At 44.0% G+C, this 71,085-nt stretch overlaps 2 protein-coding genes across 2 annotated transcripts; both read left to right on the forward strand.

The window, feature by feature from the left end:
- Positions 1-350: 350 nt before the first annotated feature.
- Positions 351-29,229, forward strand: Zc3h11a (zinc finger CCCH-type containing 11A). The gene is made up of 15 exons (XM_059281013.1): positions 351-457; positions 2,825-2,944; positions 8,932-9,055; positions 10,583-10,786; positions 10,901-11,017; positions 11,241-11,321; positions 12,425-12,535; positions 13,606-13,665; positions 15,622-15,720; positions 20,794-21,297; positions 21,996-22,078; positions 24,077-24,404; positions 25,832-25,998; positions 26,932-26,999; positions 27,371-29,229. The coding sequence occupies exons 1-15, from the start codon at positions 404-406 to the stop codon at positions 27,627-27,629; spliced, it is 2,379 nt and encodes a 792-aa protein (XP_059136996.1). The 5' UTR covers positions 351-403; the 3' UTR covers positions 27,630-29,229.
- A 7,976-nt stretch (positions 29,230-37,205) lies between these two features.
- On the forward strand, positions 37,206-45,557 carry Snrpe (small nuclear ribonucleoprotein polypeptide E). The gene is made up of 5 exons (XM_059280396.1): positions 37,206-37,321; positions 37,745-37,771; positions 38,767-38,829; positions 42,602-42,680; positions 45,348-45,557. Exons 1-5 carry the CDS (start codon positions 37,268-37,270, stop codon positions 45,401-45,403), a joined length of 279 nt encoding a protein of 92 aa, XP_059136379.1. The 5' UTR covers positions 37,206-37,267; the 3' UTR covers positions 45,404-45,557.
- Positions 45,558-71,085: the final 25,528 nt, after the last annotated feature.

Below are 71,085 nucleotides of genomic sequence, written 5' to 3' on the forward strand. Positions count from 1 at the left end.
ATTTTACACTGAATCAGTGAAACAAGCACCAGAGAAAATACAAAAGAAAAGGGCATGGCTGTCCTTAACAAAAATTTTACATTGGGAGTGTACAGTACTCATAACTAGCTTGTTTATAAGGCTCTGTATGGTAAGCGCCTGCTAACACAATTAAAATCTAGTTTTAACAGTGTGGTAGCATTAGGAATTGGAGGAGGAGGAAGAGGAAGAGGCTGGAAGAATTTACCTGAAGTACTTTATTCACTGTCTCCCCTTTCCAGGATTACGTTTTAAAGAAGATTTCTGTGCTTGAGTTGTCATTGGAAGAGTGAGTCCATTTCAAGAGCATTTGGAGCTGGTTTTCACCTTGAGGAAGCAGTGGCTTATTCCAAAAAGCCACTTCTGGCCTGAGAATTTACCCGGCATGCCTAATCAGGGAGAAGACTGCTATTTTTATTTCTACTCTACATGCACCAAAGTAAGACTGGCATCTCTAAATCAGTTCTTTTTGCTGTTCCTTATATCACATTAGCTAAGATTTTCCCTATGTTTTAAACTGATGTTGTGGTTTGCTCAGCTGTTTTATTATCTGCTGCCAGTTTTTTAGTAAATTACAATGTGTTAAGGAAGACTACATCACTCATCTCCTCCTCTTCATTTATATATAATTATAACATGCACGAAAAGCAAAACTGCCCATGTTGTATAGTCATCATTTTGCCTATAATTAATTTATTCTGCCTTTGGAATTTGGGAGACGTTGGCTTCTGTGGCTTGGCAGCTTTGATTTTGTGTATTTTGCATTAGATGAATGACTGGATTGTATAATACCTGTGGGAGCTGTTAGGGGTTAAATTTGACCTCGTCCACATTTTCTGCTAGTAAGAAGGTAATGCTATCTTTCTGAAGGTATTCTTTTAGAGTTTTGCTTTCTCTGTCAGAATGTCCTGTTTTTCTGCTTGAGTTTTTGATAGCTCTATTTAGGTCTGCCTGTCATTTTCTGCTATTTATAGTGGTCTGTTCTAAAATCATTGTGATGCTGTGTTTAAAAAGATAAGTCTAGCTAGGCATGGTAGTAGAAGCAGGAGGGTTGACGTTCATCCTGGGCTTGTGTAGTGACACCTTATCTTAAAAAGAAAGCCCAGCAATGGGGGGCATGAAGTTTTTCTACTAGGTATGTAGCTCAGCGACAGAACACTTGCAAACATGAGGGATGCTGGATCCAGCCCCTGGCAGTGCAAAAGAAAAGCAAGGTTTTAAAAAAGCAAAGCTTTGATAGTCCACTTTTATATGCACTTTGTACAATAGTGATTTGCTTCCAATAACAAAAGTAACTATATTATTGTATGTTATAGGTTAAGTATACTTACATCACTTACAGCCTACCAACTTCTTTTTTTTTTTTTTTTTTTTTTGTTTGTTTGTTTTTTCGAGACAGGGTTTCTTCATGTAGCTTTGCGCCTTTCCTGGAACTCACTTGGTAGCCCAGGCTGGCCTCGAACTCACAGAGATCCGCCTGGCTCTGCCTCCCGAGTGCTGGGATTAAAGGCGTGCGCCACCACCGCCTGGCATAGCCTACCAACTTCTAATGGTGGAAGTATTAAAACAGCTCCATGTAGTTAAAAGGGAGGTGTGTTTGGAGGTTTACTTACAACAAATAAAGGGATAGGTTTTAAGGTCCAGGAGAGGTGAAGTGCAGTCCAGCGGTGTCCATCCAACATCCAGGATCACCAGGAACCAAGAGAGCCGGCACATCTGGATCTCAGGTCTTAAGGGCTCCCATCTTGGCCCCGCCTCAGGGGCAGGCCATAGGTAGGCGTGATAGTTACCAGAAGCCTCACTGGGGTAGTACTTCTAGGTCAAAAGCTAGAAATGATTGAAGTTAGTATATATGAAGCCAAAGCCATTTTGAGGATGAGAATGTTTTTCAGAGGATCTGTTCCTGACACCTTGTCATTTTCAGACCAGTTGTCAACAGTGACACTTAGTCAGATCAGAAGAAATGGGTTAAGAAATAGGTTGAGGAAGAAAAAAAAAAAAAAAAAAAAGCCAGGTGGTGGTGGTGGTGCATGCCTTTAATCCCAGCACTTGGGAGGCAGAGCCAGGCGGATCTTTGTGAGTTCGAGGCCAGCCTGGTCTACAGAGCGAGATCCAGGAAAGGCACAAAGCTACACAGAGAAACCCTGTCTCGAAACCCCCCCCCCCAAAAGGGGGAGGGGTTGGGGATTTAGCTCAGTGGTAGGGCGCTTTTAGCGCAAGGCCCTGGGTTCGGTCCTCAGCTCCAGGAAAAAAGAAATAGGTTGAGGAGAGCTGGGCGCACATCTTTAATCCCCCAGTCAGGCAGAGACAGGTCGACCTCTGAGTTTAAGGCCAGCCTGATCTACATAGTGAGTTCTAGGCCTACCAAGGCTGTATAATGAGACCCTGTCTCAAAAAATAACAAAGAAATAGGTTAAGGCTGGGGAGTTAGCCCAGTCAGTAAAGTGTTTGTCATGTAAAAACGAGAACCTGAATTCCATGCCCAGATCCACTTTTTAAAAGCCAGGCAAAATGGCATGCACTCGCTCAGGGGATGTAGAGGCTGCAGGATCCCTGGGCCTCACTGGCTAATCAGCCTAATGGACTTGGGGAGTTCGAGGCCAGTGAGAGACCCTGTCAAACAGATAGCAAAAGCAATAGGTTATTATATTACAGATTTGCTTTCAGATGGTGGTGGTTGTTACATCTTGTTTTCTGTCCTACTGGTCTGGTCTTTGCTTACTGATTTGTTTAGGTTCTTGGGCATTCTTGTTATAGACATGTGCCACAGTCCTTTCCTGTTTTGTTTTTTGTTTTTTTTTAACAGGGTGACAGCTGCCCTTTCCGTCACTGTGAAGCTGCACTAGGAAATGAAACTGTTTGCACACTATGGCAAGAAGGTCGTTGTTTTCGACAGGTGTGCAGATATCGCCACATGGAAATTGATGTAAGTTTCCAATTTTTGTTGCAATAAGTATCCGGGATCAATACAAAATGTGGAGACAGGGCTAGTCAGTAAAAGCACTTAACTGCTGAGCCTGGCGGGGATCGGGGGTGCATGCATGCTGTTTGTACATATATGGAGGTCAGAGAACAACCTGACCTGTAGGATCCCGTCTGAGTTCCTTCCAGTGTGTGTTCTGGAGCTTGTGCTGGGCTGCTCGGGTTGTGGCAAATGCCTTAACCTGCTTAGCCATCTTGCTGACCCTGTGTTTTTAAGTTTCAAGACAGTTAACAGGAGCTGGAGAGATGGCTCATAGGTTAAGAGTACTTGCTGCTCTTGCAGAAGACCCTAATTTGGTTCATAGCACCCACTTGGTAGCTTGTAATCGTCCTAACTCCAGTTTCAGGGGCTCTGATGCCCTCTTCTGACTTCCACAGGCATTAGTCACAAGTGTAGTACACATCCATACGTGTAGTATACATCCATACGTGTAGTACACATCCATACGTGTAGGCAAAATCTGACACAGAAAATAAAACAGATCTTTTTAAAAAGTTACAAACTCAGGGAAAAAATGTCAGTTTGGTATAATTTTTTTTTTTCCTGAGCCATTTAAGGATAAATTACTGCCATTCTCTACATCCCAGTACTTTGAGTCTTTCCTACAAACAAGGAAGGCATTCTCCTGTACAACGGTAATATAGTTCCAGGACAACTGGTAACTTAATTTTGTCCTCAGGAAAGTTTGCCAGCTAACTGATGATATTTTCTATTGAAGGAGCAAGGCCACATTCACACATTTCTTATGGTGTTGTGATACTCCAGTCTCATTCATTTGAGGAGTGTTCAGCCTTTCTTGGTCTTTCATGATGGTTTTAGGGCAACTGTTCCGTAAAATGCCTCTTAAGTTGGTTTATTTGTATATTTTCATTACTAAATTATGCTTGTCTATGTCTCTTTTGTAATTAATTGTATGTGTCTGCATCATATGGGTGCATTGCCATCAGAAGTCAGAAGAGGGTCCACTGAATCCCCTGGAACTGGAGTTACAGATTGTTGTGAACCACCATGTGGGTGCTGGGAACTAAACCTAGGTTCTCTGCAAGAACAGTAAATGCTCTTAACCACGGGGCCATCTCTTCAGCTCCCCTAAGATTGTATATATTTTAGAGAACATCACAAAAGCAATATTCTTTTTATTGTGTATTGTAAGGTAGTATACAATTTAATTTCCCATTACTGTGTTTAACTTTTTATCACAGTACCTACCACATTGCTTCACTATAAATTTTTAATAATTAAAAAAAAAAGTATGTGTGTGTGCCTATATGTGTATACAAGTTTACAAGTCTCCTCTTCTACCATGTGGGCCCCAGAGATAAAACTTGTCATCAGGCTTGGTAGCAGATGCCTTTCCCCACTGAACCAGTTTACCATCCCAGTTTTTTGTTTGTTTGTTTGATTTTGTTTTTTGTTTTTTGAGACAGTTTCTCTGTGTAGCTTTGCGCCTTTCCTGGATCTTGCTCTGTAGACCAGGCTGGCCTCGAACTCACAAAGATCTGCCTGGCTCTGCCTCCCAAGTGCTGGGATTAAAGGCGTGCGCCACCACCGCCTGGCCCATCCCTGGGCGCCACCACCGCCTGGCCCATCCCTGTTTTCGAAGTACTTTGTGAAGTGATACTTTGAAACTGTAGATAGCCCATTTCTCATCAAACTGGATCTTCCCCTGAATCTGTTTGTGTTAGTGTGAATTAATGATTTTCTGTTTTACTTAATGTGTTATATCTGTTACTATTCCAATTTAGCCTATAAGAGACCTTCAAGCTGACTTATTGTTTATTTTGTGTGGGGGGGGATAGTCCTTACCACCCATCATTCTTTGAACACTTTTTGCTTTTTTCTAGGCTTTGTAATCTTTGTAGTTTTCCTATTCCAGCTCTAGAATCTCCTCTTTTAAAAATGACGTATTGGTTCTTTCCAGTGAAGAAGGGTAGATAGATGTTAAGCTTTGGTCTGTTCCTAGGATATTATTGCTTTTCAAGTCCTTAGTGGAGAGAGAAGTAGGTGATATATAAGTATGCATTGCTTTGAGTCTACATATTGAAAGATACAAAGTCACATAGGTGTTTCCAGCTCATCAATACCAGGATGTAGTCTAGGTTTCCTTTGTTTTTGTTTTTTTTTTTTTAATTAATTTATTTATTTATTATGTATACAGAAGAGGGCGCCAGATCTCATTACAGATGGTTGTGAGCCACCATGTGGTTGCTGGGAATTGAACTCAGGACCTCTGGAAGTGCAGTCAGTGCTCTTAACCTCTGAGCCATCTCTCCAGCCCCTAGGTTTCCTTTGTTACTGTTTTCTCAAAAGCAAGAAACTTGGTTTCCATAGTCTTTAATACTAGGACTTCTTTGGTCAGGTCCCTCTTAGGTCTGACGTCACAAGAAGCTGCTGCTTCATAGCGTTACCTGTCTCACTTTGTTTTGACTCTAGTACTCTGTGGCAGTCCTTTCCCAGCTCCATTTTAAAGACCCCTTCCTCTTCATGCTTGGACTGTCTTCCTGCTGAGGCAGTCTCACTCTTCATGCCCTTGGGCTCTGGTGCTGTGCTGGGCCCCTCCCTTACGTGAGCTGCTTCCTCACTCCACTTACCTGCCGCTGGCTGCCAGCTTCTCTCATAAGGACTGCCTATCCTGGTCAGTCTGCCTTTGGCACCCTGCCACACAGCTTCCGTGAATCCACTCTCTTCACCCTCGTTGGAATCCCTTCTCCAGAAGCCTTTCTTCACTCCACCTCTCAACACCATAGACCATCCCCTGGTACAGTGTCTTCCTAACCCTTCATGGGCTCCAGTAGAATCTTGGTTTGGGCCACTTTTCTTTTCCTGTTTCAAATGAGTGCCTGATTCCTTCAAAGTTGACCTTCAGTTCAGTTGTTAAGTAGGGGATGAAGAGAGAAAGAAGGAAGAGAGTGAATATGTAATTTATGTGCCAGGGTTCATAAAGCTACTCCAGTCTGGTTCCCAGTTTCTCATTTCTTAACTGCTTTCTGAGTTGCCTACCAGACAAATAGCAAGTTATTCATTAAATTAATTAAGAAATACTACTCAACTTTTGAAAACTCAGGTTCTACCTTGGCATAACTCCTAGGAAGTAGCTAAGAACAGGTCTCCAGAATATCCCATCTAGGAACTATCACAAGAGTAAGGATATACTTCCCATCACAAGAGAAGAGGATTGTGGAGTCTGTGGAATTGTTGTGGGGTTTCTTTAGACTGGCTTCCTCCTGTTGGGGTTGTCCAGAAAGTATTCTTTCCCCTGAAGTGAAATGTAGCAACTCACTGCAGCATTCTCCCATGGAAAGTCCACTTAGAAACTAATCATCCACCATCTGTTTGATGTACCCAAATGTCACATTCAGATGTTCAACATGAGCCATATCCTTGGTACAAATAGTCTAGCTCCAGTGGATCTTTCTTTCCCCACTCCGTCACTTAACTTAGGAGGTATTCTAAGAGGCATGCACTCAGCTGCCAACCAAGCAGTATGGGCTTGCTAATATTTTTTTGTATATGCTTACTTATGCCTGAAGAGAACTAAATATTTGCACATTGTACTCAATGTGCCAAACCAAGTACACAGCAGTTTGTAACATGCTGGAAACGTCGCAGCTTTCCTGTCTTCATACTGTGGAGGGGTGGGCAGCAGTTAACAAGAATTTAAGAATTTAAAATGGACACTTAATTATTTGATAAGGAAGGATCAGGATATATTAAGTGAAAATGTAGAGGGAGCGGAATAGCATGCTTAAAATAGGAGAGATTGTTCAGTAGTTAAGAGCACTTGTCTTGCAGAGGACCCAAGTACGGGCGCTAGCATCCATAACAGCAGCTCACAACCATCCCAGCTCCAGGTTAAGGGGATCCCATGCCGCCTTCTGGATTCCTCTTCTTAACTTGAAGGCACAAGGCAGATATGTGATGCATATATGTACATGCAGGCAAAACACTCACACAAAAATACATAAATCTAAAAAAAGTTGAAATAAAAAGAAGGGAAAGAATTGTACTTGTATTTGCTTGTATGTGCATTTAAACTATATCTTTGTAAGTATAATGGAGAACCCTGCATTGTGGGTGTGTGGAGATGCAGTGAGCTACAAGGACTCTTTTTCCCATCATACCCCTTACAGTCTCATTTATGGAGTCAATATTGACTAATTTGTGTGCTTGATAAAATGTACTGGTAATTCCCAAATCAGTGCTTGCATATTTTATGCTCGCTCAAAGATGTTCAGAGATAAATACATAAATCCCCTGATGTGTGTCTCCAGATGAGGTGAATTAGGGTGACAAACTGCCTTTCTGATTGAGTTTCATAATATATATAAATATAATCAGGTGTCCTTGATTGCAGGCTACTTGCTACTGTGATTTTTTCACTTTGGTGTTCTGTATTGATTATTTTGCTTTTAAAAAGTATCCCCAGTGCTTTAGGGCTAGGGATATAGCTCGTTGGTGGTATACTTGCATAGCATGTACACCAAAAGGAAGAAGAGAAGAGACACCCTAACCGAGAAATAGGCCAACACATAGTGCTAAAGTCCTAAATCATGTTTCTAATTAGAGGAGAGCTGTGATGTTCTTTACTAGAAAATATGACAGTGTGACTATTTGTGAGCCTTATTCGGGCAAGAGTTTTATAGTGCTGTTGGTTGTTGGTTTCATATTAATAATCAGTATATATTAAATAGAATCTCTTTTTTGTTTTATTTTTTTTTTTCTTTGCTTGCTTGATTTTTGAGACAGGTTCTCTGTAGTCTTGGCTGTCCTAGAACTTACTATGTAGACCAGGCTGTCCTCAAACTCAGAGAGATCCCCCTGCCTTTGCCTCCCAAGTGCTGAGATTAAAACTGTGTGCCACCATATCCAGCAAAACAGTCTTTAAATAGAAACACATGAAACAAGATTATGAATTGGCTGGCTGATGAAAATATTTTAGATGTAGAGCATCATGGGACCTGGCTATTTCCCTTGGAAACATTGGTGTAGTATTCACTAATTCAGTGCCTACGAAGATGATTCACTGGCTAAATTAGCATGTGCTGTACAATCAAGGATACCTGAGTTTGAATGCCCAGTGCCCACGTACAAAGCTGGCCATGGCTGTACTTAAGATACAAGCCCAGTGTTGGGAGCAGAGACGGCATCCTAGGAGCTTGCTGGCTGGCCAGCCTACCTGGAATGAGCTTCAGTTTCAGTGTGAGACCCTACTCCTGGTGTAGTAAGGTCAAAGAGGGCAGTAGAGGAAGACAGCTGATGTCCTGCTCGGGCCTCCACACTAATACCTGCATATGCACACATATGCAGTTCACATTTGGTAGCTAAGAAAGTGAGGCTGACCAGGTGTTTAGTTGTCTGTGGTCATAAGTAACTTAATAGGAAGGAAAATTATTATAATATCTTATTCTATATTCTTGGGTTATTTTGTTTGTTTTTTTGTTGTTGTTTGTTTGTTTGTTTGAGACAGGGTTTCTCTGTGTAGCCTTGGCTATCCTGGAACTCACTCTGTAGACCAGGCTGGCCTCGAACTCACATAGATCCGCCTGCCTCTGGCTACCAAAGCTGGGATTAAAGGCATGTGCCGCCGCTGCCGCCTCCGCCACCACCACCACCACCACCATCACCCGGCCTTACTCTATATTCTTAACTACTGTATTATCCTGCTTCTCTACATTAAGTGTGGCCATTCAGGGCTTTCAGGATGAAGACCAGGAGGAAAGTAGCCTCTTCCACCTCTCCACAGGGCCTAAGTATCACTTTTGATAGCCTCTCTCTTGCTAAACATGACCTTCTGTGTTGGGGTTTTGAACTTTATTTTGAAAACCAATCACAGAATTAATGTAGGGCTTACTTCATTTTTTAACTTGTATTTTTTATTTTGTTTTTTTAACAAGCTTAACGTTTTTTAACAATGTGTTTTTCTCTTACAGAAAAAACGAAGTGAAATTCCTTGTTATTGGGAAAATCAGCCAGTGGGATGTCAAAAACTAAACTGTGCTTTCCATCACAACAGAGGTCGTTACGTTGATGGACTGTTCCTACCTCCAAGCAGAAGTAAGATTGGTTTTGATTCTAAAAGGGAACAGTTGCTATTCAGTGAGCACCTGCTATTCACACTTTTAATCCAGTGAGAACAGTACTATTTCTACTGTATAATGAAGAAATAAAACCTTAGAGAGGTTAGGTGATAAGTATCCAGAGAGAACCAAATGTTTCTGTCATGTCAGATTATATTACTGTATAATATAATACTTGTTTCATTCTTATTTTCTTACCAAACCTATAGATGTTTTCAAAAGAATTTAATTCTCCAGACCAGGGGTTGGAAATTGGGTCCTCTGCCTGCTCTGTAAGATGAAGGTTTACTGCATATGGCTTTGGCCATCCATTTACATATTGTGGCCTGTTTTGTATTAATACTGCAGAGTTAAGTAGTTGAGATAAGAGACCATATGGCCCACAAACCCAAAAGTACAGCCATCTAGCTCTATGATGGAGACAGAGTTATACACTGTAACCTAAACTGGCTTAGAACTTGTGATTCTCCTGCCTTAGTCTCCTGAGTGTTGGGATTATAGGCATTCACCATAATACCTCACATACTAACTAGTCCAGCTTTTTATAGCCTAGCTAAAATAAAAAAAAAAATTGATGTAGGCTATCTTAAATTAAAAAAAAAAAAAAAAAAAAAAATCCTCGCTGTTCCAGGGCTGGGGACCAAACTAAGGATTTCAAACATGCTAGACAAGCCCTCTACTGCTGAATTATATCTATTCTCAGTCCTAAAATGAATCCTGACTCCACAAAAATCTGTGATTTCTTTTCAAAATCTCTTTTAAAATAATTTTTATTTATAAATACTTTGTGTATGTCTTGAGTGTGTGTGTATACACATGCTGTGAAATGTGTTTGGAGGTCAGAGGACCTCTTGGAGAGATGAGATTTTCTCTGTCCACCATGTGAGTCCTCAGGTCAAATTCAAGTTATCAGGCTTGGCAGCAGGCATCTTTACCTATGGAGTCATCTCACTGGCCCCCTCCAAAGCCCCTTTTAAAGTAATTTCCTAGTGGGCTAATTTCCTTTGGCCACCAAAGAGCCACTCAGTGGTAGGTGGCTGTGATTTTTAGCACTCAGAAAGCTAAGGCAGGAAGAACTAGAGTGTGAGGACCAGCCTAAGTTACATAGCAAGACATCATCACAAAAAGAAAAAGATCCAGAAGTTCGTAACACATACTTTAATCCCAGCTGGGGAAGCAGAGGCAGATGATCTATGTTTTTTTGTGCCAAACAGAAAATTCTAGAATCTCAACTTAAAATGAAATGTCTAGAATTTGGAACTAACTCTTGGGTTTACCGCTTTCAGTTCCTACCATCTGTTTATCTACAATAAAGAGTTACTGGCTCAAAATACTTTTTCCTTCATGGAGAATTATAGAATGGAAATGGGAAAATTAAGTTTTAAAAAAGCATACATTCTTAAGGAAAATGCACCAAAAGGACAGGGATTTTTGTTGAGTTGGGATTATAATTCTCTGCTATAAATTTATGTCTTTTTTCTTTTCTTTTTTTTTTAATGTTTAGCTGTGTTACCCACTGTGCCTGAGTTGCAAGAAGAAGAAGTAAAGGCTAGCCAGCTCACAGTTCAACAGAACAAATTGTCGGTCCAGTCTAATCCCTCCCCTCAACTGCGGAGTGTAATGAAAGTAGAAAGTTCAGAAAATGTCCCTAGCCCCACGCATCCACCCGTTGTAATCAATGCTGCCGATGATGATGAAGACGATGATGGTACGGCTAGCCCCTCCCCCCCCTTCTCTTTTTTTTTTTTTTCCAGGCAAATAATGTAATGTCTTACTTGGTCTTGGTCTTAACTGGAAATTTGTCTTAAATGTGGATATCCAGATCAGTTTTCTGAGGAGGGCGATGAAAGCAAGACGCCTGCCCTGCAGCCAACTCCCGAGGTTCACAATGGACTCCGAGTGGCTTCTGCCCGGAAACCCGGAGTCGCTTTAAAGCAAGGTACGCAGAGGCTGGCCTGCCTCTCAGCCGTGAAGCGTCACTGGCTGTTTTAACTACTTCGAAACTCAGTGCAGTCACTTAGCTTTTCCTAGCGGATACGCTGTCCGCATACTGACACATACTTCCTTCTAAGTCATTTACTTCAAGTACTGGAATGCCTGCAGAGAAAATGCAAAGAAAAAGGCTGTAGTTTCTCATGTGGTTTCCCTCTTGGGTTTCCCAGGTGAATGTTTGAATTTTGGAATAAAAACTCTTGAGGAAATTAAATCAAAGAAAATGAAGGAAAAATCCAAGAAGCAAGGTGGTAAGTCATCACAAGTTTTGGCATGAATACTTGCATGTTGCCTGACGAGAATAATCAATACTTCTGACAGCAACAGCCAAATCTAGCAAAGACAGATTCTCATTCCCATGGCTTGTGCAAAGTGAAACACAAACCTACTGGAGCTGTGTTTCAGTCCTCACTGTTCAGAGCTAGAACCATGTGATAATAAAAAGAAACCTGTACATCTTGAGAGTGATTGATTGTTTTTTGAGATAAGATCTTGCTATGTATCTCTGGCCATCCTGGAATTCACTATGTAAACCAGGCCAGCCTTAAACGCACAGAGATCGTCTGCCTCTGCTTCTCGAGTTCTGGGATTAAAGGCACGCACCACCATGCAGGGCTATATCTTGAGATATGTAACTATAAGTAAAGAGCAACAGTTAAGAGGCATATTCCGGGGCCTGTGGAGATGGCTGTCAGTAAAGTGTCTGCTCCACAAACCTGAGGACCTGCCTCTAGCCCTAGCACCATGTAAATAAACCAGACATGGATGTGTGCTGGGAATCCCGGTTCTGGGGAGACAGAGACAGGAGGATCCCTGGGGCTTGCTGACTAGCCAGCCTAGTTTAATCAGCTAACTCCAGGTCCTTATAAGATGCTGTCTCTGAGGAAAGATACCAAAGTTGATCTCTTAGCTCCATGTGTACACACAGCCTACTACAAGAAAATAAGTATCATTAGATACACGGGGGTTCTTAAGAGCTGCTAAGATTTTCTTCTGGAGCTTGCCTCAACCTAGGTGATGTAGATTTCCTACTCTAAAATGTAGTCATAGCTAAGGATATACTAAATAGAGTAAATAGTTGGTTCAGAGGAGTCTGTCCATCAAGCTTACTCTGTAGGAACCTTGTTTTGCAGATGGGAATGATGGGGTGCCAGTGCTGAAGGTTAAAACATGCTTCTGCCTTAGCTTTAGAGTCTTGTTAGCCTTTCTGGTAAACAGGAGGTTGAGTGTCTGCTTGAGACAGCATTCAGACAGCAGAGCAGTCTGCGTTGGACCTAACGTTCATCGGACAGAGATTCTTGACTTGGACTAGCTTTATTTTCCATAGGTTATTTATTTGACTTTTCTCATTCAGAAAGCTCCTCAGGAGTTTCGAGCGCTTTACATCAGCCTCAGTCCAACCCAGGCCCTGAAAAGGAGAATGTTCGGACTGTGGTGAGGACAGTAACTCTCTCAAGCAAACAAGGTGCAGTATAGTAGGTCTCCAGAGTACTGGGGTCTACTTTTATGTAGTTGGGAACACAAAGCCCTTGGGTAGTATGTTCATGCCCTTTGGAGTTTTTGGAGAACCTGAAGTATTTTGATCATCTATAAGGATGAAAATTTGTACATTTGATCCTTTGTTTAAAAAGTTAGAATCCTTTCTTGCTCAGGCAACCTCACATTTATGTGTGTCTAATTTAACATGTTCTCTTTGCTTCAGCAAGTTTATTGGCTGCTCATTTTGAGTAAAGAATGTTGTTATATATTTAGAGTGATAGGAAAAATATCAGCCTTTTTACTGAATTGTTTAAAAACAAGGAATTGTCTTAGTTTGGGTTACTGTTGCTATGATGAAACACCATGATCAAAAGCAAGTTGGAGAGGGAAGGAATTTATTTGACTTACACTTCCATATTGCTGTTCATCATCAAAGGAAGTCAGGGCAGGAACTCAAACAGGACAGGAACCTGGAGGCAGGAGCTGCTGCAGAGGCCATGGAGGGGTGCTGCTTACTGGCTAGTTCTCATGGCTTGCTCAGCCTGCTTATAGAACCCAGGACCACCTGCCCAGGGATGGCGCCACCTACAGTGGGCATTCCCCCATTAATCACTAATTAATAAAATGCATGACAGGCTTGCCTGCAGCCTGATCTTATAGAGGCATTTTGTTAATTGACGTCCCCTCCTCTCAGATGACTTTAGCTTGTCAAATTGACATAAAACTATGTAGCACAGGAATATAACACATTAAATTGTACGTTTAAATGTTACATTTGAACCACAAACATTTCAGAGAAGGCTTACTTGCTCATATAATAATGTTAAATAGCTTTTCAAGGTGCATAAAGTTAGTTTGGCCAGAATCAGAGCCTCTCTCCATATGTTTGGCTATTGTTAATAATGCCATGCTGTTGCATGTTCCTTAGACTGTTGATTATTTTCTTGTTAAATGTGACAGAAGACTGAGATGTAATTTTCAAAATACCTCCTTAGCAGGCTCATGAATGTAAAGGAATCAGCTAACAGTGAACACATTTTATTTTTGCCATTTCAGAAGAGCCCTGGGTTAGACTGAGTCTTCCTGAGAGACTGGGAAAACGAAAATTTTCAGTAGGTGAGTTAGAATTTGTGTGTCTTCTGTCTGTGTGTTTGTGCATTAACATGTTCCCTTGTTGAGTCTTTTCAGACAAGCACCATCAGTGTTGGCCTGCTGGGCTGCCTGTACTCTTGACTGACAACATTATAAAATTTCCTGTGTGTGCTACAGCAGTTTGAAGTGTTCTAACTTAGTAGATTATGACCATGACTAATCTTTTCTTTTTGGTTGAGAGCTAAGCCATCTCCAGTCCATGACTGACTTTTTAGAAGGTCCTAGATTTAGTAATTACAGGCTTGAGCCAGACATGGTGACACGTGCCTTTAATCTTGGCACTCGGGAGCCAGAGGCAGGAGGGTCTTTGTGAGTTCAAGGCCAGTCTGGTCTTCATAGCTATTTCCAGGCCAGCCAAGACTACAAGACCCTTGTCTCCACTTGGATAAGCTAGAGAATATTAGAATATTACAGTTGGTCGATTCTCCTCCTCCTCCTCCTTCTTCTTTTTCTTCCTCCTCCTCTTCCCTCGCCTTCTCTTCCTCTTCCCTCTCCTCCTCCCCTTCCTCCTCATCCCTTCTCTTTTTTCCTTTTTTTTAATTTTTTTTATTTTTTTTATTTATTTTTATTTTTTTTTTATTTTTTATTTTTTTTTGGTTTTTCGAGACAGGGTTTCTCTGTGTAGCTTTGCGCCTGTCCTGGAACTCACTTGGTAGTCCAGGCTGGCCTCGAACTCACAGAGATCCGCCTGGCTCTGCCTCCCGAGTGCTGGGATTAAAGGCGTGCGCCACCACCGCCCGGCTAATTTTTTTTTATTTTTTAAAGGCATGATCTGATCATCTAACTACCACTCTAAGTCTTCATACCCCAGGAATAATAGGCATTGTAAGGGGCAGGAGAGATACAGCTCAGGGGTTAAGAGCACTGGCTGTTCTTCCAGAGGACCCAAGTTCAATTCCCAGCATGCACATGGCAGTTCACAACTGTTTGCAACTCCAGTTCCAGGGGATCTGGCACACTAACACAAACATATATGCAAGCAAAACACCTATGCACATAACAAAAATAAATCTTAAAAAATAGGCATCGTAAATTCTTTTACTATCTTCCTAACTGAATTTACTATGAATTCAAAGTTTAGTGGTCTCTTAGTTATGGTTACAATTGTTGTGACAAAATACCGTGACCAAAAAGCAGGCTGGGGAGGAAAGGGTTCATTTAGCTCATACACCATAACACTCACTATTCATCATCAACGGAAGTCAGGACAGGAACTGCAGCAAGGCTGATGCAGGTGGGAGCTGATGCAGAGGCCATGGAGGGGTGCTGCTTACTGCCTTGTTCCCCATGGCTCGTTCAGCCTGCTTTCTTATAGCACCCAGGACCACCAGCCTAGGGATGGCATCACCCACAGTGGGCCGAGCCCTCCCCTAATTAAGAAAATGCCTTACAGTTCGATTTTTTGGTTTTTCAAGACAGGGTTTCTCTGTGTAGCCCTGGCTCTCTTGGAACACTCTGTAGCCCAGGCTGGCCTCGAACTCACAGAGATCCGCCTGCCTCTGCCTCCCGAGTGCTGAGATTAAAGGTGTGCGCCACCACCGCCCTGCTCTACAGCCAGATCTCATGGAGGCATTTTCTCAAGTGAGTTCCCTCCTTTCAGGTGCCTGTAGCTTGTTAAGCTGTTATGAAACTGTCCAGCACCAGCGGTGAAGACACTCTCTCTTTGAGCCTTAGCTTCAGCCAGGGCTTAGGATCCTCTGTATGGAATTTTAGTTATCTGAAAAGTATCTCTTCATGTGTTTACATTTTTTGGTCTCCTAATTTTTTCTTTCTAGGGCATTTTGGCTTTTAACATTAAGTTAAAAAGGTGGTGAACAATTGCCGTTTAAACGCAGAAAACTTAATTGTCTGTTGTTAGCTCTTTCTTTTGTTTCACTTGGTTGAAGATTAAAATCTTAAAGTAAATCTCCCTATTTGTAGGTGGTGACAGTGATCCCCCATTAAAGCGAAGCCTTGCACAGAGGCTGGGGAAAAAGGTGGAAGCTCCAGAAACTAACTTTGATAAAGCACCAAAGAAAGGTAAGTGCTCGCTTTCTACCACGGTTTGTCTGTCTGTAACAGTGACAAGTCAGGCTGGCTGGGCACTGCTCACTCCTCACAAACACTTGAGTGCTTCCTCAACTTGATGCTAAGTAGTCAACATTGAACAGTGTTATCCACTTGTCAGCACTGGAGATTAAGGCTCCTGAAAGATACAGGAATAGCCACAATACTGTGATCAATACTGTGACAGGGAAAACAATGCATGCTCCTGTGAGAGCACATGGGAAGCATGCCCAGCATTATGCTCTGTTAGGGAAAACATCACAGAGGAAATGGTGTTGAAGTTCAAACCTAAAGGCAGGAATTGGCTGGGTGAAGTTGGAGGACCAGTGTGCATGCTAGTTTTAGTCAACTTGACATAATCTAGAGCTGTTTTGGATGGACTCAGTTGAGAAAATATCCCCACCAAATTGGCCTGTGAGCAAGCAGGTGGTACTTTTTCTTAATTGATGACTTAGGTGGGAGGGCCCAGCCCATTGTGAGTGGTACTGGCCCTGAGTGGTGGTACCACATATTACGAGAGAGCAGGTTTGAGCAGGCCATGGGGAGCAAGCCAGTAAGTAGCATTCCTCCGTGGCCTCTTCATCAGCTCTTGCCTCTAGGCTCCTGCCCTCACTTCTTCAGCAGTGGAGTGACCTGAGAGTTGTGAGCTGAAATAAACCCTTTCCTCTCCAAGTTGTTGATGGTCATGGTGTTTGATCACGGCAATAGAAACTAAGAAAACTAGGGTTTGTATTCAAGAGAAGAGTTGAGGAAGCATACACTCAAGGAACTAAAGGTTGCTAAACCATGGAATTGAGATGAAGGGCAGGACAACAAGGGAAGAAAAGGGAATTTGGTTAGAATCTTTTAAAGCCTTGTATGAGAATTTGAGCTTGTTCTAGTAGAGTAACAAACTATTGCAAGGGTATTTTAAAGGTATTGAGCTGGTGAGATGGCTCAGCTGTCAAAGTCCTTGCTGCAGTGTGATGGCCTGTGTTTATCCATGCAGCACCAGTGGATAGGAGAGCACTGACACCTGAAAGTTGTCCTCTGACTCTATACGTGTCCTACGTGAGGCACACTCGTCTGTCCTCACATACACACACAATAATAATAAAACCAATTGAAGAAGAAGAAGGGTTGGGGCCGGGTATAGTGGCCCACGCCTTTAATCTCAGCATTCAGGAGGCAGAGGCGGGTGGATCTCTGTGAGTTTGAGGCCAGCCTGGTCTACAGAGTAACAGGATAGGCACCAAAACAGCACAGAGAAACCCTGTCTCGAAAAACCAAAAAAAAAAAAAAAAAAAAAAAAAAAAAAAGAGGAAATCCAGTAAGAGGCATGCCGTATTATATGCTAAACTGTTGTGGACAGTTAGTTTCTAATAGGCTAGGTATGTAGATCAAGTCACAGGGTGTACATGGTCCCTGGAGTCAGTCAGCATTACCAAAAAGGGTGGGAAGAAATCATTTTCCAAGCAGTAGATAGCCAGTTGCATTCTGTCAGATGACAAAGAGTGAACAGAACATGGGCCACTCCTTGTTTTAGAGCAACATAAAAATACGGTAGTTTCTTTGTGTGTGTGTATGGTGGTAATCCCAGCACTTGGGAAACAGGTGGGGAGATCTTAGTGAATTTGAGGCCAACCTGACCAACACAATGAGTTCCAGGACAGCCATGGCTATGTAGAGACCCTTAAAAAAAAAAGAAAGAAAGAAAGAAAATAATTTCTTTATATTCTTGGATTCTTCCTGTAAATAGTAGTTCTGTTTAATAGTGGGAACTATATGAGCATATATATAAAGTGAATATCCATATATTCACATACTCTGCTTTTGTTGTTGTTTGTGGTGCCGTAGTTTCAAACCTAGAGCTTCACACATGCTAGGCAGCTGATCTACCATGTACTCTTATCCCCCCAGCTTTGCTTTATGCTATTCAGGATTTGATGTGATCGTTTTTATAGAAGAGTTTTAAATTGCGTATCTCTGGGCTTTCTGTATCATTTTATGCTAGCATCCTTAAGACTTGAGTCTGATGTTGCGCTTCTTACTTTCCTGTAAGAAAACCACCACCACCACCACCACCACCACCACCACCACCACCACCACCACCACCACCACCACCACCACTTTTCCTTAAGACAGGATCTCAGTTCTGTAGTCCAGGCTGGCCTCAAATTCATGGCAACCTTCCTGTCACAGCCTCCCAGATGCTGGTGGGATTACAGATGTGAGTTATCATTCTTAGCTTTATTCTCCAGAATTTTTAGGGTTTTCTGTCTCCCCGATTGATGTACTATTACTTCACTGTAGTGGATGTAAACACACTTGGCTGGCAAGCCAGGGGTTCAGTGGACCCTTTGAATCTAACTTGGCTTTTTTTGTTCTAAGTCCACGTAGTGAATAGTTGAAGCTTGAAGTAGCTAAGTGCTAGAGTACTTGATTAGCATGGTGGTGCCCTCAGTTTGATCCCTACTACCCTTAAAAACAAAAATATTTTAGTCTTTGTGGTCCACAATCTCTGTCACAGTTACTCAGTTCTGCCACTGTGGTGTGAAAGCAGCCATATGTAACATGAATATGTAAATGACTGAGTGGCTGTGTTCCAAGGAAACTATAGCCAGATTTGGCCTGTGGGCTGGCTATAGTTCACTTATCCTGAATGGCTGGTTGTAGACTAACGTTGTCTTTTTCATTACTTAGTCTTTCAAATGAGTTTATTTTGGCATTTGTCTTCAAAAGATTTTTGTTTTGATCTCCCTCCCTCCCTCCCTTCCTTAACAGCTTAATTTTTCTTAGGCTGCTCTGGAGTTTTCCAGTGAATCTGGGATTTTTGTTTGTTTGCTTGCTTGCTTAGTTCTGTTTCTGTATTTGTTTTTGAGATGCTGGAAATCAAGGCAGGTCCTATGCATGCTAGGCAAGCATTCTTCAATGAGGTGTATCCTCTACCCTAGTCCTTCCATTTCTACCCTAATGATTTCTCCATTGTTCACTATTACTTTTCATATTAGTTAACCTAGGCCTGGCAGTTTACTGTGCTGGTGAGTAGAATAGTGCTTGACTGTTCTTTTAGCGTTACATCTACTGTTTAAACATATCTACTGAAATAGATTCCTCACAGAAATTCTTAAAGATTACTCTATCATGGCATTCTTCTTTTCTCATTATTAGTGTAGATTATTTCTGTTTTTTTTTTTTAAAGATTTATTTATTATGTATACAGTGTTCTGTCTGTCTGCACATATGCCCGCATGCCAGAAGAGGACACCAGATCTCATTACAGATGGTTGTAAGCCACCATGTGGTTGCTGGGAATTGAACTCAGGACCTTTGGAAGAGCAAGCAGTGATCTTAACCTCTGAGCCATCTCTCCAGCCCTTATTTCTGTTTTTAATGTCTTTATAATTTCAATGACATTTTGGTAGGGATGAGAAACAAGTCTCCAGTTCACCATTAACCATGTACTTTCTTTGATTACTTTGAGATTAGATTGTCATTGTGAAATGGAAGAAAAAACTACAGTTACAATTCTTTTTTCAGATTTATTTATTTTATATGTATGAATTGTCTGCTTGTGTGTAGGTGCATCACATGTATGCCTGGTGTCTGTAGAGGTCAGAATAGGGTGTCAGATCCCCTAGAACTTGAGTTACAGATAGTTGTGAGCAGCCATGTGGGTGCTGGGAATGGAACCTTAACCACGGAGCCATCTCTACAGCCCCACCATCATTTTAAAAATCTAATGAGAAGGAAGTTGTGGTAGCCCTTTATCTCAGTACTCATAAAACTGAGACAGGAGAATGGTGAGTTTGAGGTTACCATATTCCAGCAAGACCCTATCACAAAAGACTTAGTAATCACTGGAAACATAAAGAGATAATTCACTATTTGAGTACTTACTTTGTCGTGAGTACTTTGCTCTTTGGTTCATCATTGATTGTTGTCAGAAAGCGTCATCCAGTATGTTTGGAGGTTCTGGCAGTTCCAGGACTCTGATCATTGTATCACCAGAGAAACTCACTAGACTGGAGGTTGAGAATCCAAACTGAGCTGAGTTAAGACTGACCTTTTAAATAAACTCTCTGTTTAAACAAGAGCATCAGAAGTCGTGGTTCACGCCTATAATCCCCGAGGCTAAGGCAGGATGATTGCTCTAAACTTGGACTATGTCATATCAGGGATTCGTAGGCCAGTCTGGGTTACAGAGACAGAGACACAGACAGAAATGAGACTAGTGGGGGAATACCAAGTTCACAAAGTTCCAGAACATGCTATATTTAGGAGCTTGGGGTGTAGTTTGTTTTTGAATTTTAATTAAAATCTCTTACTGGTTAGTCTTTGTGTGTTCGTGCATGCATGCATGTGTATCATCTCTCTTTTAATTCTACATCAGTTCATTATTTCCTTTCTTGGCCCTCCAGTAGTGAGAATGATTGTCTAATGTGACATTTGTTCCCTGTTTTAAATAGTTGTAGGCTCTTTTGAGGTCTGGGGGTGCAGGTCAGATTTGTGGCCTTTGGGTTTTGTTTAGTTTTTGTCTTGTCACCAGTTTTATTTTGCCTCTTCCTTTTCGTGTTTTAAATGTCACTTCATGAAAGTTTGCTTTGACCAGTTCCTAGACGGTGGTTGATGTTCTCACTGTGTGCTTCAAAGCAGTTTCCATTGCCGGACTTGCCGACAGCTCATTTAGTTACTGGGGTTTGGCAGACTATAGACCACACCTGGGCAGAGGGATGCTTGGCTTAGTACCGTGTCTAGCCATGTGTCCAGTGCAAGTTTTATATACATATGAGTGAATGGAGGGCTCATTGCTCCTTTTACTTAAGGTTTATAATGGTGTAGGTTTCTCCACTGATAAATGATTCTCAGCCATTTGTGTTGTATTTCTGGATAGAAATACCAATCAGTAGGTTTGTCTCTAGAGATTTTCTTGCAGTTGTCTACAATTGAGAGTGAACCTAATGCTGTGCATGAGGCAACTGATGCCTCTCCCTGTATTTTCTAAATTAGAGAGATCATAAGTCATTGAGAAACAAGAGTGTAAATATATGTTCCTTCCCAAAACAGAGAGAGTTAACAAAGCTGGTGAGATCCACGTGAAGACACTGGAAGAAATTCTTCTTGAAAGAGCCAGTCAGAAACGTGGAGAATTCCAAACTAAACTGAAGACAGAAGAGCCTTCCCGGACTGACGAGTCTCCATCAGGAACCAAAAGCTCTTCCTCAGTGCGGATCAAAACCTTCTCTGAGGTCCTGGCTGAAAAGAAACATCGGCAGCAGGAAATGGAGAGACAGAAATCCAAAAAGGATACAGGTTGCCCCAAGTTGACAGCAGATACTGACGTGAAGAAGACAGTGAGTCTGTTACCTGTTGCTGTCAGCAAAGGACAGCCCGAGGAGCCTGCGGGAAGGGCCAGGTCTATGCAGGAGGTGCACATAAAGACGCTGGAGGAAATCAAGCTGGAGAAGGCCCTGAGGGTACAGCGAAGCTCTGAGAGCAGTACCGGCTCCCGGCCTCCAGCTGAGGCTGTTCCTGGGGCGAAGAGGCTGCTCCGCATCACCAAAAGAGCAGGTCTGTAGAGCCCTCCAAGCAGCAGGACTGATCTAAAGCACAGGACAGGACCTCCAGGAGCTGGGGTGGTTCTTGACAAACTTTTCCTAACTGAGGGAATTGGAGGCAGCGGATTCAGTAGAGTAAGCTGTTTCTAGTAGCAGTTTGTAGTGGTATGGCGTGTGGGTGTTTTCTTGAGGTTCTGTAGGCCCGCCCCATCTCTTAGCTGTGCGTTTCTTTCTTGTTTCCGTTACTACTCTGAGTTTCCTTTCTGTGCTCTAATAAAACACTGACCAAAAGCAGCAGGGCTAGGGAGGCTACTTGGTTTACATTTCCCGATCACCAGTCCATCATTGAGGGAAGTCAAGACAGGAACCTGGAGGCAGGAACTGAAGCAGAGGCCATGGAGGAGTGCTGCATACTCGTCTGCTTCCCATGGCATGCTCAGTCTGCTTTTTATACAGCCAGGACCAATTGCCCAGGGGTGGCACTTCCCATGGTGGGCTGGACCCTCCTGTATCAGTTACCAATCAAGAAAATGCCCCACAGGCTAGTCTGATAGAGACATTTTCTCAGCTGAGGCTCCCTCTTCCCAGATGTCCGTAGCTTGTGTTCACAGAAAAGCTGGTCAGTACAATTGTATTCATTAAGAAAAGTTTTAATTTCAGTTCATTCCTCACATCCTGATTAAAGCAATGGTGTTTTTAATGTGAATACAGGTGCAAACGAAGAGAAAAACCTAGAGCTCCAAGGCAGTGACATTGCTTCTCAGAGCACTGTGACGGAAACAGAGCCTAGTGAGGTAAGCTTGTCTGTCAGATATGCTCTCGGCAGACCAAGATGCGGTGAATGCTGTGTGCTTTTAGTTGTAGGGTACACTAAGTTTCTGTCAACCATCTCACTGGTAGGGTGAGTATGGTTTTCATTGTTTTGTTTTGGGTCATGTTTTTGTCGTTTAGTTTCTTTTGGAGAGTTTTGAAGACAGTTTCTCACTATGTTGCTTGAACTCTGCCTGCCTCAGCCAGCCTCATTCCATAGTGCAGATTACAACCTCCACTACAGTGCCCAGTACTGTGGTCATCATTTTCTATGGAAGTTTCTTTTTGGTTTGGGGTTATTTTTTGTTTTTTGTTTTTTTTTTAAATGAGTTTTTTTGTTTGTTTTGTTTTTTAGATTTATTTATTATATATACAGTTTTCTATCTGCATGTATGCCTGCATACCAGAAGAGGGCACAAGATCTCATTACAGATGGTTGTGAGCCACCATGTGGGTGCTGGGAATTGAACTCAGGACCTCTGGAAGAGCAGCCAGTGCCATTAACCTCTGAGCCATCTCTCCAGCCCCGATTTTTGGTTTTTAAAATAGGGGCTATGTGGCCCTGTACTGGAACTCACTGTGTAGACCCAACCGGTCTCCAACTCACATAGATCTGCCTGCCTCTTCCTTCTGTTTGCTGAGATTATAGGTTTGCACCACCACTGCCCAGCATCTGTAGAAGATTCTTACAGTTGTTTGTGTGTTAGTTTTCTTAGTTTTTTAACTGGCTGTTAATATTTTGCTGCACATCATGTAAAACTTGACCTTTTTCCCCAAGATTTATTTACTTTATGAAATACACATGTACATGTGTGTATGTATGTATATCTGCATGTATGCACACTGTGGCACCATGTGTGTTTATGGTGTCTGCAGAGGCCAGAAGAAGGCATCAGATCCCCGGAACTGGAGTTAAGGATGGTTGTGAACTGACATGTCTGTGTTGGGAAATGAACCTGGGTTCTTTGCAAGAGCAGCAGGTATTCTTAACCACTGACCCATCTGTCCAGCTCCCACTTTTTCGAGACGGTGTCTCAGATAGCTCAGGCTAGCTTCAAGCTAGCTATGTAGCCAAGGACCTTGAACTGATTCTCCTGCCTCTGCTACCAGAGTGCTGTGATGACTGGTATGTGCCACCACATTCAGCTAGGATTTTTTTCTTTAGAAAGAATGAACAACCTAGGCATGGTGACACAAGCTTGTGTCAGTCCTAGGCTTTGGGACTGCAAGGCTGAGGTAGGACACTCGTTAGTGGAGGCCATTCTGGGCTACACAGTCAGGTTAGTTTTGTTTTGTTTTTTTTTTTTCTCAAAAACAAAGGATAAATGCTGTAATAATTTCTCTCCTACCTCTCCTTTAAGCTTTTTGTTATATAAGTAGATTTAATACTCAACTCAGGTTGAGAGATGTACAGTATATCATTTTGCAGCTTGCTCTAGCTTTAGTAATTCCTTAAGGTGTTCGTTTTTTACTGGCTCTAATTTGTGACTAGAAGGTCTTTCTGGACATTGAGATTTTCACACAGTTGTTACAGTATCTTGACATAAACCTTAATGTATAGTGTCTTAATTACTATCATTTGGGTTTTCTTTCTTTTTTAGTTTTTTCGAGACAGGGTTTCTCTGTGTAGCTTTGCGCCTTTCCTGGATCTCGCTCTGTAGACCAGGCTGGCCTCGAACTCACAGAGATCTGCCTGCCTCTGCCTCTCGAGTGCTGGGATTAAAGGCATGCGCCACCACCGCCCAGCTCATTTGTGTTTTCTTGGGGTCATAATTACATAGCCAATAGAATCTAGGTTTTTTTATTGATTCACATATCTTCATTTCCAATCTTTCACACTTAACAGCATATCTTCTGTTTAATATCAAATAATCAGCTTCCTTATTATTCTGAATCATGTAATACTCTGCCTAGCTTAGATATTCACTCAGCACTATAAATGAGAAAGTAGGGTTTAATTCTTTGATTGAATTTTTCCACAGACTTCAGATGAGACCATAAGTGATACCACAAAAATTCCAGTCAATAGATGTGACACTGTCAGAGAGAAGCACACTGAGAAAGAGCAGGAGGCAGGAGCCTCGCAGAAGGAGAAGCCAGCCTTGACGCCTGTCCCCGGAGACGGGGCCTCGTACTTTACCCGGGTGGTGGGGAAGCCCGTGCTCACTGCTGTATCAGGCATCACACGGCACCTGGCTAAGCGGCTCCCCACAGAGTCGTCCCAAAAGGGGGAGGTAGAAACCTCTGGAATTGGGGACTCCATACTGAATGTGAAATGTGCAGCACAGACTTTGGAAAAAAGGAGTAAAGGTGAGTGATTTTGCCACCTTTATCATAGCACAATGACCAAATCTCAGTCACTGGCAACTATGGGGTTGAATCTCGTGTGCACCGAGGTCACACCAACAGGTGGTAATACAGTCATCTGCAGAGATGAAACTTAGGCAGAGTTCTTTTCCACAACTTAAAACTAACTGCTGGAGGGGTTGGTGGGTTAGTGGGTTGGTGGGTTGGTTGGTTGGTGGGTGGGTGGGTGGGTGGGTGGGTTGGTGGGTTGGTTTTGCCTTCTTTGGGGCTATAGCTGTAGCTCAGCTATTAGTACTTGTCTAGTATGCACAAAGCCCTGGGTTCCATTACAGCAGCACAGAAAAACCATGTCTGGTGAAACACACCTGTAATCCCAGCTCAGTTTGTCTTAGGGTCTCAGGAGGAACAGAACCAGTAGCATGAATGCAGAAGAGGGGTTTATTAGATTGGTTTTCATGGTAAAGTCCGGGTAGTCCAGTAGAGGCTGTGCTACACTAGAGAGGCCAACCGAGGTGGAGTGCCTCGGTAGTCGTCGTCGTCGTGGCTTGTCAGTCAGCCAGTTGTTTGGTGAGGGTTTGAGTCTGGGTTTTGGCAGCTTGAGTCCCATGGCTGCTGGAGGAGGATTCTCTTTCAGGACGTACTTTGAATGTTCTGGATTGTTTCTGTGCATCTGCATACTGATATCATGGAGCTCACTCTTTTCCTCTGTTGCTTTATCCAAAGACACTAGACCCAAACAGCATTATTATTTTCTTTACTGTCCCACAAACATTCAAAGTTTTATGATTAGAATCACCAAATCCTTGCTCTTCTCAAGAGGTGAAGCAAGAAGTGGAAACAGGAGGATCAGAAGTTCATAGTCATCTTCACCCACATGATTGGAGGGTAGCCTGGGTTACCTGAGACCTTGTCTCAGAAAAAGAAAAACATAAAAGCTCCATTCAGAACTTCTGTGGTGCATTTTTCTTCCGGTGTTTTGAATAGGGTCTTACTATCCATCCCCAGATGGCCTCAGACTCAGTTCTCCCTCAGCCTCCTGGGTGCTGGGATTACAGGTGTGCAGCTGCAGTCAGCTTTTCCTCTCCTTTTGCAGAAGGAAATACTATTATTGAATGTGGTAGTGACATTGAATGAAGAGTATGTCATGGTGACCTGTGTGGTAGATCTTTTTCATTCAGGCAGTTTGCTCTTTTGGTATTGCTTTTTTTGTTATTCTTAAGACCGGGTCTCTGTGTAGCCTTGGCTCTCCTGGAACTCACAGTTCTGGCCTCAGACTCAACAGAGGTCCTCCTGCCTCTGTCTCCCGGTGCTGGGGTATACCGTGCCCGGCAACTCTTTTGGTATTTCTACTACTGAAGGCGTTGTATCCTATTCTCAGGATGTGAAAGAGATCACCTGGTTGCTAATCAGATATGTTCTGTCTCCTGTAGCCAAACCCAAAGTAAATGTGAAGCCGTCTGTGGTCAAGGTGGTTTCATCTCCCAAACTGGCTCCAAAACGCAAGGCAGTGGAGGTGCACCCGGCTGTCATTGCAGCGGTGAAGCCGCTCAGCACCAGCAGTGTCCTGCAGGAAAGCCCCGCCAAGAAAGCGGCTGTGGTAAGAACTGACCCACTACAGTGGTGCTGGACTCTAGGGTAGGATTGCCCTTTGGCTGTTAGTTTGCGTCTCACACTTCTACTATTTCCTGAGCATTGGCTTCTCAGACTGTGGCTCTAGTAACTAGAGTCTGGTTGGAGATTTGAGAAGAGGCAGGCGGTATTTTGCTTACTTACATACTCAGCCTCTAGATCATTGGTTCTTGGGTTCCTAGGATTAAAGAATGGTAGCCTCTGGGCTGGAGATACAGCTCAGTGCAAGATCCTAGGTTACACCCCCCCACCGCCAAACCCAAAAACTAGCTGTGATTCTAAGAAGGCAACAAAAGAAAATACGCTCTTGGGGGTGAAAAAAAGGCCTGACTCGAAGCTAGACAGTGGGGAGGCAGAGGCTGGTAGAACTCTGAGTTCAAGGCCAACTTGTCTACCTTCGGAAGTGTGGTACAGCCAAAGCTACATAGTCAAGCCCTGTCTCCAAAAAAAAAAAAACCTTGTAAAAGCCTTGAAGTCTGGGGACATGGTTCAGTGGGTAAGAGTGCTTGCTAAACAAGTATGAGCACCTGAGTTTGAATCCCTTAGCACCTACATAAAAAAAGCCAGTGTGGCCATACACTTGCCTGTAACCCCAACATTGAGGGATAGAGACAGCTGTATCTCAAAAGATCACTGGCCAGCCAGCATAACTTGAAACCATGAGCTTGAAGTTCAGTAAGAGACTAACTTCCCACAGAAGTGAAGGAGAGAGAATAGAGGACTCTCTGAACTCTACATACTCGCACATGGGCTCTTGCGCGCGCGCACACGTGCACACGTGCACACACACACACACACACACACACACACACACACACACACGCACGCACACACACAGCATACAAACACCAGCGAGAGAAGCATAACTCTCAGAGAGTTTTACCTTCCTCTTCCTTTGTAGGCTGTGGTCCCCCTTCTCTCTGAGGATACATCCATCGCCATGTCTGAGACAGAAAAACCTAAGGACAGGTAATGTCTTCTTAACCAAACTCCAGGCCATTACTGATTTTCCTCTTTGTCAAAAAATGCGAAAAGTCACTGAACATTTACAGGTTAGCTACCTCTAAAGCTAACTCCACACTGAGGGCAAAAAAGCATGAAATTGGAGGTTGCTCCTCTTCAGCACTGCTGTTGATGTTCGCCCTTATTGGTGAAAGATACTTTAAATACCTGGCTAAGTTCCAAAGGAACTGGATTCCCAGTTAGTGAAACAGTAACAATTTTTCACTAGCTGTCCCCTAGGCCGCACAACCATGGTTAACTGTTTGTTTAAACGCTGTTTAGTGTTGAACCGTGGAGGAAGGGCACTGCTGGGCTAACAGTCTGCTTTCCACTTACAGTTTTGTGCTGCCTTCAACCCAGTCCTCTTCAGAACCCTTGCTCCCAGAAGGATCTGGCCCTTCCTCATCCCAGGTGGCATCCAAACCTCGCCGACTGAGCTCTGCCTCAGCAGGAAAGCCTCCACTCTCTGTGGAAGATGATTTTGAGAAACTAATATGGGAAATTTCAGGAGGCAAATTAGAAGCTGAGATTGACTTGGATCCTGGCAAAGATGAAGACGACCTTCTGCTTGAGCTCTCAGAGATGATTGACAGCTGAAGCTGATGGTGAGGACGCTTTAAAGGAAAAAAAAAAAAAAAAAACAACCCTCACCAAAACTGGACTTAGTTTCATCTATTCTAACATTTGCCTGAGGTGATCATTTCTTTAGTCTCAAATTTTGCCCAAATCAAAAGTATACCTCTGAAGTACCCGTGTGTGTCCTGGTTCCCCTGGGGTCAGATCTTTACATCCCTTGATGACTGTTTGTCCATTTGATGCCATTGTTTAGTATCTTTGAGAAGAAAGTTCTGTAATGCCCTTCTCTCCACACGAGACTGAGCTCCCAATGAAATGGTGCAAGAGAACTCAGTGGCTCCTTGAGGCGTTTGTCAGTGTGGGCGATCTTCCCTTTGCTGTATTTATTTATGTATTGTCTTAAGATTATCAGAGTTGAAAATGAAGACAGCTGCTAACCATTGTGGACCAAATGTCATGCTACCACTAAACAAAAGACCCACTCCGTCTATGTTAAATTGTATGTCTTTTTAAAGGTATTTGGAGATTCGTCTAAGCTTTAAAGAGGGCCGAGCGGCTCGAGAACCTGAGATATGGACAGAACTCTGGACCCGGTCCTGTTGCATTAGCTGCTCCATAAGCCTCTGAAGAGCAATAGCTAATTTATTATTACTGTAATTTTTTAAAGGCTTTAAAGTGCCTCAGGGGTCCCCTGAAACGAATTTTCTACTTCTGGGATTCCCTGGATTCTTTATAAGATGGTGACATGACTAGGGAAATTCTTTTTTTAGTGTGAAAATTGTCCCTTTTCTTCAATACCTTTCTCCTACTGGCATTGAATTATCACAGAGACAGAAAATTGGTAAATTTTATAATTTCTAACTCTCCCAGGAAACTCCTCTTGCCTAGTATTTATTTGATGTGCTTTAACCATGGGAGGAGGGGAAAAAAAAACCAACCTCATTCAAGCTGCCAGTATTGATCTCCGGACTGGAGCAGTACACTGGGCTGTGCTGTCTGTCACAGGGATGGCGAGATGCTCTGGGGTGTATTGGATACCTCCAGTTTCTTCATTTCTGGATTGAGTTTTCTTTTCTTGATGTTGGTCTTCATATCACCTCAAGGTTTAGACTTGTGAAGGAACAAGTCTGATGAGGGTAATAGTCTTGAAATGAGACACTGTACAGAATTGGAAGGCGGAAAGAAAGACTTGTTCATTGTGATACTTTCTGTAGGCGGCCAGTTTGTTTCTCCTAGGGAAATCCTGGACCGCCCATCGTCATGTTGGCTCCTAAGGAACTGCTGTTGTAAGCGGCTCATCAAGAGTTGAAGTTCATGTAGCCTTGTTGGGAATATGGAAAAGGAAGAAAGCCACAGGACTGCCCGTTCAGTCTGGGAAGATCTGGATGATTCTGCACATGCAAAAATGACTTGAAATTTATGTATAGACGCTTGTACCAATCCATCTTCAGCTGACTGAATGTTGTAAGATAGCCCTTCTCCAAAGCAGGGGTGGAATGTTCTGCTTTCACCACACATTTTATAAACACATTTCCTTTTTTGAATTGACCTATAGATTGTAGGTCCCTTTTGTATATAACCTCTATTCTTTTGCTTTAAAAGAAAGTCTGTTCATATTTAATGCCCTGTATTAGTCAATGATTTTCGCTTATTTGAACCATTTGCCATTACCGAAAGAGAAATACTTATTTGTGTTTTAAATAAAACTGATATAGGAAATCTTTAGTTCTTATCATTATAACTTAAGTGATGCTATTTTTTAAAAGGAGGGCAGGTTTAAAAGTGATCTTTTTTTTTTTTTTTTTTTTTTTTTCCTCGAGACAGGGTTTCTCTGTGTAGCTTTGCGCCTTTCCTGGAACTCACTTGGTAGCCCAGGCTGGCCTCGAACTCACAGAGATCCGCCTGGCTCTGCCTCCCGAGTGCTGGGATTAAAGGCGTGCGCCACCACCGCCCGGCTAAAAGTGATCTTAATATTCAGTGATTGAGAATTTTCGAGCATGAAGATGGAAGAAAATGTTTAATTCGAAGAGTACAGGTTTTACAATCTGTATACTGACTTCTTACTGTTACAAAAATACATGTAAATTTTTAGTAACCAAAGACAGTAAGTTTTTTCCTCCTACTATCCTAGTAGTCCCCAGGCTGAGGCTGTAACTTAGCAGTGGACCATTGGCCTAGTGTACATGAGGCTTGGTCCAGCCTAATGCTGTCCCCCACATATCCCCAAAAGGTTCCATCAAGTTGAATGAACTCTCCATGTACATATCTTAATGGTCATAGATCAAATGTTGCAGCTTAGCTCTGCCCCAAATTTTGGAGATAGTTTTACAGTTTATATTTTTTCAAGATTAGGCCAGATGTGGTGGCACATGCCTTTAATCCCAAGCAGAAGCAGGAGGGTCTCTGAATTCCAGGCCAAAAAAGAAAAGACAACAAGATTAAAATCTGTGAAATTCTGACCTTAACAATAGCGTCTCTCATGTGGCTCTGTGCATTCTCATCTCTGCCAGCCTCGGGAGCTCCCATAGAGAGAAGGCTAACACAAAGAGCTAACTACAGTTCACACACGAAGCTTGAGTTATGTGGACCAGACTCCTGGGATCCCATTCTGAAACTATTGCTTCACTTCATCTGAATAATTCTGCAGTTATTTAAGTGTGATGCCCTTGAATTTGGCAGTTTAACAGAAGGAAATTCGTGCTTACTAGATAACAATAATAACAGTTCCTGAGGACCCATTTTGAAACAATCTACAGAAAGGTCACTGCTAGCTTCCAGGACCAGTCTTCTCAAGCCCAACTGTGTGTGTAGACCAGCTTCTGCAGCTCAGGCTGACCTGCCTTTCTGGAGTCTGTTGCCTCCACCACCCAAGTGCTTGGATGAAAGATGACCCACACCTGGTTCGTGTGGTGCTAGGGATTGACCCCAGAGTCTGGTGCTGAGCTACAGCCCAAACCCTGCAGCTGATTGTTAATTTGCAAAGTGATGTCAGGGGCCGGTGCTGCTGGAGAGATGGCTCAGCTGAGAGAGGCACTTGACTCAATCCTGGCAACCAGAGTCCAACAGAGAGAGATAACTGTGTTGTCCTCTGACTCCCTATGCTTGTGCCGTGTCACATGCTCCTAGCCCCTAAAAACAAGTTTCTAATAATTAAAAGAGCCAGTGACTTAGGACCACCAAGCCTGGTGACCTGAGTTCAACCCTTAACACTATAGTAAAATGAGCAAAAAATCTGCCTTGATTCCCAAGCAGCAATCTAGGATTTTATGGTCTTTGGTTGTTTTGGTTTTTTTTGGTGCTTTTTTATTTTTTTTATTAAAGGTTTCAGAAGTCTACTGAATAGGCCTATTATTAATCTGTGTTTGGTTAGATTTAATTCCCAAGATGGAGTGAGTGTGGCAGTGAGCAAAAAGCGGTGAATTAAAACTACTGCCTCCGTCCTGGGGTTCTTTTTTTTTTTTGTTTTTGGTCTTTACTTTGTTCCCAACTAGCAGTAAAATAGTCCATTGAACTTGCAGGTCTGCAGTCAAGGGAGCTAGAAAAGAGCTTTTAGAAAGGGTTTTTGCATGAAGGATAAGGAACTAAACGGATTAGGGAAACATTTAACTCGAACAAGACTGTTTCAGTGGAAGGACAGGGAAACAGAGACCCTTACCTGATGGGGCAGTCACTTGTCTGCTTTGAGAGCTCAGAGGAAATGGGTCACCTTTCAAAAAGCCACCAGGAGGAAACGTTAGATGTGTTGACGTTGACTGCGAGTATTTGGGAGTCTTCCCCCCCCCCCCCCTTGAAGGAGCACAGAGCAATTTGAACTTACACTAATTAAATACTTTTGGTCATCAAGGATAGATGAGTCTAAGTCAAATTCCTGCTCTTAAGTACTTAAGCAGTTTTGAGAGGATGTGTGCGAGTATGTGTGCACGAGTGTGTGTGTGTGGATGCCACTTGTGTGGGGATTCCTGCAGAGGACAGCAGATCACCAGAGTCCTTGGAACTGGAGTTACAGGCAGTTGGCTGGCCTGGAACTTGATTTGTAGACCAGGCTGCCCTGTCTTTAATCCTGCTGGGCCACCTGTGGACCACCATGCCCAGCTTTACATAGACATTTTAGGTAGATAATACTCCAGACAAAATGAAGAATGAGCTAGAGTTTTAGTAGCTCTAGTTTAGTAGTTTTAGTTTTTATTTCTTATTTTACTCATATCTCATATGGCCTTATACTTTTGATCCTTCTGCCTCTGCCTCTGAAATGTTGGGATTACAGATGGGCATCCCCATGTCTGGTTTATGTAGTACTGGATTTGAACCCAGGGCTTTGAACATGTGGAGCAAGCACTTGCCAACACCTCACCTTAAACAGCACAGAGTGATGCTTGTATATATACTTGGTAATGCCCCAGCCCTCACGCAGGGATCCTGTCTTTTGCCCTCTGCCTCTGTTAAGTTATTTTTTCTTTTGAGACGGTCTCCCCACATAGCTCTGGCTGTCCTGGAATTCACTGTAGGCCAGATTAGCCTCAAACTCAGAGTTCTGCCTTCCTCTGCTAGGATTAAAGGTATGCACCACCACCACCATGTGTGTATTTTGCCTGCATGTATGTCTGCACCATTTGCGTGCCTGGTGCAGAAGAGGGTGCCAGATGCCCTGGAGCTGGAGTGGTTGTAAGCTACCATGTGGGTGCTGGGAACCAAACCTGGGTCCTCTGCAAGTACAATGAGTCCTCTTAACTGGGAGCCATCTCTTCAGTCCCTGCCTTCGTTAATGTTTATGTGGCCTCCTACGTAAGAGGCCATGACCATTGGATTGCTTCTTCCCAAACCTTCCTTTTTCTTCAAACAAGGTTGATGTCTATCCACTAGGCATATACTCTTCATTTACTCTCTATTTTACTTGTTTGCCAGCTGGGCATGGTGGCACATACCATTAATCCTAGCACTTGGGAGGCAGAGGCAGGTGAGCTCAGGGCCAGCCTGGTCTACGTAGTTCAGGACAGCCAGGGTTATGTAGAGACCCTGTCTCAATGTCCCTCTCCAAAAACTTGTTCACCAGTACTTCCCTCGCAGAGCGGGTGCAGGTCAGAGGGGGCATGCTTGTCTAGCATGCGGAAGACCCTGGAGAAGAGGGCATGTTTAAGACAGATCTTTACTTGTCTTTAAAGTCTCTGGCTAATCAGTGCATTAGTTCTCCCAGGCTGCCATATGTTACTACAAACTAAATAGCTCAACAGATACCTCAGTTCAGAGTAAAGGCCTGGCCAGCTAGATGGCAGTGGTATTTCTAGTGTGGCTCTTTCTGGCTGTGGGTAGCTGCTGGCAGTGATCTCACATGGCCTTTCTTCTGTTCCCATGGAGAAACGGAGGCCTCTGGGCTGTCTTTGTTTTGTTTTTGTTTGACTGGGCGTGGGACCCAGGACCTCAAGTATGCAAGGCAAGTACTCGGCTCTGACCTACATCTCCAGCCCCTCTTTCTCCTCTAAGGACTCTTCAACAGCCCTATCTCAAACTAACAAATAGTTAGAAACAGAAACGAACCGCCTTATCTTCAAACACAGCTGAAGTACTAGGGGGTGGAGCTTCAACAGCTGAGTCCATAACAGGAGAAACATAAATGTTTGTTGAGTGAGTCGTTCTCGACTCATTGCAGGGCTTGCTGATCTTTTCTGCGCTGCCCTGTAACTCCTTAATAGCCGTGTTATGCTTTCAATTAGTCCCAGCTGCTCAACAAGTTGTGAGGCTTCCAGGTGAAGCAGAACTTCACCTGAATGGAGAGAGGCCTTTTTTTGGTTTTTCGAGACAGGGTTTCTCTGTGTAGCTTTGCGCCTTTCCTGGATCTCGCTCTGTAGACCAGGCTGGCCTCGAACTCACAGAGATCCTCCTGGCTCTGCCTCCCAAGTGCTGGGATTAAAGGCGTGCGCCACCATCACCCGGCTAAGGTCTTTAAAACATTTATTTGGGAAGTGGCTGGCGATGTAGTGAATGCCTGTAGTCCCAGCAATCAGAAAGCAGAGGCAGGAGGATTAGGAGTTCAAGGCCAGCTATGGCTACAAAGGAATTTGAGCCAATCTGGAGTATGAGAGACACATGAGACAGCATGTCAATCAGATTAAATCAGGAGTATTTCTCTTTGAGCTAGTGCTCCTCAAGCATATTTTACAGACATCAGGAGGGGCATGAAAATCTCAAGATTTACAAGGATATTATGATTAATTGCAACGTAAAAGAAACCAAGGTTTTGCCTAATTTTCTATTATTGAATATATTCATTGAATTGTGACACATTCATTCATATATATCAGCAAATACAGTATATAAAATGACATTCTGAGGATTAGAGACCACCGCCCTGCATAAATCTTTTTTTAAATGACATTCTGCACTTTATTAAAATTTATTTTGGTGTTGTTTTCTGAGGCAGAGTTTCCCTGTGTAGCCCTGGTTGTCCTGGAACTCGTTTTGTAGACCAGGCTGGCCTTGCTTTCAGAGATCTATCTGCCTGCCTCTGCCTCCTGAGTGCTGGGATCAAAGGCACCACCGTGCCTAGCTATTAGGAAAATTTTCAAACAGAATGACAAAGTTTTAGAATAAAATCCAGGTAGTTACCTACCTTTAACAATTATAGTTTCAAGGCTGGGAGGTGAAACAAATAACCCACATGGGGTTAAAATTGATAAACTTAAGTTGTAAATTTAAGTCAAAACATGTATGTTGCCGAGCGGTGGTTGCCGGGTGGTGGTGGCGCACACCTTTAATCCCAGGACTCGGGAGGCAGAGGCAGATGGGTCTCTGTGAGTTCGAGGCCAGCCTGGGCTACAGAGCAAGATCCAGGACAGCCAGGGCTACACAGAGAAACTGTGTCTTAACAATAATTATAATAATGTTTTAAAAAATAAGATGATCTGATTCTAATGTGGGTATGAAAAAAAGGAAAATTCTATACTGACTTCTAGTTCACCCAATAAAATATAAATTTAGAAGACTTACAGTAGTGACATTGGTTTCTAAGTAAACACGGGATAACAGGACAAATAGAAACTATACAGAACCAATCAAAAACCCCTAGAAAGGTCCACGGCCCTCCACCAAGTCCAGAACACCCTATTTGTACTTATAATGTGTGTTCACATGCATGGAAGTGTTCATTTTGTTTTTAATTTTTCAAAGATGGGGTTTCTCTATACAGCCCTGGCTGTCCTAGAACTCTGTAGACCAGGCTGGCCTCGAACTCACAGAGATCCGCCTGCCTCTGCCTCCCGAGTGCTGGGATTAAAGGCGTGCGCCACAGTGTCCAGCAAGTGTATGGTTTTTAATGCATGGCGCACGTGTGGAGGTCAGTTTTCAGGAGTTGGCTCTTCCTCCAACCCTTACACAGAATTCAGGGATTGAACTCAGGTCGCCACTTTGCATGGCAAGTGCCTTTACCTGACGAGTCATCTTGTCGGCCCTGCAAAATTATTTTTTTTTTTAAAGAAAAATCATACACCGGGCGGTGGTGGTGCATGTCTTTAATCCCCAGCACTGGGCAGGCAGAGGCAGGTGGATCTCTGAGATCGAGGCCAGCCTGGGCTACAGAGTGAGTTCCAGGACAGAAAGGACTAAACAGAGAAACCCTGACTTGAAAAACAACAACAAAAAAAAGAAAAAAAAAAAAGAAGAAAGAAAAATCATACAACATTTCTGATGAGCTGTATAATCAAAGGATTGTTTTTGGATTCAAGTCACCAAAGTTTAAAATCAGAGACTGCAAAAGCAAATAGAAAGTTATCTTTGCATTTCCAATAGAGTGGGTATACCTGTGTTCTCTCCTTGCTGTCTTTGAAATCAGTAAATCTATCTCTGCACATGGACATTTCTCATGTTTGGAGTGTGATACATTCTTTTAATAATTAATTAATTTATGTTTTTCAAGACAGGTTTCTCTGTGTAGTAGTCCTGGCTGTGCTGGAACTCGTTTTGTAGACCAGGCTGGCCTCAAACTCACAGAGATTCACCTGCCTCTGCCTCCCAAGTGCTGGGATTAAAGGGAGGGTCGGGCTTTTACAGAGAACAAGTTTTAACCTGTCCACATATTTAGACAGCTCCTGACTGATCATCCATTCAACCTAAAGATGAGGTGAAGGTAATATGAATTCAGTAAAAAACATACTTTGCATTTTGAATTTTGATATTTTCCCTGATAAGTCACTCTAGTTACTTTCTGGTAAGGTGGGGCAGCCTCGGCTCTGGGTGACGCCAAGCGATGGTGCTAAGTGGACTAGGATTTATTTGAAACAATTTTATGTGGAGGCCAAAGGATGTCATCAATTGTTCTTCTCAATTACTCTTCATAGTTTTGAGACAGGGTGTCTCTTTGAACCCAGGGCTTGCCAGTTAAGCTAGACTAGTTGGCCAGCAAACCCAGGTATCCTTCTGTCTCTGCCTTCCCAGAGCTGGAATTACAGGCACGTACCACCTGTGTCCAGGTTTTGAGCAGGTGCTGGTGATTGGATTCTGGTCCTACCTGCCAAGCCATTTCCCCAGGGCCCTAGGAGTATGTATTAAATGCATGTGGGTTTTTTTTTTTGGGGGGGTGTTTTTGTTTTTTGAGACAGGGTTTCATCCTGGACCTCGCTCTGTCGACCAGGCTGACCTCAAACTGACGGAGATCCTCCTGCCTCTGCCTCTTGAGTGCTGGGATTAAAGGCATGTGCCACCATTGCCTGGCAAAATGCATGTTTTGGCTTACATTTCTAGTTTACCTTAAATTTATCAGTTTTAACCCCATGTGGATTATTTTGTTTGTTTTGAAAGAAGGGATCATGTATCTTAGACTGATCTGGAACACACTATTTAGCAAATGACCTTAAACTTATACTCTTGCTAGCACCTTCCATGGGCTGAGATTACAGGTGCGTGCAAATCCTACATAGTTCAAGGAACCCTTGTGCACTATTACGTTCACAAGCCCTGCAGAAAGTGCACTTAACTCTCCATTTCAGCCAGGTGTTGATGGCGCATGCCTGTAGAGGCAAGCGGAACTCTTACGAGTTCGAGCCTGATGCATCTACAGAGAGGTCCAGGACGCCAAGGCTACACAGAGAAACCCTGTCTCGAAACTAATTAATTTTTATTTCATGGAAATTAGGGCCTAATGACTTGTCATTGGTCGCACCACTCTGAGAGGGATTTGAGCCCAGCCAGCCGATCTCAGCCCTTTTAAGCCATCTTCAGTTACCACCTCAACAGTAACTCTCTATAAAGGTGATGAGAGTTGAATCTGTTATTGGTGCAAACCACAGCGACACCACTGCTTCGGGCATGACAATCCAGAGCGAATAAGGGATGTGTGCAGATGGTTTTGGACAAGATACTGCTCGCAGGCCTAAATTCCAGAACCGATCTCAGAATAGCACCTAGGCAGAGGCAAGCCGACTGTTGCGCAGGCGCCTGGCCGAAGCCCCGTGCGCCTCCAGCCTACCTCCAGGTGGCGCTGTAGGACCGACCTCGACTTCAACCGCGGAGGTCATAAAGCATAGAGAAAAAGCGCCTCCGTGGCTAGAGAGGCATGTCCCAGGACCGCCCGGGTCGCCTACGACCCTGTGCACTTCCGTTTCCGGGTCTTACTTCCGGAAGTCGCTTTCCCAGGCGGTCTTCCTACCCGTGTGGTCTTTGTGACTTCCACCATGGCGTACCGCGGCCAGGGCCAGAAGGTGCAGAAGGTGATGGTGCAGCCCATCGTATCCTACGCTGCGTGTGAACTCTGGGCTTGGGGTCCGTGACGCCGCGAGCGCGGCCGGGGAGCAGGGGAGCCTGGTGCGGGCCGCTTCCCGTGAGGCCCCGGGGCGGCCGAGGTGGCCGGAAAGCGCGCGGAGTTGAAGGGCTGCGGGAGGCGGGCTCGGGCGGGCCGTGCCGGGCGTGTGCTACTGAAGGAAAGCGGGGTCGGCGGAGTGGGCGAGGAGGATGTGGGCCCCCAGGAAGGTCCGAGAAACGAGGGCGAGGAGGAGGAAGTGCCTTCAGAGTTTCTAGGCACCCCGAGTGCACGATCCCGGTGCTCGCTAGTGCTTGCCTGTGTAGCCAGGCCTGGCCTTTGGGCGCTGGACCATCAGGTGAGGGCTGGGAGCAGAATCTCTACTTTTTTTTCCTTGATCGCGGTGGTGCAGAACCTCATCTTCAGATACTTGCAAAATGTACGTAAGTTACTTGTTAACTGTTTCCTTACTACGACTGAAATGAAAGTTGCGCTAATTTGGCTGTTTGTACCGACTTCCCTGATCCTGTGCTTCAGGATGAGGGGGGACCACAGTTGAGAATAAGGTTACGGGAAAAGCGCTAATTAACAAAATGATGTACGTCTGTGCCTGACTCAAGCATGCACACAATTACCGTTACTCTGAAAGAACAAAATCACGAAGTTCACAGGCTATGTCGGGAAACCTAACAATGACATTTGGATGTTGTTTTTTTCCCTTAGCTAGACTTAAAATGAAAAAAAGAAACCAAAAAGAAGGAAACGTTAGATACAGAGAAGTTAGAGATTTTATTTTTTGGTTTTTCGAGACAGGGTTTCACCGTGTACTTTTGATGCCTGTCCTGGATCAGTCTCTGTAGACCAGGCTGGCCTCGAACTCACAGAGATCCGCCTGGCTCTGCCTCCTAAGTGCTGGGATTAAAGGCGTGCATCATCGCCACCTGGCAACCTTTGGAGAGATTTTAACAATGTTCATTTTAGAATGTTACAACACAAATGAAAAATAGTTTTAACCTTTTGTAATTCTCAGTTGCCAAAATTGAGGTTACATGTGTGACAAGAAAAATTGAGAAGGGAGGGGGCGGCAGTCACTCCATTTTGGATCTGGATTTTGTTAAGAAGGGCTTGGGCGATAGAAACGTGTTTTGTGCCATGCTGTGAACAATTTTAACTGTAAATGTATTCATGCTGGGAACAATAATTAAGTCTTGAGAGTGTAGGAAAATTAGTTTGAACAGCCCTGTCTGAGCATTTATTAAATAAAAGTGTTTCTCAGCAAGTTAACCAAAGTTGCTAGTTCTTAGATGTAGACTAATTAGTTATATTTTTTGGCTTATATTCATTGGAACTTTTTTTGTAAGTTGTTTGTTGTGGAACCAAAGTAATGGTGTGGGTCTGTTTATATTTCTAAAAACACTTTTATTTTTATTTCAGAGGTCTCGGATTCAGGTCTGGCTGTATGAGCAAGTGAATATGCGGATAGAGGGTTGTATTATTGTGAGTACCCAGGCTATTTTTCTCAGTTTATTAGAAAAAGGTCTCTCAAAAGATGGCCAGCTAGAGCGATATACAAGAAGTCAAGGACCCAACCAAGGAAAGCTCTTTGGGGCCCACATTATTTAGCCCTTCTCCTTCCTTACTCTTGTTGATAGGTTTAGATAGTTCTTTTCTTTTCTTTTTTTTTAAAGATTTTATTTGTTTGTTTGGTGTGCATTGGTGGTTTGCCTGCATGTATGTCTGTGTGAGGGGGGTGGATCCCCTGGAACTGGAGTTACAGGAAGTTGTGAGCTGCCATGTGGGTGCTGGGAATTGAACCTGGGTCTTCTGGAAGAGCAGCCAGTGTCTCTCATCCACTGAGCCATCTCTCCAGCCCTGATAGTTCTTTTCTTAAAGGGGAGGGAGAACTAAACTTTTAAGAAGAACTAGTTTGTGAGGAGAGGGAACAACAGCAAATCAAAGTCAGAGGAGGTGGGGTCTCCTGCAGGGTGTTATTCTGGACTAGGTCATTCCGGAATGGACCGGTAGGCTTAACTGAGACTCGAGAGCAGGCTGCCATAAGCAGTGCTCGTCGTTTGGTTGGTTTTAGGGTTTTATTGTTGTTTTGGTGGGGTGCCAGGTTTCAAACCCAGGGTTTCTTGAGTACTAAGTGGCTGCTCTACCACTGAGCAATTTTTATGTTATTTTAGATTTGTTTTTATGAATGGTGTGTGTGTGTGTGTACGTGTGTGCATGTGTGCATGCATGCCACATGCATGTTTAGTGCCCACACAGGTCAGAAGTCATTGACTCACCTGAAAATGGGTGATTTTGAGCCACATATGGGTACTGAGAACCAAACCTGGGTCCTTTGCAAGAGCAGCAAGTGCTCCTCACCCCTGTGCCGTCTCCTCCTCACCCCTGTGCCGTCTCCTCCTCACCACTGTGCCGTCTCCTCCTCACCCCTGTGCCGTCTCCTCCTCACCCCTGTGCCGTCTCCTCCTCACCACTGTGCCGTCTCCTCCTCACCCCTGTGCCGTCTCCTCCTCACCCCTGTGCCGTCTCCTCCTCACCCCTGTGCCGTCTCCTCCTCACCCCTGTGCCGTCTCCTCCTCACCACTGTGCCGTCTCCCCCTCACCACTGTGCCGTCTCCTCCTCACCCCTGTGCCGTCTCCTCCTCACCCCTGTGCCGTCTCCTCCTCACCCCTGTGCCGTCTCCTCCTCACCCCTGTGCCGTCTCCTCCTCACCCCTGTGCCGTCTCCTCCTCACCCCTGTGCCGTCTCCTCCTCACCCCTGTGCCGTCTCCTCCTCACCCCTGTGCCGTCTCCTCCTCACCCCTGTGCCGTCTCCTCCTCACCCCTGTGCCGTCTCCTCCTCACCCCTGTGCCGTCTCCTCCTCACCCCTGTGCCGTCTCCTCCTCACCACTGTGCCGTCTCCTCCTCACCCCTGTGCCGTCTCCTCCTCACCCCTGTGCCGTCTCCTCCTCACCACTGTGCCGTCTCCTCCTCACCACTGTGCCGTCTCGCAGCCTCTGGATTCTTTGTGTGGGGCAAAGTCTTTAAGAGAGACTCACACTTGGAAATCCTTTTGTCTGAGCCATGGACATTCTTAGTTTTTTTGTTTTTTGTTTTTTGTTTTTTTTTTTAAGATTTATTTATTTAGTATGTATACAGTGTTCTGCCTGCATATATGTCTGCAGGCCAGAAGAGGGCACCAGATCTCATTACAGATGGTTGTGAGCCACCATGTGGTTGCTGGGAATTGAACTCAGGACCTTTGGAAGAGCAAGCAGTGCTCTTAACCTCTGAGCCATCTCTCCAGCCCCCCCATTCTTAGTTTTTGATTATTTTTTAAAAAAATTTATTTTTATGTGCATTGGTGTTTACCTGCATGTGTCTGTATTAGGGTGCCAGATCACCAGGAACTAGAGTTACAGACAGTTGTGAGCTGCCATTTGGGTGCTAGGAACTGAGCCTTGGTCCTCAGGAAAAGCAGCCAGTGCTCTTTTTTTTTTTTATTTTTGAAGTAAGGTACTGCTGTGTAGTGTGGGGGAGCTACCCACCACCCCCACATTTCTCCAGAGTGTTCTTGAGTAGGAGCAGTAGGCAATATTAGAAGGATTTAGACGGGGAAGAGAAAGATAGAAAATAACAGGAATGCCCTGAGAGGGCCTGGAACCCATTCCAACAGGACCCCGACTGTCTCTGCCCTAGGGTATTTATAGAAATGCCAAGGGGCAGAGCAAAAGACACCCCCACCCCACCCCCAGCATAGCCAAGTGCAGACCACCTGCACTCAGGACCATGGTTCAATCATCCTCTCTATGCAGACCTGCTGAGTGAAGCCATGAGGAACCTGAAAATGGACTCCCACAGTGTAGCCAGATGAGGCCTTAAACTTGTGATCCTACCTCAGCCTCCTGAGATTTACAGGCATACACTACCCATGTTCAGCCCCGGAAAAATTTGTTTGTGGTGGGGTGCATGGATGTACATATTCACGTGTGTGTACAAGAAGTAAACATTGGGTATCTTCTGGTTTTTTTGTTGTGTGTGTGTGTGTTGTTGTTGTTTTTTGAGACAAGATCTCTCACTGAACTTGGAGCTCATGGATTTGACAAGACTAATTGGCCAGCAAACCCCAGAAATCCTCGTGTGTCTGCCCAGAACTAAGTGTAGGTGTGTGTCACTGTGCCCTGCTTTTTTTGTGAGTTAGGAATCCAAACTCATGTCCTTGTAACTGGAAGTACTTTACCAATTGAAGTCTTTCCCTAGTACCCCCCTCCAAAGCTACCCACTGCTTAGAAGAAAAATAAAATATTTCTGGGAGTGTTGTTAGCATATTGAGTTATTTTATATAGATAGTGTCCATCAGTAATCCCTTACCAGGTGGCAAACAAGCTCAGTAGTTTGTGGAAGTAGTGCTTGTGAGGACCAGGAAAGAGCAGTGTGACTGTGTGTGCGCGTGCATGCGTGCACATACTGGATTGGGTAGGCTATAAAAAGGTAGAGTATCTGGCTGGCATATCTAGTGAATGTGTAAGTCCAAAAGAATGAAGAAGTACTTAGGATCCCATTCCAGCTGTCTTTGGTATTTAAAAAGAGGCAGGCTAGAGATGCACCTCAGTGGTAACCCACTTCCCTACCATGTGTGGATGTCCCTGAGTTAATCCTCAGCACCACCACCACCACCACCACCCTCCCCCAAAATTTATTTTTGAAAATGCCCCAAGAGTTGTGCATGTCACATTTGACCAGACATGGTGGCACACACCTGTAATCCCAGCTCTTGGAGTAGAGAGAGAAGAGGATCGGAGTTTGGAGGCTATCCTTGGCTACATAGAAAGTTTGAGGCAAACATAGGCCACATGAGATGCCGTCTCAAATAATAAAATAAGGGGCTATTTGATGGCTTAGCAGATAGAAGCATTTACTCTTCTTCCAGAGGACCCAGTTCAGTTCCAGTACACACATTTGATGGCTCTTGACTGCCTGTACTTCCGGTGGCTGGATCCAATGCCTCGCCCTCCTTGGGCACCTGCACTTTTGTGCATACATCCACCCAAAGACAAATACATACACAGAATAAAAAAGTGAAGGTAAAACCTTTAAAAGAATAAAAATAAGTTAGTAAATAAGTAGGTCCTTTGGTGTTTGAACTGAAAGATCAGTGTGCGTGTGGAGGGGGGGGGATAAACTTCTAAAATTAGTTGGTATTTCTGGATCTGGTTATTCTTTTAGAATGGTTGGCTGTGGTTTACATAAAAATGACTTGTCAATTGACTTTCCAGGGCTTTGATGAGTACATGAACCTCGTATTAGATGATGCAGAAGAAATTCACTCTAAAACAAAGTCAAGGAAACAACTGGGTAAGAATACAGTTGGCTTTACAGATTTCTATTTACTTAGCTAGCAGACTTGAGTGGTCTGAAGCTGAATTCATGTTTAAATTTGCAAAGTTGCCTTTTTTTTTTAAAAGATTTATTTATTCATGTATATGAGTGTTCTGTTTTCATGCACACCAGAAGAAGGAATCTGACCCTATTACATATGGTTGTGAGCCACCATGTGGTTGATGGGAATTGAACTCAGAACCTCTGGAAGAGTTGACAAGTGCTCTTAACCACTGAGCCATCTCTCCAGCCCTGTTTTTTTGTTTTTTGTTTTTTGTTTTGGTTTTTCGAGACAGGGTTTCTCTGTGTAGCGCTGGCTGTCCTGGATCTCGCTCTGTAGACCAGGCTGGCCTTGAACTCACAGAGATCCACCTGGCTCTGTCTCCTAAGTGCTGGGATTAAAGGCGTGTGCCACTGCTGCCCAGCTACAAGGTTGCTTTTGAAGTCATCTTCTGCCACTTAATTCCTTAACCCTCTCCTTTGTTTTGTTTATTGATAGGATCACATGTAATCCAGGCTGGTCTTCTGCCTCCACCTTCCAAGTGCCATGCCCAGCTAATGGTGTTAAAGCTTATGGTCATTACTGGTGTTCCCTTATGTTTAGCATTAAACAGATTTGACACAGTTGATTCCTCCTTTAAAACACTTGGATCCCTTGGTTCTGTGACCTAGTACATGAGTATTTCTTATTCGGCTCTGGTTATTTCTTTTTAGACTACTGTATATTCATCTTTTTCCACTCAGCCATTAAATATTTGAGGCTGGGTTCCAGCTCTCTTTTGACAGTTTTTTTCCTAAGTACTTAATAACATTAAGGCTTTAGTTACTGATCTGTACACTGACTAGCATATTTATGTGTCTAGTCCAAGCCTCTTCTCTGAATCTGTTCAGCGCTTCCATATGAATGTTTCCAAATCAGCACATCAGAAGCCAAATTCACTTCCTGCATTCTGTTTAGCTTGGTTTGTGTTCGCCACCTGACTGAGTAGCAGTTTCCATTAAGCTTACAATTTCTCTGCAACTCCTTCATCCCCTTTAGGTTGCTCTCCAGAGTTCAGTCATCTTTTTTGAAACACTGTGTCTGACTTTATTAACTTTCCCTTGAAATTCTTCTTTGCCAGTTGAGTGGTGACAGCGTACACCTTTAATCCCAGCACTCAGGAGGCAGGGGCAGGCGGATCTCTGTGAGTTAGAGGCCAACCTGGTCTATAGAGCTGGTTCTAGGGTAGCCAAGGCTACACAGAGAAACCCTATGTCAAGAAACCAAAAAAGAAAAAGAGAAATTCTTGATTGTCTATTTTTCCTAGGAAAGGACAAATGTTTGGTGTTTTTGCAAGAACCTTCTGACCTGACCTTGTCTTCTCACCTTGTGTCACACTGTCCCATTTTCTCAGTGTCACCATGCTTGTCTCCTCGCAGTTCTAAACCTACACATTTGCCCCCCTTCCTGTTTGAGGTGGATCTCCTGTTTATCCCAGGCTGGCCTTAACTCAGATCTCCTTGCTTCATTTTCCTTAGTGATCGTGTTACAGGGCTACACTGTTTTCACACCTGACTCCACCAAGTGCATTTACATATATTGTTCCCTGTGTCTTCAGAACTCAGGTCAAATAGAGCTTTCTCTAAGAAAGCCAAAATTTAGCCAGCCAGTGGTAGCATACACCTTTAATCTCAGCACTCAGGAGGCAGAGGCAGGCAGATCTCTGAGTTGGAGGCCAGCCTGGTCTACATAGTGAATTCCAGGACAGCCAGGACTGTTTTACACAGAAACCCTGTCTGGAAAAACAAACCAAAACCAAAACAAAACCCCAAATTTATTTTGGTTTTCCTTGGATTGGAAAAGATGGGGTGTGGTATGTTGAGTTTGTAGTGAAACATTTATTACTTTATCACTGCTTCTATGTTTGACTATGTGCTCCATAAGTGCAAGAGTCATGTCCTCTCTCTTTGCAATAAGCTCCATAGCTAACTCTGTTCCACACATAAGAGAAATTTTAAAAAAGCCAGGAAACAAGAAAGAACCTCAATCAAGAGATATTTTATTGAGGTATTTTGTCTTTTGTTAGAAGTAGTCAGTGCTCACTGATTCATTTATCAGTGATGGAGCTCAGATACCCCTTTCCCAAACCCTTTTTTGGACCAAAGCTAGATAGGTGGGAAATAGAGTTTTTGTTTGCTTTGGAGGTGCTCTCACTCTACCCCAGGCTGCTGGTATCCCTACAGTCCTGCTTTATCCTCACAGTGCTGGGATCACAGGTGTGAGTTATCTCACCCAGCAAGGTGGACTTCTTAATTTACTAACAGTTTTGAAGATGGGATTGAAATATACTGCATTTCCCAAATCTGACAGACACCTCATTTAAAAACTCTTGAACTTGTACTGGAAGGTACTGCATCAAGACTTTTCAGTTGACTCAGGCTGTAAGAACTAGGTTTCATTAAAACTGTGTGGCTTTAATTCTGTTCTTACTGAAAAGGTGTGTTTGCGCCAGTAGACCTGGTAGAGAACCTTTTTAAGTATGGACACTTGAAAATGTTCACGTGCTTTTTTATAAGCGAACTCTCACAATACTGTTCTAAAGGAAATTCTGAAGCTAACGATGACTGTGTGTCTCTGATGATTAACAACTTCTGTTGTTGCAGGTCGGATCATGCTGAAAGGAGACAATATTACTCTGCTCCAGAGTGTTTCCAACTAGAAACCGGCAAGCACTCGAGAGGTTGAAGAGGACATGTAGTGTTTTTAAAGGTGTCTGCTGCTGGGAGCACAGTCCGAGATTTATTCATATTGTTTTAGTGGCCCTTATGTTATTATCAGGTGACAATAAATGCTGTGAGGTTGTTTTTATTACAGTTTTGTTTGATTCCTGTGGCAAAAACCTTTGACGTAGTGGTTCTTCTAGCTGTTATTATTTTAAGGTTTCTGAAAGGTTTCTTTTTTCTTTTTTTTTTTTTTTTCAAAGACAGGGTTTCTCTGTGTAGTTTTGGTGCCTGTCCTGGATCTCGCTCTGTAGACCAGGCTGGCCTCGAACTCACAGAGATCCGCCTGGCTCTGCCTCCTGAGTGCTGGGATTAAAGGCATGCGCCACCACCGCCTGTGGGATCTGTACATTCTTGAGGCAGAGAGTGAGAATTCTGCCTGCACAGGTAAGCGGCTAGTGCTGAGTGAAAGGCTGAAGGGTGACAATAAACGGGCTTCTTCCCTAGGGGTGAACTCACGGTTCTAATAGCCTGCGGCTGCAGTGTAGTTGCCGGTAAGTGCGTGCTTGTCGTGCAGGAGGCCCTGGTCTGATCCCAGCTTTACAAACACCACAACCCATTCACTCGGTGCTGCAACACTAGCGTTTCTAAGTGCAAGAGGTTGAGAACATGTTCATAGCTCTGTTTGCTTAGCGCTTAGTGAGACACTGAAGTCTGAGAATTTGATAGCCCATGCCATTCTCCTAGCAGGAGAATGAGGCAGGAGGATCTGAAGGTCAAGGTTGCAGAACACGACTGTTTAACAAGAGCAGACTGAGGAATGTTTGAATGTAGGCGGAGAGTAAGATACGGCTAAAGTACATTTAAAACAAACTAAAAGTTGATAAGAAACTTTTTGAGATTGGTAGTTTAGGGAAAACCCCACAGATAGCTGGTAAATTATTAGATAATGTAATAGCATAGCGAAGAAACATACCTGTTCTTATCTTTAAAGATCTATCTTATCTTTAAAGAGCCTTCCCAAGTGATAAAGCTAGTTTGGTCTGGGGAAATACCTCAGTGGGTAAGCATTTAGCATGAGGACTGGAGTCAGGACCCCAGAACCAAATGAAAGCTGGCTGCCTGTGGTGGTCTGCCTATAGTATCAGTGCTTAGGAGGTGGAAATGGAACCTGGGAGCAACATCTGCAAGCTGTGTGTTCAATGAAAACTACTTCCCCAAAGTGTAAGGTTGGGGCGTGATTGAGGAAGACAACCATTGGCAGTCTGGGGGCACATGTACAAACACATGCAAAACAACCTATTTTTGCCCCCCCCCCCCAGGTTTTTTGTTTTTTCACATTTGTTTATTTTGATGAGGATGTTCATGCTCATGCTACAGCTCAAATGTTGAGGTCAGGACAACTAAAGGCATGCACCACTACCTCCTGGCTAAAGAAGTAACAGTCAATAATTATAATTTTGGGGGAGCAATATTAGGGATTGAACCTAGGGCCTCATGCATGGTAGGCAAGTACTCTGCCACTGAGCCAAAAATCCCCAGCCTATGTACCTGGGTCTTTCTGTGAACAAATAATCTCCTTCCTAAGTAGGATTTCTTTTTTCTTTTTTAGTTAGCATTCAAACTGATGCATTTCATTGTAGCATTTTTATCCATCCATCATATTGTTCTGGTCAGTCCTCTCTCTGTCAGCTACCCCTGTCTGCCTGGTTCCCTTCCTTCCCTACATCGTCAGCCTCCCTTCAGGTTTCCTCCTTCCTACTTGTCCTTCTGAGTCTCCTTATTTCACTTAAAGTAACAATTTCCCATTTTATCCGTTTACTTGCAAATGTCATGATTTTCGTATTTTTACAGATGAATAAAATTTGCTCTCAATCCATTCGTGTTAAGGGACATTAAGCTAGCTTGTGAAAAATGCAACAGTAATCATGGAAGTGCACATATCTCTGGTATTTTGAGTCAGTGCTTTGGGAATGTACGCCCGACGTACATGCATGTATGAGCCGTATGACGTTTTTGTCTTTAGTGTTTAGAGAAGCCTCCGTGCTGAGGTCAGTAGTGGCTGTACCAGTTTATAGCCTATACAGCCAGCCATGTAAAAGGCAAGCTTCTCTTTCCAGCACCCTCACCTTCACGTGTATGACATGGTACACATGCATATGTACCCCAAGACCTTAATGTAAGACCTGAAATCCTCAAACTGCTAGAGGAAAATATAGAAACTTCAAGATAGCAGCTTTCTGAAAAGAATTCCAATAGCATGGGACATTAATCCCAAGAACTGGCAAATGGGTGATAGTCTACATAATGGGGAGGGGAGGGTCTTTGTTACCATTTTATTTCTTGTGCATTGGTGTTTTGCCTGCATGTATGTCTGTGTAAGCATGTCAGGTCCCCTGGAACTGGAGTTAACAGACAGTTGTGAGCTGCCACGTAGATGCTGGGAATTGAACCTGGATCCTCTAGAAGAGCAGTCAGTGCTCTTAACTGCTGAGCCATTTCTCCAGCCGTTAGTATTTTTTTCCTTGCTGATAGCTGTTTTGAGTGGGGTGAGGTGGAATCTCATGTGGATTATATGATGTGTGTGAGAGTATTTGTGCATGCATGTCCTGTACATGTGGAAGTTGTAGGACAACCTCCCGTTGGTTCTCATCTCCCACCTGTTTTGAGATAGGGTCTTCTGTTGTCCACACTACCTGACAAACTAGCTTGCCCCTGAGCTTTAGGGAGTCCCTTGTCTCCGTGTACAGTCTCGAGCACTGAGATTACAAACTGCTTTCGTGGTGTTAGTGAGTCTCAGGATCAGACTCAGGTTCTCATGCTGGTGTGGCAAGCATCTTGCCCCTGAGCTGGCTTCCTAGCTCCTCAAATCACTCCGTTTGCATTTCTGGTGGCTAAGCATGCTCACTTCCTCAAGAACTATTTTGAGAACTGTGCAGTTCACTTACCCATTTTTTTTTTAAAGTTCTTCATATATTCTATACATCCTTGTGTGACTCATCACTTTAGCAAAGATTTTTTTTCCCCCATCATATAGATTATCACCTGTTTGCCAGCTCTTGGGACTCATGTCCTGTACCATTGGAATCTTTCTCAGAAAGCTTCTATCTTGAAGTTTTTATATTTTCCTCCAGTAGTTTGAGGATTTCAGGTCTTACATTAAGGTCTTGGTGTACATGTGCATGTGTGCCATGTCATACACGTGGAAAACAAAGGACAACTTTGTGGGAATCTTCTCCTCCCATAATATGGATCCCAAGTGTCCAACTCAGGTCACCAGGGTTAGTAGCAAGCGTCTTTACCCTCTGAGCTGGAAGCAGCTGGTCCATTGTGTCGGCAGTCAGGAAAAAGAGTGATGGATGCTGCTGCTCAGTTGATTTCCTTTTCCAGGACCCTAGCCCAGGGAATGGGGCCACCTTAGGGATAGCCTTCTACCTCAGTTAACGCAGCGAAGATAATCCCTCACAGGCGTGTTCAGTACTGACCTAAAGTGTGTCATAGACCTGCCGGAGGCTTGTTTCTATGTGATTCCAAATTCCATTAAGTTGACAGCGTTAGCCATCACATCCTCCACCCTGACATTCTTCTGTTCAGTTGAGTTAATTGGCAATGCTTTCCACTGTTTTATATTTGGTTCAATGAAGTTTTTCATTAGCATACCTGCTTGTTTTTGTGTTTTGTCCCACCCCTGAATGTGAATTTCCTTGCTCATTATTTCAAGTTTTACCACTGAACTCTTGAAATCTTCATCCTGGCATTTTACCTATTTCATTATCTTTTGCTTGTTTTTTTGTTTTTTGTTTGTTCATTTGTTTTTTGAGACAGGGTTTCTCTGTATATCCTTATCTGTCCTTGAACTAACGCTGTACACCAGGCTGGCCTCAAACTCAGAGATCCACCTGTCTCTGCCTTCCAAGTGCTGAGATTAAAGGTGTGCACCACCATACCAAAAAAAAAATAAAGTAAAACTTTATTGTAAAGAACAAATGTTGCAGAGGATGTAGAGAAAGGAACTCGTACTTCTGGTAGGGTACAACTTAATATAGCCATTATGGAATCAGTCTAGAGTTTTCTCAAAAAATTAAAACTAGAACTACCTTGTAACCAAACTGTTCCACGCCTGGCCATGTACTCCATATAGAGATTTGCATCCTTGTGTTTATTACCGCTTTACTCATTATATCAGGGAAATGGAAACAATCTAGTTATGTTAGAATTCCTAGCCATTCCCCCAGCTGCATGACTGAATGCACTGTCTAGTAGCCAGGCAAGATGCTTAGTCATCCTAGGACCTTACGTCCTACGTAATCCATGTGCAGCAGGATCACGTAATCTATGTGCATGTGTGGCATAACTAGGTAAACCCATATGCGAATGTGCGGGGCTGGGGGGTGGGCTATAAAAGCGGGTTCCACTTATTCCTTCTCTCTCTTCCCACACAGTCATTCCATAGGCCTATTCACACCCTTTCTATTTCCTTCCCTTAACAAACTCTTTTTAAAAAAAAAAAGATTTATTATGTATACAGTATTCTGCCTGCATGTGTCCCTGCAGGCCAGAAGAGGGCACCAGGTCTCATTACAGGTGATTGTGAACCACCATGTGGTTGCTGGGAATTGAATTTAGGACCTTTGGAAGAGCAGTCGGTGCTCTTAACCACTGAGACATCTCTCCAGCCCCCCTTAATAAACTCTTATAGTGGGTTTTGTTGTGCCTCGTGGCTTCTCTCACACAGTAAACAGTGCCAATTAATAAATAACAAATTGCCCATCAACAGATGATTGGAACATACACAAAATGGAATACTGTTCAGCTCTAAAAAATGTCACAAAATGTATTCAGTAGACCTAGAATGTATAATAAGGTCACACAACCTCAGGAAAAAACATGGTCTCCCTTGTATATGCCTATAATATATGCATGTATGTATGTAAACAAATGTGCACATGGGTACAGTCTAACATGTAGAAAGGAGAACAAGAAATGATAACTGGCGAGAGGATATAAAGATAATAGTTTAGTTTGAACTGTGGGTTGGGGGGGGTTTGTGTGTGGTGGTCAAATTCATAAAAATGCAACTGAGAGTGAAAGTGTAGAACTGAGTGTGATACTCCGTGGCTTCAGAACGGCTGCTGTAGCCATCTAGAGAAGTTCACTGAGATGAGTAGGCTGGGTCTGGCTAAGCCTGTTGTGTGGTTTTGTTTGGGAATGTCTTCAGTTCCATTGCAGATCTTAAGAGGATTACTTACGAAGGCTCAGCCCTCAGTACCACTCAGTGGGAAGAAAACGCTTGTGTGACTACAGCAGCATCAAATCATACGAGATCTAAAATACAATCAGATCAGTTAAGCTCCTTATTACATCACCAGGGACCATAAAATGGTAAAATGACTTCGGGATGGACTATGAAGTTCAGAACTGTTGAAGGAAGTGTGGAGATGGGGAATGAATGAATGAAATGAAGGAATTGTGGAGAGGGGGAATGAATGAAATGAAGGAAGTAGGCAGGGAAGGGAATGAATGAAAATGAAGTGTGGAGATGGGGAGTGAATGAAATGAAGGAAGCAGACAGGAAAGGGAATGAATGAAATGAAGGAAGCAGGCAGGGAAGGGAATGAATGAAATGAAGGAAGCAGGCAGGGAAGGGAATGAATGAACTAAGGGAAGCTGGCAGGAAAGGGAATGAATGAATTAAGGGAAGCAGGCAGGGGAATGAATGAAATGCAGTGGGCAGGGAAGGGAATGAATGAAATGAAGCAGGCAGGGAAGGGATGAATTGAAGCAGAGTGAGTAAATGCTCTGAAATGCAGTGAAGGGAGTGTTGAGGGAAAAGAGCAAGAAATGAGAATAAGAAAAGCATTAGGTTTCCCAGTGGAAAAGCTGAGCAAAATTAGATCAGTCTGAGAAGAATAAGAAAATGAAAACTTTCCTGGGTTTCAACACCAAAAAAAAAGGAAAAAAAAAAAGAAAAGAAAAGCTTGCATTTTTTTTGTTTTTTAAAAAAGATAGTCAAAATGTAGAGGAGCAAGGGAAGGGAGCTAAGAAAAAAGTTCTTCCAATAAGAAAACATACAAGCAAAATCAGACAAAAACCCAAAGAAAACAACAACAAAATGTAAAGCAATAAAGTAAAAATGTTGAAAGTAGTAAAAGGGACTGGGGAGATGCTCAGCAGGTGAGGGTGCTTGCTGCCAACCCTCACGTCCTGAGTTCAATCCCTTCAATAGAAGAAGGGAACCGACTCCGATAAGTTGTCTTCCAACTTCCACATGGATGCTATGGCGCATGCGCACAAATAGAACTGTACTGAAAGCGGGGGGAGGGGGGAACAAGGGTAAGAAGTACTGGAACAGCGTCCTCCTGTTCTTTGACCTGCAGGGGACAGGCTTGGCCTCAGCAGTCTCAGATCAGGACAAGATGGTGCCTGGCTGCTGCCTTTAGTCCACAGCTGCTCATCTGCCAGCGAAATTAGGCTGGTCCACCACATTCTGTAACTTGTCTGTGCTCTGGGCGCTTGTCCTGAAGGGAGGATGGCACATCTCTCCTCGCTCACTGCGATAGCAGCTACTTCCCCTCCCCAGTCAGAGAGCCGTGCAGCGTAACCTGTTGGGCTTTCCCACCCCAGCAGACATATTTTTGTCCTTGTTTATTTTGCCGTTACATGGATGGAGTGTGTGGGGATGCTCATTCCATCAGAGGACAACTTGTAGGGAGTTGGTTCTTTCCGTCCATGGTGTGGGCAGGTGTGTGGGAAATACCCCCGAGCCGTCCCCTGATTTGGCTCGGGCATTGCTCCTCTTTCTGTCTGCACTGTACACAACTATTCTTTCACTTCCGTCGTGGACTCCAAAGCTCTTCCCCTCTGTCTTTAGAACACGGTCTATTTTTCCTTATTTGGATCCTCCTCTCACAAGCTCACACAGGCAGCTTCTAGCCCTCACGCTTGCAAGTTTTCCGGGTGGCAGAACCGTGGCAGCCTCAGGGTTTCTAGGCAGTCGAGCAAATACACTGAAATCGATAGGTGAGCGATTCTAAATACGAACTTCAGGTTGGTTCCTCTTGTGTGGCCCAGGAGGCTCTAACCCCAGTCTCCTGCCTCGGCCTCCTAAGAGCTGGGATCATGACATGTACCGCCTCCCTCAGCCAAACAAGTTTAGTAGTATGTTCTAAGTGGGTACTGCAAGATGAGCACGGCCTGTCCTGTGTTCGTTTCTGTTCCGTGGTGCTGGGGATCAAAGCATGCTACCACTGAGCTGCACTCCCAACCCTAGCCCTAGAGCCCATTTCAAATCCTGCTAAAGGTGGTATTAAAGGTGGGCGAAAGTCAACCAGAAAGTTCAGTTCCTGGGCTGGCAGGATGGCTCAGTGGGTAAAGGCATCCGCTGCCCAGTCTGACACTTGGTGGAGAGGAAGAACGATCCTGGCGAGCTGTCCTCTGACCTCTGCGTGTGTGTCCAGCTTCTGCTCCTGCAAGCATGCACAATGCACACTGAGTAAATAAATGAAAATAAAGTTTTTACAGTCCCAGTTCTGTGGAGACGGAGACTTCATTAAACTGTACTGTGGAAGTCAGCCCCTGGGAGCTGCTTTTCAGCTCCAACGCTCCTTTCTAAGTTTGCGCCCTTTTGGTAATATTTTCAGTAGTGGACTGCTTTAGCACTGTGAACATGCTTGAGTTTGAAATTCCTTAAGCCGGCTCTAGCAAAGAAAACACTGGGCAGTAGAGGGAGTTGTAGCTGTGGGACTGCTGATAACAGACAAGCTCTTTGAGAGCGGAGCTAAAGACCTCCCTGCAGTTTTCTTGGCACCAGAGTAGCTGGGGAGAGGGGATAAAAGCTGCAGCGGTATAATCCCTAAGAAAACCTGCTGGCTGCCTGTTCCATTTCCCTGTGCGGCCTTTCTGACCTGGTTGCCTTGTGTAAGCAAAGCTGTGCCTGCTGTGGCTTATTCTGAATGGATCAAGACGTGGAAGGTTCTATTTTTGACAGAGCAAACGATGATCTAGTGAGGAATAGGCGCTCGTACAATTGAGCTCTGTATTTAGAAATCCTTGCCTGCTCCCCGCCCGGTGGAGCCTGTGGTGTTTGCCTTTTAACTCGGACTCTTCCGCAGTCTGTAGCCCCTTTCTTCTAGCTGGAATCTGTATGGCGGAGGGCGTTGCTCTGGCTTCATTAAGGTTACTGAACTACTGGGGAGCAGCTCATGTTGGCAGCCCTTGGTATGTGAGCAATTATTTCTCTGGGATGGCTGTTTGTTTCGGAGAGGGTCTTGCTGGCCACCCACTAACTCTTGTAACATTCTTGAAGAGGGGGATGGGAGGAGCCGGAGAGTCGGGCTCGGAAAGAAAATCAGGTGTGCGTCTAATACCCTAGCAATAGCAGGTCGGGGGAAGGAAAAGTGAAAATCTTAAGACTGCGTGTTTGTGGGTACCAGCTCTTGTCCTAGCTCGCTTGTCAGAAGTTTCAGGGTTAGGGGAAAGGACTGGTCTTGTTTGTATTACGGGTCAAGATGGGCAAATCGAACAGCTTCTCCTGGTAACTGGATGGCGTAGAGGCATTTCCTAACTAATGTCCCCATACATGATAAACACACCTACTCATGTGTGTCCTTCTGAAGAAATGCTTGGGAATACTTTTCCTAAAGCAGCAAGAGAACTTATGTCTATTTGTGCTTAGAATTTAATTTTAACTGAAACACTTGACTCTAAGTTGATCTGTGAGTTCGAGGCCAGCCTGATGTCTACACAGCAAGTGAGGGACACACAGTGAGACCCCGTCTTGAAAAGAAGAAAATGAGCTGCCATCCTCTTGCAGTGCCCTTGTTTGGATCTGGTGTCATTGGTACTAGCCTTGCCAAGAGTGGGCTGCACTTCGATGAGATTTTTTTTTAAAGAGTGAGAAGAGTTGTCTTGGTCACTTCAGCAGTGAAGCCATTAAGTCTTGAACACTCGGTAGGAGTGTGTGTGTATGACTATAGACTCAATTCATTACCTTATACATGCTCAGCAGGACTCTACTGCACTGCACTGTATTCCAGACCTATAAAGGACTATTACTGATTCAATTTCTTTATTGATTACTGGTCTGTTTCAGATTTCCCTCTTCTTCTCCCTCTCCCCGCTGCTGACACCTCTGCTACTGAACTACACCCTCAGTTTGGAGTTTTCTATTTCTTCCCGATTCAGTCTTGGTAGGAGTGGATGCATTTCTTACAGGTCGTCTAACTTGTTGGTGACAGGATATCTATATGTAGCACACGCTGGCCCCGAACTCATGGTCATCCCACTTCACCGTCAAGAATGTGTTATCCTGTTCAGCTTTTAAAAAGCACCTCCTGAATCCAGAAGACAGTGCAGTGGGTAAAGGTGCTTACCATACAAGCCTGGAGACCTGAGTTCAAGTCCCAGAACCCATGTAAAGTGAAAGAGAGAGCAGACTCCATGAAGCTGTCCTCTGACCTCCACACATGTGCCATGTCCATCCATGTCCATATGCACACTTGCACACTTACACACATACATACAACAACAACTCTTAATTTTGTTTATATTTTTCTAATTTCTGTCTCATCTTTCTTGTTTCTTTTTTTCTGTCTTCGGGCTTAGTTCTTTTTCTAGTTCTTTGAGGAGTGATATTTCTTTTTTTTTTTTTTTTTTTTTTTTTTAAAGATTTTATTTATTTATCATGTATACAGTGAGTGTTCAGCCTGCAGGCCAGAAGAGGGCACCATATCTCATTACAGATGGTTGTAAGCCACCATGTGGTTGCTGGGAATTGAACTCAGGACCTGTGGAAGAACAGCCAGTGCTCTTAACCTCTGAGCCATCTCTCCAGCCCCTGAGGAGTGATATTTCTTTAGTTGACATCTGTATAAGGTGCTGAGCATGTAAAAAACCGCTTTTGCTGTAGCTCATAAATTTTGCTATGTTATATTTCTGTTTTAGTTTGTCTTGTTATTCTTGTGTGTGTGTGTGTGTGTCCATGCCCATGTGCATGAAGGCCAGAGGAGGATGTCCAGTGTCCTGCCTTATCCCTTTGAGACAGGGTCTCTCACTGAACCTTTCTTGGTTTGTCCACGGTAACTATGGCCACTCCTGCTCTCTGAGTTTCCATTTGTGTGGAATGTCTTTTTCATTCTTCCACTGTTAGTCTGTGTGCGACTCTCTTCCAGGTAGCATACAGTTGGGTTTTTATTTGTTCGTTGTTTTAATATAGCCATCCTGTGCTTTTGGAGAATTGAATCCATTTACATGCCAGGTTAGTTATTGATAGGTAGGAACTTACATCAGGTAGGCAGGATGGCTCAGCAGGTTGAGCACAAACCTGACCACCTGATCTCTGACCCATTAACCCCTGTGAAGGCGGGATGTGGTGATGTCCGTACCTCAGCATTCCTAGGACAAGATGGGAGGTGGGCACAGGAGAATCCTCTGGAAGTTCAACAACCACAGTGGCAACCAAGAGAGACGCTGCCTCAAGCACGTGGAAGAGAAGGACCAAGATCTGAAGATGCCCCTGACTTCCACATGCACACCGTGGTCTGTGCACACCCTCACACATGAACACATGACCAAAATAAATATTAATAAAATAAACCTTACGGCTGTCACTTTTTGTCTGGTTATTTTTTAGACACTTGGCTTCTCCCTTCCTTTATGGTTTGATGGTTTTCTGTATGGATGAACTTAAAATCCATCCTGGCTTTTCTCACCAACATCCCCTACCCTTCCCACATATTCTGGAGATTGAGCCCAGAATTTTGTCATGGTAAGCGAGTGCTCTGCCACCCAGCAGAAACCACAACCCTCTTTTCTATTTTTGTTTTGAAGTTCTAAAGATCTTTGCTTTGTAATTACTGAGCATAAATCTTATACACCCTATTTCAGTCTCAAAACAATTTATCTTTGCTTACAACTCTATACTTTCACATACCATTTTAGCACATGCTAATTGTACAAAATAATAGGTTTCATTATGACATTTCCCTTTTCAAAAATTGTTATTGGGGCTGGAGAGATGGCTCAGCAATTAAGAGCACCAGCTATTCCTCCAGAGAATCCAGGTTCAATTCCCAGCACCCACATGATGGCTCACAACCATCTGTAACTCCAGTTCCAGTGGATCTGATATCTTCTTCTAGCCTATATAAGCACCTGGCATGCACATGTTGCAGTACATACATACATGCAAGCAACACACCATACACATAAAGATAAACTTCTAAAATTTGTTTTGTGTTTTGTTTTTTTGAGACAGGGTTTCTCTGTGTAACAGCTCAGAGTGTCCTGGAACTCACTCTGTAGACCAGGCTGGCCTGGAACTCACAGAGATCCACTTGCCTCTGTCTCCCAAGTGCTCAGAATAAAGGTGTGCACTGCCACTGCCCAGCTAAAAATTTTTTAAAGTGTGTGTGTGTGTGTGTGTGTGTGTGTGTGTGTGTGTACGTGAACATGCCATAGTGGGCCTGTGGAGTTCAGAGAACAACTTTTAGGAATTCATTCTCTTCTTCCACTGTGGGTTCCAGAGATCAAACTCAATTGTCAGGTTTGCTGAACAAGGGCTTTTACCCCCTGAGCCAACCGTCATGATATTTTCATACATGTATGTGATGTGCCTTGAGTACATTCATTCCCATTACCCTCTTTTATTCTTTCACACACTCTTACTCTTGACTTCTTTCTCCCTGTGGTGGTTTGAATCAAAATGGCCACCATTGGCCCATAGGGAGTGTAACTATTAGGAGGTGTGGCTTTGTTGGAGGAAGTGTCTCACAAGGGGGTGGGGTTTGAGGTTTCAGAAGCTCAAGCCTGGCCAGTGGCTCACTGTCACTTCCTGCTGCCTGTAGATCCAGATGTAGAACTCTCAGCTACCTCTCCAGCACCATGTCTGCCTGCATGCCGCCGTGCTTCCTGCCATGATGATAATGAACTAAACCTCAGGACTGTAAGCCAGCCCCAATGAAATGTTTTCCTTTATAAGAGTTGCTGTGGTCATGGTATCTCTTCACAGCAATAAAATTCTAACTAAGACATTCCCTTTTCCTCCCTTTTAATTTTATTAGTTTATTTAGAGACGGGGTCTCTATGTAGCACAGGCTGGCCTCAAACTCAAGATTTTCCTGCCTCAGTCTTTTGTATACCAGCATACAAGTATGTGTCACCATGCCTGATCCTTTGGAAATTTTGATGTTAGAGTTTATGTCATTTTGCAGTGTGTATCCCAACTTATTTTAGTTATAGTTATATACAGTATTCTCTTTTAATCTCTTATGCTAGGAATAAAATTTCTTTATATCTGTCATTATTGTTTTTATATCTGTCATTATTTTTTTCTCAATATGGTTTTATAATAAAGTTTTTGACTTTTCATGTCTGAAAGACAAAATGATGCTGGTTGGCTTTTTCTTTCTTTTTAACATTTTTTTGCTTGTTTTGTGTATTTTTGTTTCTGTTAGATTGTTAGTTTGTTTTTGAGACAGGGTCTTATGTTGCCCAAACTGGATCTGAATTCACTGTGTAGTTAAGGATGATCTCCAACTGATCCTCCTACCTGTACCCAGTACTGAGATTGCAGGCATGTGCCACCACACTGGTTTTTTAGGACATTGATTACATCACATGGTCTTCTCCAGTGTTCGACTTGCTGTCTGTACATTGAGGAGGTAGCCCCTCTGCTGACCTGTACAGAGACAGTCTTTGGTAAGGGTAGACCTTCGGTGTTTGGCCTAGCATTTGATTCTGGAAGGACCAGATGAGCTGGGTGAGCAGAGTTTGTTGTGTGTTCCTAGTTGGCTGGGCTGCTTTCTACTGGTGGTGAGTGGGACTACCATCTGGGTTACAACTGCCCTGTGGCCACTGTAGACTCTGCTAGTCAGCAGAACTGTTAGCTGGTACTGTTAGGACTTCTGCATGTATCACTGGCTGGGCAATTCCAGCTCTTGGCATCTGCTGTTGGATAGTGATGTAGGCTGGGCTCCAAGGTTAGAGAGATTTGCTGGGTGCATGGCATAGAACAGGAGGATCCAGAGGATTTCTTCACAGAAATGTATAATTGAAGATTACTCATGTCGGAGTCAGGCAGTAGGGTGGTATTTTGGCTGAGCTGAACATATCTATCTCATACATACCCTGACATGTTCACGGGTGGCAGTCTCCCTCATTCTCATGAGTATGATCATTGTGTGGGCTTTTTGAGTGAGTGGAGTTCCTAGACCAAACAGGTCTAGCTTTATACCTCTCCTTCTCTCCAAGAGGTCATTGGCATAACCAGCTATTTAAGAGTTTTTTTAAGGTTTATTTATTATGTATACAGTGTCCTGCATGTCTGCCTGCAGGCCAGAAGAGGGCACTAGATCTCATTACGGATGGTTGTGAGCCACCATGTGGTTGCTGGGAATCGAACTCAGGACCTCTGGAAGAGCAGCCAGTGCTCTTAACCTCTGAGCCATCAGCTCCCTCAAGGTAAGTTCTTATAGTGCTTCTGAAGACAGCTCACTCAAATATGTAGGCGAGGGGATGAAATTGGCTTGGATTGAGTGTCACAGCTGTTAGGACATAGGTACCACCAAGATGTATGTGGTCTCTGTGGCCTTTTCTTTGGACCTGAGGCAAGTTGATCTAGCTCTCCATCACCTCCAGCAGTTTGCTTGGGAGGAGACTGGAATGGACTTCTGTCTTTGAATACTTGAGAAGCCTGTAGCTTTTACCAGTTCTCTCTCCATTTAAAAACGGAGACCCAGGAAAACCTCTCCCCTGGTGCTGTCCAGACTTGAGGAAGAGGAACAATGTGACCCAAGTCAGATTGTCCCAACACCACCACCTCCTCCTCTTCCTCTTCTTCCTTAGATTTATTTAATTCTATGTGTGTGAGACCTTTACCTTCATGTATGTCTGTGTACCACATATGTGTCTGGTGCTCTTGGAGCTCAATAGAGGGCACCAGATCTCCTGGAACTGAAGTTACAGTCAGCCCACCATGTGGGTACTGGAAACCAAACTCGGGTCCTCTGTAAGAACAACCAGTGCTCTTAACTGCTGAACCATCTCTCCGGCCTCTTGTTCTTACATTTCTAATTCCATTTTCATGAAGCTCTGGGAATTTAGCTCATGTTTATTCCTAAGTAAAAGTTGTCAAAAATACATTCTGGTCTGGATAGGGGCTACTTGAACTTTCTGCAGATGCTACATCCCACCACCCTACCCATATCATTCTCCTCTACTGTTACGTGTGTGTGACTTTGAAAGACACACAAGGGACAAGCGGCTTATGACAGTGCAGACCTTTATTCAGGGCAAAAATTTGCCGAGGAATCTCTAAGGACCAGAGTCTCCCATCTACTTAGAGGCTGGAGTAGTTAGAGGGCAGTAGGGGGCGTGACGGGGGGGGGGGGGAGGCAGAAAGCACATGGCAGCTTACAAACATCACCAACTCCAGTTCAGGTGATCCAATGTCCTCCTTTGACCTCTGAGGGCACCAGGCATGCATATGGTGCACATACATACCTGCAGGCAAAATTCTCACATGAAATGAAGTAAATCCTTTCTCAGTTTGCAGTTGCCGTGGCTGGGGATGACCAGGGAGTGTTCAGCTAAAGAGTGTCAGGTGATGGATAAACGTCTCTCTTGGTTACCGTTACTGGGGTCTTTCGGGCAGGGCAGACAGGAAGCTAGAGAAACTACTTACTTTAGTTCTGGAAACCACATTACTGTCCTTATGGGCATCATCAGTGTTCACCCAGAGTAGAGAAACGTTACAAAACAGCATGGCTCCAGATAAGTAGACTGATAAACTCGGACATAGTTCTGCGCTATGTAGTTGTGACATTTGTCTATTGTATCTCAATGTAAGTAACATCTCTGTCCCCATTAGTAAATACTGGAGGGGTTTTAAATTTGTTGCTGTTAAAACGTTTGTACCTGGGTTCAGTGCTGCCCTCCTGTAGTCTCAGCTATTTGGGAGACAGACAAAATTGCTAAAGCCAAGGAAGTCAAGACTCATCCGGGAAATAAGGAAACCCTATTAAAAAAACAATAAACAATAAAATGAGACCAGACATGATGGCACACACCGTCAATCCCAACACTGGGGAAGCAGAGACAGGTGGATCTCCCAGAGTTCCAGGCCAGCCTGGTCTACAAAGCATCTGGATCAGTGGTTCTCAACCTTCCTAATGCTGGGACCCTTTAGTACAGTTCCTCATGTTGTGGGGACCCCCCCCCCCCCGCACAACCATACAATTATTTTCGTTGCTACTTCATAACTGTAGTTTTGCTACTGTTATGAATTGTAATGGAAATATTTGTTTTCTGATGATCTTAGGAGACCCCTGTGAAAGGGTCATTGATCCACAAAGGGGTCGCTACCCACAGATTGAGAACCACTGGTCTAGAGCTTCATAGTGAGATCCTGTTCCAATAAATAAATTTTAAAAGATGAAACCTATGTACTATAATTAAATAGTTAACCAATGACTGGCTGGTGAGGTGGTTCAGGAGGTAAAAGCACTTGCCATACAAGATTGACAGCCTGAGTCTGGTTCCTAGATCCCATGGTGAAAGGAAAGAACTGCTCCTCGAAACTGTCCTCTTACCTTTGCATTCCTGCAGTTGTGCGTGGTAGTGCACACCTTTAATCCCAGCACCCAGAAAGCAGAGGCAGGTGGATCTTTGTGAGTTCAAGGCCAGCCTGGTCTATATAGCGAGTTCCAGGACAGCCAGAGCTACATATGAGACCGTGTCTCAAAAAAGAAACCAAAACACACATGAATAAATAAATAAATAAATAAAGTCAGGCATGGTGGTGCATAGCTGTAATCCCAGAACTTGGAAGGTAGAAGGAAGATTAGAAATTCAAAGTCATCCTCAACTACACAGTGAATTCAAGGCTAGCCAGAGCTACATGAGACCCTTAAAAATGCTAATAAAAATACCATATAGCACCAGGCAGTGGTGGCGCACGCCCTTAATCCCAGCACTTGGGAGGCAGAGGCAGGCAGATCTCTGTGAGTTCAAGGCCAACCTGGTCTACAGAGCTAGATCCAGCACGGCCAAGGAAACCCTGTCTTGAAAACAAAACAACAAAACAAAACAAACATCATATAGCTTAACAGTGGCAGTAGATCACTTGCCTAGCATCTGTAAGGCTCTGGGTTTGAATTCCAGAGTGCATGCAAACACACAGACACAGACACAGACACACACACACACACACACACACACACACACACACACACACACACACTCGGGCAGGGGGTTTTGTAATACACAGGTTTGTCTGTTTACTTATTCCTATGATGTGGATTCTTAGAATTGACCTATAGGACTGCATGTTTTATTGTCTGCCTCCCACTCCCTTGGAACCCTATCTTCCCAACACATTCCCTCCTACTCTGTGGGCTTCTTATTGTTGTCTTGTAACCCACTGTGTTTAATTGGAATTAATTGCACGGATCTAGAGTTATTTACTGGGTCATGGACAACTTACCAATGGATATACCCCTGGAAAAAAGTTACTTCTCTTTCCCAGCAGCCATTGATTGTCCATAACTCCTCCGATAGGAGTGGAGTCTCATGATCCCCTCTTCTATCATGTTGGAATATTGACAGGCTTAGCCTTGTGCAGCTCTTACGCAGGTGACCACAGCTGCTGTAGTTTATGAGTGCAACACCATGTCATGTCCAGAAGACAGTGTTTCACTCTTTCCCCTACTCTGGCATTTACTGCTGTGGAATAATCCTTCTGTACACTGTGAAAATGTGCTGCTCTTATTGTTAATAAAAAGCTGATTGGCTGATAGCTAGGCAGCATTTTTGGGGCAGAGAGAATGCTGGGAAGAAGAAGGATGGAGTCTGAGAATTTGCAGATGAGATGTCAGGGAACACAGAGAAAGCAGGATGGGAAGTATGTACATGAGGTAACGAGCCTTGGAGAAGCACATAGATTAATAGAATTGGGTTAATTTAAGTTGTAAAAGCTGGCTGGAGACAAGCCTAAGCTACTACCCAAGGATTTATAATTAATATTAAGTCTCTGTGTGGTTATTTGGGAGTGACTGCAGGGGGAGGGGGCACACAGAAACTCCACCTACAGTTTACATTTTTTCTGCTCCCTTTTCTGCAATATTCTCTATTTCCCCCGGAGTTTTGATCTTCCAAGCCATGGGTTTTTGGCTAGATTTACAGCACCAGGAATGAATTCCTCTTGTGAAGCAGGCCTTGAGTCCAGAAATCAGAAAGTAGTTGGTTACCCCCAGAACAGTCATGCCACTATTATACATGTGGGCACATCTTGCCTTGAAAGTTGGTATTGTAGCCTACAGGATTCATTGCTAGGTAGGACCATTGGTAACTTATTTCTCCAGTGCTTTGTATGGCATATTCTGACACTATGAAAATTAGCCAGTAGGAAGAAGTTTCTGCATCAGTTCTAGCTTGAGTTCTCTGTTTTGTAACTAATGTGTGGTATCTTCTACAGTAGGGTCTTATCTAGTTCTAGCCTGTACTGTTTGGAGGCCTCTGGGTCTCCATAACCAATAACTTATAGCAAGATAGTCTATACCTAGCACAGGAATTCTCATTTAATAATGACCCTTGGGGGGCTGGAGAGATGGCTCAGAGGTTAAGAACACTGGCTCTTCTTCCAGAGGTCCTGAGTTCAATTCCCAGCACCCATATGGTGGCTCACAACCATCTGTAATGAGATTCGGCTCCCTCTTCTGGCCTGCCTGCAGGGATACATGCAAACAGAACACTGTATACATAATAAATAAATAAATCTTAAAAAAAAAATAATGACCCTTGACTTATGAGAGCAGCATTACCCACACATACAGGATACCACTGTTCAAATGTATTAAAAAAATTATTAGTTTACAATGTAGTGGGTTCCTATAAGTTTTTTTTTCATATAGCCTTAGTTTGGGTTCCCCTGTCTCTCACCCCCTTCTTTAATCTCTCCACCCCCTCAGTCTTCCATACTTCTACTTACATATCACATGTGTTCTAACTTACATGTCACGTGTGTTCTAATATCCCATCCTCCCTCTCATGGACCCTTCCTGACCTCTATAGACACTCCAAATTAAACACACAAATCTGGCTGGTGAGATGGCTCAGTGGATAAAAGCCTGAGGACCTGAGTCTGACCCAGGAACCCACGGTGGAAGGAGACAACTGACTTCTGAATGTTGTCCCCTGACCTCCACACACATCATGACATACATGTTCCCCTCCTCCCATGAACACCAAAATAAAAAGTTAAAACTCCACATATGAGAGAAAGTTGACTTTCTGGGCCTGGATTACCTCGCTTAATATAATATTTTCTAGCTCATTCTATGTTCCTATAAAATTTTCCACTTTATTTTTCTTTACAGCTGAATAAGACTCCTGGGTTTTTTTCTCCTTCAATTATTATAAATAGCTTTGCTGGATGTAGTAGTCTAGACAACAGTTGCTTTTCACACTTTGAGATAACATTTCTCTAGTTGACAAATCTGTTTATTCCAATGGGCCTGCCTCTGTATGTGTCTTGATGTGTCTCTCTTGCCACTTTCAATATCTTTTCGTTGTTGGGGTAGGCGTGGCCTCGTTGGTGTGTCGTGTGATATTTTGATTGTGTTCTGACAAATAAAGCTTGCTTAGAGTCAGAAGGTGGGGCCAGCCACTAGCTGGCCAAAATTAACCATAGAGGTTGGAGGATTGTAGACAGAGAGGAGACAGGAAGTAGTAAGGTGAAGGTGGAGAGAGGATTTTGGATGGAGGAACCAGAGAGGTAGGATGTGATTATGGCCGGGTGGTTGAGGGGCCTCCTGGGAGTCTCTCTGGCTCCCTGGTACAGGGTTTGGCCTTGATGGCATACTGAAAATAAACTAAACCTCTGAAACTGTAAGCAAGCCCCAATTAAATGCTTTCTTTTATAAGAGTTGCTGTGGTCATGGTGTCTCTTCACAGCAACAGAACACTGACTATTCTAGATGTACTTAAAAAGACTTTGTGTTCTTTGAGGGAGCAGTTATACAGATATTGGTAGATGAAATTGGCTGGTACTGTTCAGCTCCCATACATCCTTGATAATTTTCTGTCTTTTTTGTTTTTAAGATGAAGTCTCATGTAACCCAGGCTGGCCTCAAACTTGGCACATAGCCAAGGATGACCTCAAACTCCTGCACCTTCTGCCTCCACCTGGCCTTAGAGGTGTGTACTATACTACCACACTAGTTAATTCAAGACTGAGACTTCAGTATACTAACCACTCGTACCACTACCAACTGAGCTACACCCACAGCCCTTTCTCTGTCTTAATAAGCAAGGTGTTTCCACCATACATTATTTGTGTCCAGCCTAACAATTACTGCATTTCATTGAGGTATTTTGTTTACCCTGAGCATAGTTATTAATATAGTTAGCTTAAATCTATCATCATCAGGTAGAGACCATTCTTCATAAGTTCTTTGCATTTCTGCATGTATTGCATGCAAAGAACTGACTGCCCTTTGTACCAGAAAATCCTTTCAAGGATTTTTATTTGCAAAACAGCCTTGGTGGATAAAGATTTTGTCTTCCACCAGAGCAATAGGCAGACATGCTCACTACCCACACAACAGCAAACAAACAAAAAAAATGGTTTTCCAAACTCAAGACTTTTCTGCCATAATACAACTCTGTGTGGGTTTGTTACATGGCTCTGTGGAAGTTGGGGTCTGGCAAACTGTTGGCAAAGAGGACAGTATTCTGGTCTCTTGATGTGAGGCACAGTTTGTCCTGCTCTGGTCTGCATCTATATATTCACCAGTCTCTCTTCCCTCCTCCCCCTCACCCATCACTACTCCTGACTCCATTTGGGGAGAGCAGTTTGGGGGAAGGAGTATTGTCATTTTATGGATTTTATTTTTCTCTCTGTGTGTATGTGTGCGTTGTTGTTGCTTCTGAAACAGGATCTCATTACACAGTCCAGGCTCACTTTGAACTTCCTATGTGGTCTTAACTGGCCTTTAACTACTGATCCTCTTGCCTCAGCCTCTATTCTCAGGGCTGGATGAACAGGTGTGTGCCACCTGATATGTTGATTTTGTTTGTCTCCTTGCTTCCTTTGTTTCTATGCATTCTTGAATTTTTTTTAAAAAATAATTTATTTATTTTTACTTTATGTGCATTGGTGTTTTGCCTGCATGTATTTCTGCATGAGAGTGCCAGGTCCCTTGGAACTGGAGTTACAAATGGATGTGAGCTGCCCTATGGTTGCTGAGAATTGAACCAGATTCCTCCAGAAGAGCAGCCAGTGCTCTTAACCACTGAGCCACCTTTCCAGCCCCTGTTGCTATGCATTCTTTCGGAAATTTTCTTTCCTTTTTTTAAACAGTCTTATGTGTAGCCCAGGAAGGCTTTGAGCTCACAATCCCCCTGCCTGAGGCTCTGGAGTGCTGGGATTACAGACCTATACCACATACTCTTCTTATGGCTTCTTCTTTTTCATACATATATTTTAGTTTTTTGAGATAGGGTTTCTCTGTGTATTCCTGGCTATCCTGGAACTTGCTCTGTAGACCAGACTGACCTTGAACTCACAGAGATCCTCCTGCCTCTGCCTCCCAAGTGCCAGGATTGAAGGCATGTGCCACCACCACCCTGACTTCAGGATTTTTCTTATGGTTCCATTTTATTTGTGTTATTAGCTTATTACTTATATCCCATTTCTAAAACATATCCTCTTTTCCTCAGGATTATGTATACATCTTTAACTTCTCACAGGTCACCCTCCATCATATATTGACATTCTGAGGACAGCTTAAGAAAGTCATTCCTCAACTGCTCCCTCTGTCCTTTGTGCTCATGTCATACTGTCATGTAGCAGTCCCAGGACACATCATCACTTTCTTCGCTTTAGACATCTGTTGGGATTCATATTGTATACCTGAGGGTTGGACAGTGTCCTATCATGATGCTAGAAGGTTTCTCCAGTCCTGCCTGGCCCTGAGGTCCCGAGTTCCTCTGGTCCCGCCTGGTCCCACCTGGCCTCACAGTCCCTCAGCTGCTTATAAAATAATCATTCAGAGGCTTACTTATTAATTATCAACTGTATGGCCTATGGCAGGCTTCTCGCTAGCTAGCTTTTATAACTTAACCCATTTCTATTAATCTATAAGTTGCCACGTGGCCGTGGCGTTACCAGTCTGCTGGTATCTTGCTCCTCCTTGGGCAGCGACTGGTGTCTTCTTTCCCTCCTCTCCTTTCTTCTCTCAGTATATATGCTTGGATTTCCTACCTGCCTCTAAGCTGCCTTGCCATAGGCCAGTGCAGCTCTATTTATCAACCAATCAGAGCAACACATATTCACAACATACAGAAAGACATCCCACAGGCCATCATGTCTGTTTTAGTTTGGATTACTATTGCTATTATGAAACACCAAGTTTGGTAGAGAAGGGATTTATTTGGCTTACATTTCCATATAAGGAAGTCAGGACAGGAACTCAAACAAGGCAGGAACGTGGTGTGCTGTGGAACAATCCTTTTCTACACTATGAATATGTATTACTCTCACTGGTTAATAAAAAGCTGACAGGCTGGTAGCTGGGCAGGAAGTTAGGCGAGAAAGCCAGGCTGAGAATGCTGGGAAGGAGAAGGGCGGAATCAAGAGATGCTAGTCAGCTGCCGAGGAAGCAAGACATGCAAAAAAACTAGGTAATAAGTCGTGGATCACGTGGCAAAGCATAGATAAGAATTATGGGTTAATTTAAGTGTAAGAGCTAGTTAGTAATAATCCTGAGCTACCAGCTGAACATTTATAATTAATATAAGCCTTTGAGTGATTATTTGGAAGGGGCTGAAGAATGGGGCAGGACAGAGAAACTCTGTTTACACTGGTGTTTTGTAAGTCCCTCCCTGTCTCTGTCCCAACAGGCCACCTCTTTGCTCCTAAACTACATTGGCTCCCTGAGATACTGTGTTTCCCCATCTAAGGCTCAGCTATGTCCTTCCACTGTTGTGTATTTAAGCGCTCAACTCAGCCCAGGGTCTAAGCCCTGTGGAACTTACAGCCCCCAACCACAGTAGACCAGATGGGCATGATGGGATTCTTCCAACACTGGATCCCTAACTTTGCCATCCAGGCCAAACCCCTGTACCAGGCAGCCAGAGAGATCCCCAGGAGGCCCCTCACCCACCCGGCCACCATCTGCCACCACTTCTCTTTACTGTGGGATGCCCTCCTAATGGCCCCACCCTAGCTCTCCCAGACTCTACCTACCACCTCTATAACAGATGAAAAGGTGGGAATGGACACCAGGGTTCTAGCCCAACCAGTTGGGCCTTTGAATTGGGCTGTTGCTTTTCTGTCCAAACTAGACCCCATCATGTGTGGATGGCAGCCATGTTTGATAGTCCTAGCAGCAGCTGGACTCACCCAGGAGGCGCTCATGATCATTCTGTTTCAGCCAATCATTATATGTTCCATCCACCTCCTCTCAGACCTTCTGAGCCATTCTCTTTCCATTCTTGGGCCCTCATGGATCCAGATCTTTCATTTACTGTTTCTAGAAAACCCCCAAATTACCTTGGCCTCCAGCCCTGCCCTAAACCCTACAACCCCTCTCCCTTTCCCTTCCTCCTCTGATGCCCCCTCCCACTACTGCTCAGAGGCTATGGAGGCCTTATGCTTGCTCACTTCTCCTAGACCAACCCCTCACAGACCCCCCCAACTCACCCTCTTTGTTGATGGAAGCTCTCTTATAGACAGATCAGGAAACTGCCAGATGGCTTATGTGGTGGTCACTTCCAGTAAAATTGTTGAAACAACCCTCCTGCTGGTGGGAAACTCTTCACAAAAAGCCAAATTAATCACCTTGACTAGAGCACTCCAAATACCTAAGGGTCAATGGACTAACATCTACATCAACTCTAAATACACCTTTTTAATAGCCCATACCCATTCTGTCCTTTGGAAGGAAAGGGGCTTCCTTACTACCAAGGACACTTCCATTGTCAACAGACCCCTTACAGCCAACCTCTTGGAGGCCCTCCAGCTCCCTGCAGAGGTAGCCATAATCCACTGCCAGGGACATCAGTCCTCCAAGGACCCAGTGGCCTTAGGCAATGCCAGGGCTGACTCAGTAGCCTGGGGACTGGTCCTCCAGCTCTGCTGGATCTACAGGACATGTTTTGTTTTTGACACCCTCTTATCAGCCCTGTTACCAACCAGAGGAGAGGGACAAACTCCTGAATAAAGGAGCCACACAGACAAAAGATGGATGGTGCTACTTAAACAACCACCCCATCCTCCCCCAGGACCAGGCACTCTCTATCATTTCAGACATCCACCAAGCCTTACAGGTAGACCCCAAGGCTTTGTTCCATTTCTTAGAGCCCCTCTTTGATCCCACCCATCTTCCAGCCATATTTTACAGGTCCACTCCTCCTGCCAGATGTGTGCCAAGGCCAACCTACAGGGGGCCCTCCAAATACTCCAGCTCTTGCACCAGCTCTGAGGACACCAACCAGGTGAGGACTGGCAGGTTGACTTCACCTGCATGCCCACTCATAAAAAGCTCCACTATCTCCTAACTCTTGTTGACACATTTCCAGTATGGATAGAGGCATTCCCCACCTCCAGGGAAACCATAGATGTGGTGTCCCAGGTATTCCTTGAACACATCATCCCTCAGTTCGAATGCCACAGACCATCCAAAAGGACAACAGCCCAGCTTTTATTTCCAGGGTTATCGAGCTCATGTTTGAAGCCCTCAACATCTCATGGAAACTCCATATCCCCTATTGCCCACAATCCTCAGGAAAGGTTGAGATGGCCAACAGACTCATCCAACAGCAGCTCACTAAGTTCTCTATTGAACTCAGGTTGTCTTGGCCCTCCCTCCTCTCCATTGCCCTTACCTGCCTCTGGGCTACCCACACTCTCCTACAGACTTAAGTCCTTTTGAGCTCCTTTATGGAAAGCCATTCCTCCTCAACCACCACCTCCCGGCCCAGACCCCTCCACTGGAGGGGTCTCTACCCTACCCTTCCCTTCTACAATCCCTTCTCTGTTCACAAGCTGACAGCTATCTCCCTGCCCCCAAGCCAATGGACCCAATTGCTCCCAAGCCCATCCCACTCTCCCCTGGGGACTGGGTACTCCTCAAGCAGTTATCTCCTAAGTCTCTAGAGCCTCAGTGGACAGGACCCTACACTGTGATCCTCACCACCCCTTCAGCTGCCAAGCTCCTGGGACATCAGTGCCGGTACCACCTCTCAGGCTCAAGTGGGCAGCACCTACCCAGAATGAATGGTCTGTCCAGCAACGGGGACCCTCCACCCTCCGGTTTGCCAGAATGTCCCAATGAGAGACCATGATGGTCAAGCCTATCTGCTCTTGTGTCTTGCTCATTCACCTTTGTCTCTTTTGTCTTCTGGGTTATATTTTTTCCCTCAAAATGTTCTTGCCTTTTAACCCAAAGCCATAGCCTTTGCTGTCACACCAAGGTGTAAATCTTTTTCTTTGACAGAGTCTCTTTCTGAACTTGGAGCTCACTGATAGGATAAGACTAGCAGACTAGGCTCCCAGGATCCTCCTGTCTCTGCCTGCCCAGCACGAGGATTACAGACATATACTAATAGGTTTTCTGCCAATGCAGTAAGCTGGATCAAACTAAATTGAAAAAGTGTAACAACAGGTTTTTTTGAGCAAAACAACTCCAAGGTGAGTTCTCCAGTCCCAGAGATCACAGACAGAGAAGTCATGCCCACAAATGAAAGCAAGGAGATTTTATAGGTTGAAGGCAAGGGGTGATGACGTGTCCACCACAAGCTGGATTAGTGCCCAAGTATGGTCAAAAGCTGAACACTTAGGCAGGGACTTGAACTGCTGGTGGCAACAGGGGAGGAAGTTGCAATGGTCCCCAAGAATGTGGAACGGGGCTTTTGGTGCCTTTTCTTTGTTGGAGACTCTCTGAGAGAGTGGGGTTTGGAGAGAGAGACACAGAAATGGGACTTTCTGGATTATTTCAGAGCGAGCTGGGGGTTCCAGCTGAACATACACCACCATGCCTGGCTATTTTTCACAGGAGTTTTGGGGATCTAAACTTGTCTTCATGTTTGTGTGGCAAGCACTTACTGAGCTGTGCTAACTTACTGAGTTCTACTGATTGCAGCCCTGTGAACTTAGAACTAGAAACTATTGATAGTTTTATTCATGGTTCACTTAAATTATTCATTTATTTACCTATGTTTATGTATTTGGGTGTTTTGCTGGTATGTATGTCTGTGTACCACACGCACACTTGGTGCCTGAGAAGGCCAGAAGACAGTGTCAGATCCCCTAGGACTGGAGTTAAAGATGGTTTCGAGTTGCCAGTTGTCATGTGGACTTTGGAGTTGAACCCAGGTCTCTGGCAGAGCAGCCATTGCTCTTGACTGTTAAGCCGCCTCTCCAGCCTGGCTTGTTTATTTTTGGGACAGTGTTTCAATCATCCCAGGCTAATGAACCTGCTCTGCAGTCGAGACTGACTTTGAATTCTCCTGTCTCTGCCTTCCAAGAGCTGAGTTTACAGACACACACCGCCATCCTGGTGTATCTGCTGCTGGTTTTAAAATACAGAAACCCTGACAGAAGAGTACTTAATAAGGAACTAAAGAGGTGAGCAAAGATGTTCACCGTGTCACAATTTACAGCTGTGAAAGAGGCACTTTTCAG

The sequence above is a fragment of the Peromyscus eremicus genome, chromosome 15, assembly GCF_949786415.1.
Source record: "Peromyscus eremicus chromosome 15, PerEre_H2_v1, whole genome shotgun sequence".
Taxonomy (NCBI): Eukaryota; Metazoa; Chordata; class Mammalia; order Rodentia; family Cricetidae; genus Peromyscus; species Peromyscus eremicus.

Bases quoted from the DNA above. Each gene is read 5' to 3' on its own strand.
- Zc3h11a (XM_059281013.1), top strand. From the start codon at position 404: ATGCCTAATCAGGGAGAAGACTGCTATTTTTATTTCTACTCTACATGC. The intron at 2,945-8,931 runs GTAAGTTTCCAA...TTTCTCTTACAG, and splicing joins ATCGCCACATGGAAATTGAT to AAAAAACGAAGTGAAATTCC. The intron at 24,405-25,831 runs GTGAGTGATTTT...TGTCTCCTGTAG, and splicing joins TTTGGAAAAAAGGAGTAAAG to CCAAACCCAAAGTAAATGTG.
- Snrpe (XM_059280396.1), top strand. From the start codon at position 37,268: ATGGCGTACCGCGGCCAGGGCCAGAAGGTGCAGAAGGTGATGGTGCAG. The intron at 37,772-38,766 runs GTACGTAAGTTA...TTTTTATTTCAG, and splicing joins TCTTCAGATACTTGCAAAAT to AGGTCTCGGATTCAGGTCTG. The intron at 38,830-42,601 runs GTGAGTACCCAG...TTGACTTTCCAG, and splicing joins GGATAGAGGGTTGTATTATT to GGCTTTGATGAGTACATGAA.